The sequence below is a fragment of the Sebastes fasciatus genome, chromosome 8 (genome assembly GCF_043250625.1).
Source record: "Sebastes fasciatus isolate fSebFas1 chromosome 8, fSebFas1.pri, whole genome shotgun sequence".
NCBI classification, from domain to species: domain Eukaryota; kingdom Metazoa; phylum Chordata; class Actinopteri; order Perciformes; family Sebastidae; genus Sebastes; species Sebastes fasciatus.
The window spans coordinates 179,860-251,948 of record NC_133802.1 but is presented as its reverse complement, the minus strand read 5'-3'; the positions used below and the strand labels follow the sequence as shown (position 1 = coordinate 251,948).

The 72,089-nt window shown below is 41.5% G+C and overlaps 1 protein-coding gene and 2 long non-coding RNA genes across 8 annotated transcripts; all 3 read left to right on the top strand.

Moving 5' to 3' along the window:
• Positions 1-17,775: 17,775 nt before the first annotated feature.
• Positions 17,776-22,841, top strand: LOC141772111 (uncharacterized). 3 transcript variants are annotated; one of them, XR_012594853.1, is made up of 4 exons: positions 17,776-17,923; positions 18,542-18,630; positions 19,468-19,874; positions 21,839-22,841. It is a non-coding gene; the product is annotated as an uncharacterized LOC141772111 (long non-coding RNA). The 3 variants fall into 3 exon arrangements; XR_012594854.1 differs by lacking the exon at positions 21,839-22,841 and adding an exon at positions 20,653-20,778; XR_012594855.1 differs by lacking the exon at positions 21,839-22,841 and adding an exon at positions 20,653-20,778 and having other exon boundaries at positions 19,468-20,026.
• A 6,147-nt stretch (positions 22,842-28,988) lies between these two features.
• On the top strand, positions 28,989-70,227 carry trim33 (tripartite motif containing 33). Of its 4 annotated transcripts, XM_074642765.1 has the most exons (21): positions 28,989-30,191; positions 36,401-36,519; positions 39,311-39,464; positions 39,858-39,990; positions 43,658-43,774; positions 43,923-44,037; positions 46,513-46,659; positions 47,314-47,431; positions 47,965-48,269; positions 49,458-49,652; positions 52,731-52,787; positions 54,284-54,484; positions 57,344-57,476; positions 57,927-57,990; positions 59,367-59,520; positions 60,044-60,435; positions 61,087-61,198; positions 61,280-61,354; positions 63,311-63,463; positions 66,688-66,738; positions 69,456-70,227. In XM_074642765.1, the coding sequence occupies exons 1-21, from the start codon at positions 29,585-29,587 to the stop codon at positions 69,681-69,683; spliced, it is 3,630 nt and encodes a 1,209-aa protein (XP_074498866.1). In that variant the 5' UTR covers positions 28,989-29,584; the 3' UTR covers positions 69,684-70,227. The 4 variants fall into 4 exon arrangements, with proteins under 4 accessions (XP_074498866.1, XP_074498867.1, XP_074498868.1 ...); XM_074642766.1 differs by lacking the exon at positions 66,688-66,738 and having other exon boundaries at positions 28,990-30,191; XM_074642767.1 differs by lacking the exon at positions 52,731-52,787 and having other exon boundaries at positions 28,991-30,191.
• On the top strand, positions 63,470-64,802 carry LOC141772110 (uncharacterized). The gene is made up of 2 exons (XR_012594852.1): positions 63,470-64,425; positions 64,503-64,802. It is a non-coding gene; the product is annotated as an uncharacterized LOC141772110 (long non-coding RNA).
• Positions 70,228-72,089: the final 1,862 nt, after the last annotated feature.

Here is a 72,089-nt window from a genome sequence, read left to right as displayed (position 1 = left end):
TATCTTTACATCAGAGAGGTCAGTGGTAAAATGTTTTACTGAGGTTGACACAGGAATTTTTTGTTTTTTGTGATTCCTTGGCCTGGACACTGATTTGACATAGCAGAGATCATTTAAAGGGACTGTTTGTAAGAATCAGAATGTCTTGTTAACAGCGACACCTGTGGCCGTTAAGTCAACGAAAGTCAGCGCTTGCTCACACTTGCTCGCTCTACATAGACATGAACGAGCATCGATCAAAACAGTGAGGCGACACACGTCAGCTAAAAGCACAATATCACTCTATATTTCAGCTGCTTGGCAGTAATGTTAGTTGACCAGACGAAGGTCTCTCCATGAATCAATGCTGATCCTAGTGTTGGCTTTTCCTGCTTCAGCCTCCCGACCACGGCCGGAGAGAACAGGGAAGACACCGGAGTTTTGGTTGGAGACGATAACCTTAACCCGCTGCGGAGCCCCGTCACTTCACAAGACACGGGAAACCTCTGTTGGTCTGGAGGAGCTGCAGCAGTTATTTCTGCACAAACGTCCACTGTACATTCACTAGATATTCTCAGAGCTAAACTAACTCTTCTGCAGTGTGGAGTGTGCGCGCTTTCACGTGAGAGTGGAGCAAAAGAGCGAGAATGTGTGCGGTGTGTGAGTGAAGGCAGGAAGGCAGGAAGGCAGAGGAGCAGAGGAGCAGAGTACAACAGAGACTACGGTCCTGGAGACCAAAGCTACGGTCTCCCCCGCGTCCTCCGACCGCGGCCAACACTGTTTAACAGACGGGCTTCACTAGATACAACCAAGAGGTTTTGGTGCTTCACTGTAGTTTGTGTTTGAGTCTGAGTCTGAACAGCATAGCCACACGCCAGCGCGCATGGGACACCGACCAGCAATAATTTATACGTGTAAGAAGTTAAAAACAGTCCCTTTAAAGACAGTAATCTAGGAATGTGAAATTAAAATAAAAAAAATATTACACTTTTTTCAGTTAAACCAAACAACAGTGTAATGTCTCAATAACATCAGCAAATACTCTCAGGCAACAAAATCCTGATACACAAGATGGACAAATGTCCTGTCGAGCTGAACTGTTTTGTTTATTTTACTTTTAAAAAAACAAAAAAACTTTGAATAACCTCTGTAAATAAAACATTCATAAAACCCGAATGCCATATAACAAAAAGCATTATTTAAAATAAGTATCCAAAAAGCTGTAATAAATGTTTTAACGTGATATTTTCTGTGTCTCAGCGTTAAGCTACAGCTAAAGCAGAAGGTCTGTGTGTGAAGTGACTTTCTGCCTGAGGCTTTGTGGGAGCAGACACACTTCTATTATGTGTGCAGCTGAGCAGCCTGCATTCAGAAGCCATGTGTCGCCGTGGCTCCAAGCTCCAGAGAGAGGAGGAGGGCGTGTGACCGGGGCCTGTTCGGCCCTGTGCTGGGAGCTGTGGGAGCTCAGAGGAGGGAAACTGGCAAACCTGATCCCCCTTAGGCCCTGTTCAGACCTGGTATTAACATGCGTCCTCAGTGATCGGATCACAAGTGGACAGCTCTAAGTACAGGTGTAAACGCACACAAGACTTATTGAAGATGCATTGAGATCCGATCTTTAGACAACAGATAGACACACAGGCAGATGGAGAGAAGATAAGCAGGAAGGTAAACCCACCTGGACATCAGCTTGGGTGTCGGGCTCAGAGGATAATGAACAAAAACAGCATTTAAAAATACTAGGGCTGTCAAAGTTAACGCGATAAAGCGTTAACTTTGACGTTTTTACGGTACTAATTTCTTTAACGCATTAACGCAACTTGCAATTTTTAGGTTGTAGTGGTAAAGTGAGGATACTGGCATCATATGAAACTAGAAAACCTAAGGAATCCATTACCAATCAGGTCATACTACCTTGTGGCAAATAAATAAATACATTTTGTTGAGAAAAAAACATTTTCAAAGGGGTCCCTTGACCTCTGACTTCAAGATATGTGAATGAAAATGGGTTCTATGTCTACCAGTCTTTTTTTGCCCACTTTATGATAATCACATGCAGTTTGGGGCAAGTCATAGTCAAGTCAGCACACTGACACACTGACAGCTGTTGTTGCCTGTTGGGCTGCAGTTTGCCATGTTATGATTTGAGCATATTGTTTTATGCTAAATGCAGTACCTGTGAGGATTTCTGGACAATATCTGTCATTGTTTTGTATTGATAATTGATTTCCAATAATAAATATATACATACATTTTCATAAAGCAAATTGATCTGACATTTTTTATCTGTTCAAAATGTACCTTAAAGGGAGATTTGCCAAGTATCTAATACTGTTATACTGTATGCTTGCTTTAGCTGCCACTGTTTCTAGTCTATGGATGTTAACAGACAAAACAGATAATCGGCACGGCACTTATAGCATCAGCTGCGCGATAAGAGCTCCGAATATGCAGCTGCGGCTGGTCCAAGGTAACATCCATCAGAGGCCTAAAAATACATCAAGGGCGGTTGAAGTGCATGAAGGAGGTGAGGCCGGGACCTCGCATTGACCATTATCTCCTGAGAGAAAGGTCAAGTAAGTCAAGTGAAGCTCAGCGGCAGGATACAACCCACAGTCCAACGAGCATCAATATCCCAGTGGCCGAGGAGAGTAGTTCGAGCACAACATCTGAGAACCTGGAACCCAGCCAGACACAGTCTGCTTTGGAGAATAACATCCAAGGCCACAGACCTCAAGTGAAGTGGCCAAAAGCCAGCAGCAAAAAAGGGTGGACATCAGTCGATGCAGACCTGAGAAAGTTCCTGGACGAGCTCCGAGGAACAGTGGAGAAGTAACTGGGTTAAATGGTCAATCAGATCTACTCCTATGGGACAGAAAGGTATGGAACAAAAGAGCCAGGAAAGAAGGGAAAAAATACCCCGCCTAAGTCCAGAAGGCAGAAAGAAATCGAGCGCCTTATCAAAGAGAGAAGGGAACTGAGGAAACGATGGATGAAATCCTTGCTGGAGGAGAGAGAGTGCATCAACCTCCTGCAGGCAGACCTAAAAGAACCCCTAGGAAGACTGCGGAGAGCAGAAAACCTCAGAACTCGACGCAAGAAGAAGGAGAGGACAAGAACATCCTTCTACAAGGATCCCTTCAGATTTGTGAAAGGACTCCTCAAAAAGCAAAAGAGCGGGTCACTTAAGGTGCCGAAGAGGAAGCTGGAGAACCACCTGAAAACAACGCACACAGACAACCGAAGATGTGAGCAGAGGGGGATACCTCCAGACATGCCACCCATTCTTCATCCAGAACACCAGTTGGACGATAGCCCCCCAAAATAGATCCGTCCCCCATTCTCTCCTCTGGACAGCCTTCGACTTCTTTCACGTGCCAAAGACTATCACGAATCTGGTCCAAAACTACTTCCAAGATTTATTGTATTACAACAACAGAGTACACGACATCATGGCAATTATTGGAAGTGGGAATAATGGCAGGGTGCACCATCTCCCCACTAGCCTTCACCATGGCAATGGAAGTGATCATCCAAGCTTCCAAATGGTTCATAGGAGGAAAACGTTTACAGTCTGAACAGCAACTGCCTCCCATACGCGCCTACATGGATGACATCACCACCCTGAACTCAACCATCGCATGTACCAAGCACTTGCTGGAAAAGCTGCATTCCAACATAACATGGGTAAGGATGAAGTTGAAACCCAGCAAATCCAAGAGCATATCCATCGTCAAAGGAAAACTAGTGGACCAAAGATTCCACATCGATGAAACACCCATTCCAATGGTGACGGAGCTTCCAATCAAGAGCCTAGGGCGGTGGTACAATGCGAGTCTCAAAGACTCAGATCAGAGGGACCAACTAAAGGAGGAAACCATCAAAGGCCTTACTAGTATAGACAAGACCTCGCTTCCTGGTAAGTTGAAACTGTGGTGCCTGCAGTTTGGATTGTTCCCCCGTCTGATGTGGTCTCTAACCATCAATGTTATTCTAAAATTCAGTTTTCAAATGCTAATGTGAGGGCAAGTTCATAGAAGAAGCTACCCCACCCCTATTGGTTATTTTATTTAATTTGTATTGCATCTCATTATAGCACCATGGCATAGGCAAATAAAAACTTAATGTTCTGAGGTTATAATATCCTGTTTACTAAAATATGAATTGCTTTATGTGTTGTTGTGACAGGCAAGAATAATGCAAGAATAATTAATTTTTCAGGCATAATTCATTTATTTAGAGAAAAGCTCATTTCTTTGTTGTCTCAGTTATTACTGTATCGGTTTCAGGACATGTCATTTAATTTTTGGATGTAAATATGCATAAAAACTGGTCACTGTAGAGACTATGCAGCACATATGCTGTGAACCAGAAAGAGGAATAATGCAGATAGGTGATGCAGATCCTTGTGTGTGTGGGTTGATTTTGCATTGATCTGTTGGTAATGCCTCGGGGTTCCAGTAGGGGATCGTGCTCCTCTTCCTCACTCAATACAGAGACGAGTGAAGGGAAGAGCTGCGTGTGTGATTCATTCATCCTTCTCTCTCACTATTTCCCCTGTTTAAGGTAAATAACGTCCACAAAGCACTATAACGTTGTAAACACATGTTGTTAAGAATTCGTTATACGTTGTTGTTGTTCATTATAGAGGAAAAGTGCACATTTTGTACTCTGTATTGTGTTTGAAAGTTTCTAGCTAACGCTGTTGCTATGTAAGCTAGCTGTCGGATGCATCGTGGTCCCGTCGTAGAGTCCGTCTGTTTACTTTGTCATCGGCATTTAAGCTAGGTTGTTACGTTCATGTGTATGCAGTTGTTGATTTTATAACAGTTAAAGGTGAATTCATGTGTCCAGTGAGCTAAAAAGTTTAAATACATTTCATAAGAGAGACTTAATGCTGTATTTAAATTAAGAACATTTAGAAGCAGTTAAAAAGATAATTTAAATGATTTAGAGAAAGTTAAAAATGTAATTAAGCCATGATTACTGTGGTCCAGAAACTGAGTTCAGATGTCTAAATGTATGAGTTTTGTTTACATCGCATTACATTTAAAATGTGACTCAATACAGAGACGAGTGAAGGGAAGAGCTGTGTGTGATTCATTCATCCTTCTCTCTCACTATTTCCCCTGTTTAAGGGGCACAACATTTGGAGGCACCGCTGGGAAGTTTAGCTTGAGGACCATCACTGAGCTACAAGTGGAATCCTCTGGTTGATCATCTCCTCAAACTACCCAGGCATCGGAGAAAGGAGTTGGCAAGGCGGTCGAGGTGGTCTTCAGACAAACATTGGCGACTTGTATCCTGAAGTGAGCAAAGTGACCACTAGGGAGCGGCAAAGGGCCAATTGAGTCAGATAAACCCTCGTTTCACTACTTCTGCCCGCTCCTTTGATAAAATGGAGTCTGATTTCGAGAAGCTGGAGCTGTAGATTAAAGGAGCATTATATAAACTGACTGTTGAACAACTGATTAAAGTGTGCAATGAACTTCTGATTTCTGGACCAGGAAAGGAACATGTGACTGGTAAAACACGCAGTCAATTAATTTCACACGTCATGAGGTACCTTGAACGGGTGCAATTGGGCGATCGAGAGGATGAAGGTTTGTCAGAACTTCTTAACATTCAAGACATAATAGACAAAATCCAAATGGCAACAAACCTAACTGAGATTGAGATTTTGCATCAAACTGACAGACAGGAAAACCTCCAGAAAGAGGTAGAGGAGCTAAGACTGTCATTACAAGAAAAAGAGAATGAAATGCATGACCTCATGAACATAAGCATGAACCCCCCTGCCAGTTCCAGCACTCCAGCAAAGAACATGGCGCTAGCACCCCCTAACTAACTATGTGGCGCAAAGATTTTAAGATGGCAGGCCAAATAGGAGAGCCAGGACAAAAAGATAAGTTAACCTTTTCCAGTCTGGCCAGACAAATTGAAAATGGGCTCAATAAGGGCTACCCAGAGTCAGAGATCATTGATGCTGTAATCCGCGCCATCACACCAGGCCTGCAGTTACGAAGTTACCTTGAGGGGAAGGAAAAACTTACGCTGCCCGCCCTCCGCAGAATTCTCAGGTCCCATTACCAGGAGAGAGGTGCCACTGAGTTATATAAACAACTCACCTCTGAGGTCCAGAGCAGTAAAGAGACACCTCAAAATTTCCTGATAAGGGCAATGGACATGAGACAGAAAATTCTGTTTGCTTCTCAGGAAGATGAGTCAAACTTAAAATATGACCCAGCACCAGTCCAGAGTCTATTCATGCATACTGTCCTGACTGGCCTACAGAATGACAATATCAAAAGTGACCTGCAGCCTTACCTCCTGCAGACAAACACCTCAGATGAGCTGCTGCTGGAGAAACTGAACATTGCATGCACCAATGAAAAGGAGAGACAGGACAAAAAGAAACATGCTGCCCCATCACGAGCAACAAATGTGAATACAGTCCAGGCCAGTGAAGTTCCAGTGGAAAAGAAAAGCACCACCCAGCAAAACACAGCCACTTCCCTTCCTCCTGATCTGCTGTCCGAAATCAAAGAAATTCGCTCTGACATGGTGCTGTTGAAAGATCTGAGAGCTGAAATCTCCCAAATCAGGGAAACCATCCAAAGGTCCACACCTGTGCCCCCACAGTATCCCCCACCAAGCAGAGAACCAGCTAATATGTCTGCCCCATATCCAGTGTTTTCACCCCCACAACCCTCACCTTATAAAGCTGAGTCAAATGCCATGCCAGTGTACCACCAGCAGCCACCAGCAGCAGCGCAGGAGTACCGACCAGCATTCAGACCTGCGCAGATGAGGGAAACAGCTCAGTTCCAACAAAGGTTTGCACCACAGCGGAATTACCAAGCACCACGCCCCCGTCCTAGATGTTATGCTTGTATTCAAGCAGGCGGAGATTACTGTCAGCATTAGATGTGGAAGCAGTGAACATTTCAGGGCAGGTTGCAAGGCACAGAGGGTAGTGGAACCCACTAGAAGGAGCCCTTTAAACTAAGGGAGGTTGCTTCCACGGGACATGGAGCAACCGGCAACATGGATAAGTCCCAACGTTGTGCAAGTTGCAAAGAAGAAAAAGACAGTGAGGAGCTAAAATGTTGCTCAATTTGTAAAACCACACTGTACTGCTCAAAAGACTGTCAGGAAACACACTGGCCTGCACACAAAAGACATTGTAAGCCATATACATGTTCAAGTATTAAGAAACAGGCAACACGGTCATCTGAGAAACCCAAGGGCAAGGAAAATAGTGCTCCAGAGAAAATACCTACTGTAAGGGAGTTAGTAGGGAAGAAGTGCCTCATCAGGTGTTTCCTGCACAAACTCAAAACTCAGGCACTTTGGGATACAGGTTCACAAGTTTGTGCTATAGATGAGGTATTTAAAGGGAGACACTTACCTGATGTGCCGCTAAGGGATGTAGCTGAACTTGTTGACCCTCTTGACCCTTTACAACTTGAAGCAGCCAACGGGACAGACATGCCATACAGTGGTTGGCTCGAAGTGTCCTTTAAACTTACTGCTAATGATGATGAGTTGCTAATACCCATGCTAGTGCTAAAAGGCAGCCAACAACAATGTCCTATTATTGGCTTTAATGTCTTGTGCTGGACAGTCTGCAAAACCAGACAACACATGGAGTCAAAGAGAAGCTTGTGAAGGCAGTAAAAATGGCTTTTCCTCATCTAAAGAAAAACAAAGCAAAGACCTTTATTAATGCTGTGAGTGTAGGACAGATGTGTGACCATAATGTAAGAACAGCAAATGAGAGGGTGAGTGTGCCTAAACATAGCTCCGTTCAAATTGAGTGTCGAGTACAGGCCCCAGCTTTCAAAGAGGATAAGACTCTGATTTTCGAGCCTCATGAAAACCCACAGTGGCCTGAAGGATTAGAGTTTTGTGATACTCTTGTGTCAGTGAAGGCAGGCATGGCCCCAAAAATCATTGTTAGTGTGCAAAACCCTACGAGTCATGACATTACGCTGTCAGGAAGGACTGTTATTGGGACTGTACAATCAGTCAACTCAGTATATCCTGCAAATATATTTAAAACAGACCACCTACCTACTGCGTCCATTCACCATGTCAAAGCCCAGAGCTCCAGTGAAAGTGCTCCTGTCCACGAACAGTGGGATCCTCCTGTTGATTTGGCTCATCTTGATGAACACCAGAGACCAATAGTCAGCCAGATGTTAAGAGAAGAGTCAGAGTCATTCTCCAGGTCTGATGACGAGATAGGCTGTGTGAAAAACCTGCAAATGAACATTTCACTAAAAGATGCTGAGCCAGTGTCAAGAAAATATCTCTCTGTTCCAAAACCCTTATACAAAGAGATGAAAGACTACTTACAGGACTTGATAGCACAAGGGTGGGTTGAAAAGTCTACATCTTCCTACTCTTCTCCAGTCGTCTGTGTGAGAAAAAAGGATGGCACTCTCCGCTTATGTATCGACTACAGGGAGCTTAACAGGAAAACTCACCCAGATCGCCACCCCATCCCCAGAGTACAGGACATTATGGACAACCTGGGAGGGAACACCCTCTTCTCACTGCTGGACCAGGGCAAGGCATACCACCAGGGGTTCATGACCGAGGACAGTAAGCATCTCACAGCTTTTGTGACCCCCTGGGGCCTGTATGAGTGGGTCCGAATTCCGTTTGGGCTTATGAATGCACCTGCAGCATTCCAGCGCTGCATGGAAGAGTGCTTGGACGGCTTAAGGGATGAAATATGTGTGCCATATCTTGATGATGTTCTTGTGTTTAGCAGAACATTTGAGGATCATGTCAGTGATGTTAGAAGGGTGCTGCAACGACTGAGAGGGCATGGGATAAAACTAAAGCCCAGAAAGTGTGACTTGTTTAAAGCAGAAGTACGGTACCTTGGAAGAATTGTGTCTGCTGAGGGGAACCGGGTGGACCCTGCCGATACTGCTGCTGTCAGGGCCCTGAAAAACAAACATCCAGGTACTGTTGGTGAGATAAGAGCAATCTTGGGACTATTAAGTTATTACCGGCAGTATATCAAAGATTTTTCACGTATTGCCAGCCCCTGTATGACCTGTTTAAAGCACCTGTAGAAACCGAAACACTGAACAACACAAAGAGGAAGTGGCAAACAAAACGAAACAGCAGAGGAGTTCCATCCAACACACCCATTAAGTGGACTGACATGCACCAGTCAATCTTGGAACAGTTGATAGACTGTCTCACTCAGCCTCCTGTTCTAGGCTTCCCAGAGTTTTCACAGCCATTCATCATCCATACTGATGCTTCCAACCAGGGACTAGGTGCTGTATTGTACCAAAGGCAGAATGAAAAGCTTCGTGTGATTGCTTATGGCTCCCGTACTTTAACTACAGCAGAGAAAAACTACCATCTACATTCAGGAAAGTTGGAGTTCCTAGCCCTCAAGTGGGCGGTCACAGAAAAATTCCGTGATTACCTGTACTATGCACCATTCTTCACCGTCTACAGTGACAACAACCCACTTACCTATGTACTGTCCACTGCCAAACTGAATGCAACAGGGTGTCGATGGGTAGCAGAACTGGCAGATTTCCACTTCACAATCAAATACCGTCCGGGTAAGGAAAACATTGACGCAGACAGTCTGTCCAGAATGCCTTTAGATATGGAAATATTCATGAAAGAGTGTTCAGAGGAAATATCACAGGATGTGATTGGAGCAGCTACACAGGCAGTGGAAAGTCAGGATGAATCCAGTGCATCATGGTCCATGGGTGTCTCAGTACAATGTGCAGCAATAGCTACAGACACGTCCCTCATTCCACTAACAGCTGGACAAATCAAACATGACCAAAGGAATGACCCCACTGTCGGACCAGTGATTCAGTTCAAACTGGCAGAAAAACGACCATCAGGTCCAGAACTCAAACAACTCAGTTCACAGATCTTATGTCTCCTTAGAGAGTGGGATAAGTTGGAGATTTCTGAGGGTGGAGTGTTGTTCAGGAAAACTGCAAGCAGAAAACAGCTGGTGCTTCCAGAAGCACACAAAACTACAGTGTTAAAAGAACTTCACGATGAAATGGGTCATCAGGGTGTAGAAAGGACTACATCCCTGGTACGGGACCGGTTTTACTGGCCGTATATGCAACGGGAGATCGAGGATTATGTCATGAGAAGATGTGTGTGCCTCAAGCACAAGAAGCCAAGCCATGGGACAAGAGCACCACTGACGAACATTGTAACCACTCAACCGTTTGAACTTGTTTCAGTTGATTTCTTGCACCTTGACAAGTGTAAGGGTGGTTATGAGTATATTCTTGTAATCATTGACCATTTTACACGTTTTGCCCAGGCTTACGCCACAACTTCCAAATCAGGCAAAACAGCTGCAGACAAGATCTTTAACGACTATGCACTGAAATTTGGCTTCCCAACAAGAATACACCATGATCAGGGTGGCGAATTTGAAAACCAACTGTTCGCTCAACTGAAAAAGTACTGTGGAGTTGCTGGGTCGAGAACCACTCCCTACCACCCCCAAGGGAACGGACAGGTAGAGCGGTTTAACCGAACACTGCTCCAGATGTTAAAGACCCTCACAGAGAGACAAAAGACTAACTGGAAAGACTCACTAAACAAACTGATTTACGCGTACAATTGTACTCGCAGTGAAGTGACTGGTTTTTCACCTTTTAACTTGTTGTATGGGCGCTCTCCACGGTTGCCAGTTGATATGTTGTTCAACTTGACCTCAGAACAAGGAGACAGTAATCATCATAACTACATGGAAAAGTGGAAGCAGGGCATGGAAGAAGCGTACGAGATCACAAGACAAAATGCTCACAAAGCTGCCATGAGAAGCAAGAGACACTATGACAGTAAGGTGAAAAGCTCGGTGCTACAGCCTGGTGATCGTGTTTTAATCAGGAACATGACACCTCGTGGTGGTCCAGGAAAACTGAGAAACCACTGGGAGGATACCATCCACACAGTTGTGCGTCAAGTGAGTGAAGATATCCCTGTTTATGAACTCAGACCTGAGAAAGGAAAAGGGAGATCAAGGATTTTACATTGTAATCTTCTCCTCCCATGTGACCACTTGCCACTGGAAACCCCAGTACAGCCACGCACAAAGAAGAAAAGTGTGGAGAGAAATGAGGAAGCGGAGCAGTCAGAGGAAGAGGAAGATGATGAGTATCATCTTGTGACACTTGAGCAGCAATCCAAGACATGCACACCTGAGACAGTGAATCCTGTGTGCACTAGTACACCTGTGGAGATTGAATGCAGACACCCTGAGGAAAACATAGCACCTGAACCAGAGAAAGAACAAGAAACAACAAACCAAATGGAGCACTTATTGGCGAGAGAGAACAGTTATGTGGAGGACCTACCTGTGGAGGATGCTGTTCCATTACCTGTTCCAAGTGATCTCAGCAGTGAGGAGCGTCAGCGGCCTAGACGACAACACAGACGGCCCAAGTTCTTCACATATGATAAGCTTGGCTCACCTGTATGCTACAACCTGAGGACAACACCTTGGCATACAAACTTTAAAGTGCCATGGACACTCACTGTGCCGCCATACCACTTCCAGCAGTGCTATTGACATGGAAGGTAGAAACATTGCACACCACTGGACTGAGTAAATGCACATACATTACACTCAAAGAAAGAAAAAAACGGACTGTTCAACACATAATTCACATTCAAATGGACTGTTGAACATGAGGAACTTTTGACTGTGGATACACTCAACATACACATTTACATGACACTGTTGCAGTCTATCATATCACACTCATGGACCTGTATTAAAGGAGAGTGTAGTTGACTTGGACATGCTGCATAAATAGAACTGTTAACAAGGCAGCAATGGACTGTGTCGAAACAATGCGTAATGAAGGAGGTCAAACAAATGACCAAAAGAGAAAAAATGGACACTGAACGACACTGGGTATTTACCCATGTCTGAAGGAATGTATGAAAAGAGTTCCAGTCTGTAAAACTGCACTACTGCACTATACAAGATAAAATGTAGCAGGATTGTTAGTCTGAAGTGGTACTAGGGAGATATTTTGATGGTATGCTCTTTAACCCCTGTATTTGCACTGAAGGTCAAAGGTTAGCATGTTGAGGACAACATCTGTTTTGAGGGGGAGTGTTACGTGCCTGCAGGGCCAGACAGGCCTGCAGAGCTTTTCTCCTGTGTTGTTCTGCCCCTCCTCCTTGTCTTGCAGGTGCTTCCAGGATCCAGAGTTAATGGAGGTGATTGGAGTCCACCTGTGCAGAGTTTGCCAGCTGCTGAGTGGCTCACACTCATTCTATCCAGCCAATCGCTGTCGTGGTTTGCACATAAAAGAGGCACACTCTGGGCTCTCTCTCTCTCTCTCTGACTCATTTTGTAATGAAGTATTTGAATTGTGAAGACACTTGTTTCCAGTGGGAAATTAAAGATAAGGTTTGTGGTAAGGAGGTAGAGGGCATAGGTAAGTCTGGGGTACCCTGTACACTTTTGCACGTAGGTTCTTTTCATGTCTAGAAACACTAGGTTTAGTGGTTGTTGCCAACCCATGTATGTTTTGTAAACTGCTGTTTGTAGATAACTTAGTCAGCCTTTTGTTTGTTGTGTTTAAAGAAGACAGATTTAGTTAGGCCTAGTTTTGGTTTGTTAATTTTGATTATTTGGCACAACTATATTGTCCCTACCTCCACCACATTTGTGAACCTTCAGTTGTCCTTTAATAAACTGTTAATTTTTGAACTTCACTTTGACTCTGTTTAATTTGGTTGTTAAGTTATTGTTCCACTTTGTGGACGTAACAAATGGGGGCTCGTCCGGGATATTTTTCCCATGAACAACTCAACAACCGAATTGATGATGAGTCACTGTGGTAGTTGGAAATCTGTGTAAAAATGGCGTTTAATCTACAGGATTTTGTGAATGGTCCTAATTTGGAGCAAGTTGAGAGATGTCGTAAAGACGACTTACTTAGCATTGCGGCACACTTCAACATTGTAGTGTCCAAATATAGTGTAAAAAAAAAGAAATAAAAGCGAAATTAATTGAAAAATTGGTTGAATTAAATGTTTGAGGTTCCAGGCAACCCTGATTCCTCTGTTGATGGAAGTTTACATGATGCAGGTTCCCTAGAAGAACCAAAGACTCCCAAGGAGGAGCAAATAGAATCAACTACTCCTCCGAGGAAATTGGCTGAAAGTGATCCTCCTCCTGCAACATTACCACGCTTTGAGGCTTTCTCTCCAGGCAGTCGAGGTTCTAGCAGTGATGCTAAGCTTAAGGTTCGTCTGGCTCGCCTTCAGTTAGAAGAGAAGGAAATGGTGCGTAAGGCAGAGTATGATCGATTACAGCTTCGTAAATTAGAACTGGAGGCAGAAGTTAGAATACGGGAGCTTGATTTAGAGGCCATGAGAATCACTTCCAATCGGTCCCTAAAACTTTCATCTGAGGAGGGTGTACCAAAACATGATGTTCATAAAACTAGGTTTGATGTAAGTAAGCATATTGCACTTGTGCCAACATTTAGAGAGCCAGAAGTTGATTCTTACTTTGGTGCATTTGAAAGAATTGCTACTGCACTAGATTGGCCCAAGGACATGTGGCCGATCTTATTACAGTGTAAGTTGGTAGGTAAGGCACAGGAAGTAGTATCATCTCTTTCGTTGGAAGATAGTTTGAACTATAAGGTTCTTAAGGAGTCTATTTTGCGTGCCTATGAGCTTGTGCCAGAGGCCTACAGACAGAAGTTCAGGAATCATAGGAAACTGGCTGGACAGACCTTTGTTGAGTTTGTACGAGAGAAAGGTGTTCTTTTTGATGAGTGGTGTGCAGCCAATGATGTTAAGAATAACTGAGTCCCTCCGTCAGTTGATTCTTTTGGAGGACTTTAAGAATTCTCTCTCAGAGAAAATGGTAATGTTCTTAAATGAACAGAAGGTGACCTCAGTGAGTAAAGCAGCAGTACTATCTGATGAGTTTGTTCTTACTCACAAGAATGTGTTTGTGTCTTCCTCTCGTCCAGATAAAGTCACTGTCGCGTCCTGTGAGACCTGATCCCTCACTGGAGAAAACCTGGGGACCACGGTCTCCTCCACGTAGTGAGCGTGAGTGCTTTTACTGTCGAAAAAAAGGTCATCTTATTGCTGATTGTTTGACTCTAAAGCGTAAACAACAAAATCCATATAACCCGACACAACCGAAAGGTGTGGGTCTGGTGAAGACTGTGTCCATGCCAGGAATCAAGAAAGTTCACAGTGAGGATGTTGAACCTGATCCCTGTTTCAAACCTTTCATTCAAAAAGGTTTTGTTTCTCTTACTGGTGATCCAAAAGACCAGCAGTCGGTAACGATTTTGAGAGACACAGGAGGTTCCCAGTCGATAATTCGAGCAGGTATCTTACCATTGTCGTCTATCTCATCATGTAACTCAAGTGCAATTGTACAGGGTGTTGGAATGAGTTATATTCCGGCCCCTTTACATAATGTACATGTTCACCATGCCCTGGTTAGTGGGTTATTCAAAGTTGCTGTTCTTCCTGCGTTACCAATTAAGGGTGTTGACTTTATTCTGAGCAATGATCTGGCTGGTGGTAAGGTTGTGCCAGTTCCTGAGGTGGTTGAAAGCTCTCCTACCACTTCTGAGTCTGACCAACTGGGACAACTGCTCCCCAGTGTCTTTCTGGCTTGTGCTGTTACCAGGGCCCAGTCAAAGAAGTATGGTCTTGATTTGTCTGACACTATCTTTGTTAATGACCAGGTTCCTGATATTGCTGTGACAGTCTGATAGTCAGCTTACTGATCAGCCCGCTGACATCATGTCTCAGTCCACTCGAGAGGTTGTTGAACTCCCGGCAAGTCGTGCGGAATACATTGCTGCACAAAAAGGTGATTCCACTCTTTCCAAATGTCTGTCTTCTGTCTTTAGTCAGGAAGAAGCTAAGAAAAAGAAAATGGCTTATCTGTTAAATGATGGCTTGTTGATGCGTCGCTGGACAAGTGAAGTTTCAGAGGATGTAGACTGTAATGCAATTTACCAAGTTGTTGTTCCCACTGTGTATCGTTCACAGGTACTGTCCTTAGCTCATGATCACCATTGGTCAGGACATATGGGGGTTACAAAAACTTATAATAGTCCTTAGACATTTCTTCTGGCCTGGACTCAAGTCTGATGTTGTTCGTTACTGTCGTACCTGCCATGTGTGTCAGGTTTCAGGGAAACCAAATCAGGTGATTGCTCCTGCTCCTCTCAACCCGATTCCAGTGATGGGTGAGCCATTTGGAAAAGTAATTGTTGATTGTGTTGGACCGTTGCCAAAGACTAAGAGCGGTAATCAGTTTTTGGTCACAATTATGTGCACTTCCACCAGATTCCCAGAAGCCATTCCGCTACGGAAAATCACAGCTCCGGTTGTCACCAAGGCTCTTGTGAAGTTTTTCACGGTATTTGGTCTGCCTCGTGAGATACAAACTGACCAAGGTACCAATTTCAAGTCCAGAGTCTTTGCTCAGGCCCTGAAGGCCTTAGGAATTAAGCATGTTACCTCTAGTGCTTACCATCCAGAGAGCCAGGGGGCACTAGAGAGATTCCACCAGACTCTGAAATCAATGCTGCGCAAACACTGCCATGACAGTCAGAAAGATTGGGATGATGGCATTCCTCTTTTGATGTTTGCTGCCCGTGAAGCAGTGCAAGAGTCACTCGGCTTCAGTCCTGCACAGTTAGTGTTTGGACATGAAGTTAGGGGTCCATTAAAGGTTCTCAAAGAACAGTTGGTGTCTCCAACAGACAAGATAAAAAGTGTTCCTGAGTATGTTGCCATGCTTAAAGTTCGTCTGCAGCGCGCCTGCTCATTGGCTAAAGAGGCTCTAGAATCTTCTCAGGTAAAGATGAAGCAGCACTATGACCAGAAGGCAGTTGCCCATTCATTTCAGCCAGGTGACAAGGTTTTGCTTCTCTTGCCTGTCTGGTTCGGCCCTCTCTATCAAGTTTTCAGGTCCCTATGTAGTAGAGAAGAAGCTTAGTGATACAAACTACGTTATCCAGACACCTGACCGCAGGCGACGGACCCGAGTGTGTCATGTAAATATGATAAAACTGTACCATTCTCGAGATGATCAAAGTGAGTCATCTCCAGTCCATGATGTGAAGACTGTTGTTTCACCTGTTGTCTCTTTTGCAGGAGTGAGTAGTGCTGGTGATGAAGATGGGTTGGTGATGCGAAATGCCACACCACAGGGGGCAAGGTTGAGCAACTCTGAGGTATTGTCTAACTTGCCCCAATACTTATCTCATCTCTGTAGTAACCAGCGTAAAGATATTGAACAGATAATATGTGGCGGCCCCAGACTACTTTGACCAGTCCATCCAAGCCCTTTGTTTGGACGGATGAGTGCCAAAAGTCCTTTGAGAGTCTGAAAGCTCTATTGTGTTGTGGTCCAGTTTTGTCTGCCCCAAATTTTTCCTTGCCTTTCAAGGTGGAGGTTGATGCCAGTGGTGTCGGGGCTGGAGCGGTGCTTCTGCAGGAGGACACCCAGGGTATTGACCATCCCGTGAGTTATTTTTCTCGCAAATTCAATAAGCATCAGCTTAATTATTCCACTATTGAGAAGGAGGCCCTCACTTTGTTGTTGGCTTTGCAACATTTTGAGGTCTATCTTGCATCCAGTGTTGAACCCATTAGAGTCTACACAGATCATAATCCTTTGGTGTTCCTCTCAAGGATGTACAATCACAACCAGCGTTTAATGCGTTGGTCGCTGATGGTTCAGGGGTTCAACCTAGAGATGGTACATAAAAAAGGGTCTGAAAATGTGGTAGCTGATGCACTATCACGTAGTTAGCAGGTTTGTAGTATAGCATTGTGTGTATATAATTCCAGCCATTGTTGGAATCTTATGGGTGGAGGTGTTACGTGCCTGCAGGGCCAGACAGGCCTGCAGAGCTTTTCTCCTGTGTTGTTCTGCCCCTCCTTGTCTTGCAGGTGCTTCCAGGATCCAGAGTTAATGGAGGTGATTGGAGTCCACCTGTGCAGAGTTTGCCAGCTGCTGAGTGGCTCACACTCATTCTATCCAGCCAATCGCTGTCGTGGTTTGCACATAAAAGAGGCACACTCTGGGCTCTCTCTCTCTCTCTCTGACTCATTTTGTAATGAAGTATTTGAATTGTGAAGACACTTGTTTCCAGTGGGAAATTAAAGATAAGGTTTGTGGTAAGGAGGTAGAGGGCATAGGTAAGTCTGGGGTACCCTGTACACTTTTGCACGTAGGTTCTTTTCATGTCTAGAAACACTAGGTTTAGTGGTTGTTGCCAACCCATGTATGTTTTGTAAACTGCTGTTTGTAGATAACTTAGTCAGCCTTTTGTTTGTTGTGTTTAAAGAAGACAGATTTAGTTAGGCCTAGTTTTGGTTTGTTAATTTTGATTATTTGGCACAACTATATTGTCCCTACCTCCACCACATTTGTGAACCTTCAGTTGTCCTTTAATAAACTTAATTTTTGAACTTCACTTTGACTCTGTTTAATTTGGTTGTTAAGTTATTGTTCCACTTTGTGGACGTAACAGAGTGACAGGCAAGAATAATAATTTTCAGGCATAATTCATTTATTTAGAGAAAAGCCAATTTCTTTGTTGTCTCAGTTATTACTGTATTGGTTTCAGGACATGTCATTTAATTTTTGGATGTAAATATGCATAAAAACTGGTCACTGTAGAGACTATGCAGCACATATGCTGTGAACCAGAAAGAGGAATAATGCAGATAGGTGATGCAGATCCTTGTGTGTGTGGGTTGATTTTGTGTTGATCTGTTGGTAATGCCTCGGGGTTCCAGTAGGGGGATCGCGCTCCTCTTCCTCACTCAATACAGAGACGAGTGAAGGGAAGAGCTGCGTGTGTGATTCATTCATCCTTCTCTCTCACTATTTCCCCTGTTTAAGGTAAATAACGTCCACAAAGCACTATAACGTTGTAAACACATGTTGTTAAGAATTCGTTATACGTTGTTGTTGTTCATTATAGAGGAAAAGTGCACATTTTGTACTCTGTATTGTGTTTGAAAGTTTCTAGCTAACGCTGTTGCTATGTAAGCTAGCTGTCGGATGCATCGTGGTCCCGTTGTAGGCCTAGGTCTGTTTACTTTGTCATCGGCATTTAAGCTAGGTTGTTACGTTCATATGTGTATGCAGTTGTTGATTTTATAACAGTTAAAGGTGAATTCATGTGTCCAGTGAGCTAAAAAGTTTAAATACATTTCATAAGAGACTTAATGCTGTATTTAAATTAAGAACATTTAGAAGCAGTTAAAAAGATAATTTAAATGATTTAGAGAAAGTTAAAAATGTAATTAAGCCATGATTACTGTGGTCCAGAAACTGAGTTCAGATGTCTAAATGTATGAGTTTTGTTTACATTGCATTACATTTAAAATGTGATTCAATACAGAGACGAGTGAAGGGAAGAGCTGTGTGTGATTCATTCATCCTTCTCTCTCACTATTTCCCCTGTTTAAGGGGCACAACATTGTTGTAGTTAACAAAATAGTCACTGTGCTCCAGTTTCCAGCATTCAGGCATAATGAAGACAAGAGTTGTTGCCCTCTTTGGCCACAAGAGGGAGTGCTTTTCCTCTGAGGTGGGAGAACACAGTAAGTAGCCCAGTATACAGTTGAGGTGTATATTTGTAAGTGGTTTTTTTTTGTTATTTCAGGGTACAATGAGTTAGAATAGTAATATAATTCAATACTTTTCTTATGTAAACATAAGTAATCTAGAGCTGTTTGGGGCCCTTTTAGTTGGGGGGCCCGCCCCAGGCAGTTGCTGTGCAGTTCACTCACAACCAGTCAGCTTTAGTTAAGCAAATTCATGTTGTTCTGATTGGCTGCAATGTTTTTTTTCAGTCAGTAGTCTCTTGAGCTGTTTGACTTTTACACTCTTTTTCTGGTACTAATGCAATCACAACTCACAGAAGAGTCTGCTCAAACTTTCAACTTTAGCTGATATAGATATATTCAGCTTACTCATACATTTGAACTAAATTAGTTTTGATTTCAAATTTCATTTTAATACATAATCATGTTGTAATTTCATAGCAGGTGATGTAATTAGGCCCAGATGCATGCCAGCTGTTCTAATTACACACACACAACCCTTCCCTCATTCCCTCTCTCCTTGTGGTGTAGGGACAGGACTGAAAGCAATATATTGTGTGATCTTGACACAATTTAAAATTTGCAGCGTTTACAATGCAAATATGAAAATTCTGAACAACACTATATACATTATACAACACAGACAATTGAGTGCTACATTAATGAGTCCTAAAACCCAGAATTGAGTTAGCATTTTAGCATTTCCGGTACCCTCGTAACAACCCAACAAAAAAATGATTAAATGAATAAGGATACATGTTTATTGATAGTGACACAAATATCCTGTGAAAATAATGTTTAATAAATTGTATGTTTTTTGTCATTTACAAACAGATGGGTTTGCATTGAATCAAAGATATGTTACAACCATTTTTAAGGAGAAAAAGAAAAGAAAATGGGTGAAAGAATGGATTGGGATACGCAGACAGCAAGGATTGCCTGTTCTGCAGAGACAGTTGGAGTTAAATAAATATTTTTGCAATGAAATCGTAGTTAGCTGCCTGCCCGCACTGTGGTTGGGCAAGGACGACAAGGTTACAAATACTGAAAAGCTTGTGTGTATGCCAATGTATTCTGGTAGAAACTATAGATGACAGAACACTGGGTTCAGGGAGCTGCTGTGGATAACAGCAGAGGAGTTTGATTTCTTGCTGGGGATGGTCAAACTCATAACCAAGCAGGACGCTAAAATGAGGCTGGCAATAACCCAGAGAGAGCATCCATCTTTAACTTTGCAACAGGTGAGTGTGCCCGAGCAATATCAATATAACCCTGTAATGCCTAAATATACTGTAGAAAAAAACAACCAAACATTTTATCCACCTTTCAGATGTTATTGTAGGAGGCCTCGGATACAGAAAGTAAAGGGTTTTCAATTTTCTTAAATGTTTTTGTAAGTTTGCAAGTCACTCAGTAAATGGTTAAATGGCTCTTGGATCAATTTGCTTCAATGTGTACACCAGTTAGAGACTCTATGGTCCAGTAATCTGTGTAGGAGCTAATTAGGCAAGCAATGATACATATCACATATCAAGTTTAGAGTATACAGTCTTTTTATGTCTCACATTGTCTGGTAGGGATGCACCGATACCGGATCGGATATCAGACTGATACTGACTCAAATACCTGGATAGGATATCGGTGACAATGGGGCCGATCTATTCAATTGAATTCTATGTTTATATACTATATACATTATATACTGGAATCTGAATTCCTGTTTAAGTTTTGACCAATTTGTTGCTGCATTGAAAAGATTTACACTTGAATTGTAATTCCTGTTGACTGTACAACTCATCTCTTGACTAACTAACACCCCCCGCGCGCACGCACGCACACTGTCACTCATCCATCCATCCAGCAGTGCAGTCAGACATGCATCACAATTGGACATTAGTACTGGCACTTGCTAACCAGCTTTTAAGAGTATTTATTGCTAATGCTTATTTTCTACCTTATTTATTCTTATTCTATTCTTAATCTTGTTGTGTTCTTATCTTGTTGTTCTATTTTTTGCAGCTGTAACTCAGAAATTTCCCCTCGGGGATTAATAAAGTACCTACCTACCTGTTAATTTTGAAGATGTTTTACCAAGTTGCTGGTGTATGATTTATCATTTTAATAATAAATATAAATGTATATATATTTATTTGTTACATTTTGTTTTACAAAGGTAGAAAAGCAATGTTTAAAACTTCGTATCAGTGCATCCCTATTGTTTGGCTAAATAATTTCACTCACTCGCTCATCTTCAACCGCTTATCCGGGGTCGGGTCGCGGGGGCAACAGCTCCAGCAGGGGACACCAAACTTCCCTTTCCCGGGCCACATTAACCAGCTCTGACTGGGGGATCCCGAGGCCTTCCCAGGCCAGTGTGGAGATATAATCTCTCCACCTAGTCCTGGGTCTTCCCCGTGGCCTCCTCCCAGCTGGTTGTGCGTGGAACACCTCCCTAGGGGGGGGCCATGGGGGCCGGCATCCTTACTAGATGCCCGAACAACCTCAGATGGCTCCTTTCAACGCAAATGAGTAGCGGCTCTACTCCAACTCCCTCGCTTCTCACCCTATCTCTAAGGGAGACGCCAGCCACCCTCCTGAGGAAACCCATTTCAGCCGCTTGTACCCACAATCTAGTTCTGTGGGTCATAAATAATTTCGATGCAAATGAACCCTTTGCTATTTACACAGAATTCACACAATACTGTGTGGCTAGCCTATTATGCACTCTATTTATCATACTAAAAAGGAACCAATGCATCCACCCAAAACACTTTACATACCCATATTCATTGCAACAACCATCCCCCAAAACATTAGAAACACAAAACATTCAAGTCCCTCAGGTTCCAGTACAGGATTGGGACCAGCACTATTTCATACATAGTTAATGGAGACCTGTGCCGCTCTGTACCGGGTCATGAAAAAAGAAGGAAGGCTCTGGTTACCACCACACAAGGCTGCTTACAGTATCTACAAAAATATAATATGCCCTGTTCTCATCTCATCTCACAATGTTTATATTTTGATGGAGTACTGCTGTTATTGACTTTTTTTAATGTAATTACATTATAATATAAGAGTCACAGTCTTAAGTCGTGAATTGAAATGCACAGTACAGCAGAAATTTATTATTTTACCATCTGTGGCAAATACAAGAATCAATGTACGAAATGAAGCCTTAAATGTCCTTTTCTTCTATTGCTAGACACCATCAACAGAGGCAATGGTGGACAATAGCCCGGGACTTTGAACTGAAACAGCAATTTCCACATTGCCTTGGTGCCTCGCTTAATGGAAAACCCATCCACATACAACCTCCAGCAAAAAGTGGCAGCCTCTACCATAATTACAAGGGGCAGGTTCACTGTGGATGCAAACTATAAGATCATCTCTGGGTGCCCAAGATAGCGTCTCAGACGCTGGACTGTTCGCTCACTCTGACCTGTGCAAAGCGATGGACCAGGGCCTGCTGAACATAAAGATGCCGTACATGTTTGTGAGCGATGATGCATATCCCTTAAGGGACCACAGTCAAAGGGTACTAAACTACCGCCTCTCTAGGGCACGGAGAGTGGCAGAAATGTAAACAGGCATTCTTGTAAACAGGTTGAGTTTTCAGGTCTACCATATGCTTGGAGCCAGACAAGGTGGATAAGATAACTATGGCCTCCCTATGCATCCATAACTTCCTCCATGAGCGCAGTTCTGAGGCATATACACCTCCAGCCGCTGCAGACTGGAAGAATGCTGACCACAACATAGTTGATGGAGCCTGAGGGAATCAAGGGATGGGGGCTTTGCAGTCGTTGGAGCATAGAAGGGAGCGCAACCCAACAGTAATGCAAAGAAACCTTATGCGTGATTACTTTGTCTCACCTGCAGGTTGCGTATCTTGGCAGGAGGAACACATTTAGTATTGTAGGGATGTCACAGAAGTTATTAAAAGGACACACTAGAAGACTTTCCCTGGGATTTGTAGTCCTTGCCTTAATTTGCTTAATCTTATGAGTTTCCTGAGAATCTTATACATTGTTTTCCTGCTAAATACGTGTGTGTTTCTTTACATTTTTTTCCACATTTTGTACTGCATTGCTTTTTAAGGATGTTGTGTTTTGAAAGCTGCTACACAAATAAAGATTGTTACTATTATTGTGGTTCTGTTATTGATTCAACACCTTTGGTACAGAATGTCTTGTATAGTTTCCAGATCCAGGTACAAGTTACACATACTTTGTGATGCAATTGTTTCAAAACATCAGCGAAATAAATACAAACTTGTGTGACACGATCAAATAAACAACAATTTCACTACAATGGAAAATGTAACAATATACACAAAAAAGTAAAATACTATTAATGTAAACTAAAATTATTAAGCATAGCTTTTCAGTGGCTTTCAATCTGATTGTAGTTGTGTTGTGTTTGTAAAAAGCTGTGAGGTCAAGAGCCCTGCAGTGAGGAGGAGGAGGATCTATAGCCCATTTCACCGTTTGTCCCAGTTTATTTCCTGTTTCAGTGTATGTGAATGACAACAGCTGACAGGACCCAATTACATGAACATGAGCCCAATCTGTTGTATAGCAATACAATTTCAGTCTCCTGAGTGTCATATTATAGTTTAATATATCCATATATAACATACTGTAATATTCTTTGGGCAAGTACTTTTCCAACTTATCTGAACAAAATATTACTGCTTCAGAAACAGTTTATTAGATTAGCAACTTTTTCGAATGCTGTTATACCAAGTGCACTTTTTTTTTTTTAAATTGCAGTTTTAATTGACTATATATGACATCAACATTCTTCAAACCTGTGCATTTGTCTTTAAGGCGAGATATAAGGATGCAGATTTACCTCATTGTTTTAGATATTATTTTGTTAACAACTCTCAATTCCATAATTACCCAACCATACTTCATCTTCCTCCGTATAAAACATCCCATGGTCAGTTTTCTATCAGATTTCGTGGAACTACTCATAGAATGAAAATGTCCAAATCTAATGGATTCCTCTGTGTCATTGTCTGTGTATAAAAAGAGACTTAGAAATGCTCTGCTGACAAAAACATTTGATTTTGAAAGAAATGATCACTCTTTAGAAACTGTAAATATGGCAATTGCTCCTGCTTCTACGTATTTTTTTTTAACTTTACTCCTACACTTTACACTGTATATTTTTATAAGTGAAATGTTTTGAACACTATCATCTAAAATGGTGATTTTTGTCATGGTAATATTTGTACCTATTGTATGTCCTTTGGGTGTGGTTTTTATATAAGCCATTGTAGGTTTCTGGTACCAAAACCTCACACGTATTTTACATTCCTTTCATGTGAATTGTTTTTTACTGTCTTTTTATATATGTGAAACAAATAAACAAATAGATCATATTCATGATGCTCATCTTTCATCTCGTTAGGGTGGCTCGGTCCTGTATCTGCCATAGTTCAGCTGCTACATGGTTTCCAAATGTATTGAATGCATCTGGAGTTGGGTCAGCAGCAAATTGTGTAGGTGATTTTGCTAGTGACAGCAAATTTTGCTGTCACTAGCTCCTGCCAAAGCTCAAGTAAATTCTCCTCCATTGCTTGTTGTTGTTGACAATAGGCCCAATTCCAATCCGGCCCCTCCACCCCCCACTCTGTGGTGGAGTGCACTCTGTTTGTAGTCACACTCACAGCTCAATGAAGCTCCTTCTTTAAGGTGGAGGGGATCAATACAGCAGCCACTTTGGGACCAACTTCCCTTTCTCCTGCTCTCTTGAATTTCCCTCGGGATCAATAAAGTTACTATCTATCTATCTATCTATCTATCTATCTATCTATCTATCTATCTATCTATCTATCTATGTAAGGAAATAAATATCAGAATCAGAAATACTTTATTGATTCCTGGGTAGAAATTGAGTTGTGTTTTGCTCCCGTTCTAATATAAATATAAATATATAAAAATAGAGAAATCATAAGAAAATATAAATAAAAAATATATATAACGACAGTGCAAATAATACTGCTGAAAAATAAAATATATGCAAATAATATAAATGCATTCATTTATAAAAATGCAAGAATAGTGTAAAATAAGAATATTAGTTTAAATGTTCTGTATAAATACATGCAGTGTTTATGCCGGAGTAAACCAGATCATTGCACAGCTGAATTACTGCACTAAATTATTGCACTGTTAAGTCAGTATTGCACAGTTGAAGATATAATAAATTATGGGGCTATAGTAGCTCCTGATAGGGGTAAAAAATAGAAATATATGTGTTCCCACAGCGGTGTGTGTGTGTATGTATATATATATATATATATATATATATATATATATATATATATATACAAGCTAATGGACATGTCTACCGTTTTCTAGACTGGATAAGGGTATATTTGATCCTAAATATAATCGACTTACTTTATGTAGTTGATGTCTGTATGACAATAAAGTAGAATAAATTAAATGTCTATCAGTTTGAGTAGATTATCAGTAAATGTTTGTACCGGTAGTCGCACTGAACTGACATCGGAGCGTGTTCCATGACGAACACTAAACGGCGTTGCTCGTCGTCAGTAAGGGCAGCTGGTTAGTCTGCATCGATATAGGCTGCATCCCAAAGCTCTTAATTGCATCCCTGTTTCCCTCACTTACGTCTTTTCCTTGCGTCTTAGTCCCTCCCACCAGGGAAGCATGGAGAGACGCAAGGGATCTTTCCCATTAGTGCTTTTATACGGCTTGACTCCTCTCCTCGACTCCTCGACTCGCGTCTTAGTCCCGCCCACGGGAGATGCGAGCGGAGGAGGCGAGGAAACGAGGAAATATGTTTTTAGAGACATGAGACGTCGTTTCCTCTGAAGCGTCACGTGAAGCGACGTCCGTTTCTGATGACAGCAGCAGCTGATCACATCTGGATCAAATGTCAGTGAGCTTTAACAGCTGTTTGTGTCTGAATTGTACTAATACTAATAAAGACAAGTGCAAGCTGCAGTCTGTATTTCTACTGTGGACTGAGTCCTGCTTAGAGGCTCAGGAAACATCTCTACTGGCACAATAACTTTATATTCTTTATTCATTATTAGCATCTTTAGTTATTGATATTCTGATTGTGAGCTCATTATTTCATAACGCAGAATATGACTACGGTGTTTTTTGAACACTGGATATTATTTATTAGGCTAAAGGGAAATGTAAATGATGTAACTCATATCAAACCCGACGTTCAGGAATTATCAGCCTCATGTGACTGAATGGAAATGAGGATAAATGATGTAAATGTGTTTGTTGCTGACAGACATACTCTCCTTCTCTCTCTGACTTTAATAGTATCATTAATAAAAGTTAATGGGGGAAATAACGGATCATGAAAAGACAAATCATTCTAATAAATAAAGAAAGTTATTTGAAGTCAGTTTGTCAGGTATTATAAACCCCTCTCAGTGTCGAGCTCCTTCAGTGGCGGTGTGTGAAGGATAGATACTGCAGGTCCTTCTGCTGCTGTTCAGAGCTTCAATTAACACAGATTTTAACTAGATGGTGAATCAGAAGACAACTAAACTATAAAACGTTTAATCTGTGATCTGTTTTCACTCCGGTATAAAACTCCAGTGATGTTGAGAGGTAAAGTTATCAGATCAGTCTGATCGGCAGCAGCGTCCAATCAGTGACTGATATCCAATAAGGGGGCGTGTCGGTCGGTAAAAGACTTCCGTGGGGGATGCACTGGTGTATCCTCGCTCATAGCTCCTCCGGCAAGCCTCCTCGATCCTCGATCCTCGCTCCTCGACGCACAAATAAGAGCTTTGGGACGGTCTTCAAGATGGCGCACCAGAACAACTTCCGGTTCAAGCGAGGATCGAGGAGCGAGGAAACGAAAATTAAGAGCTTTGGGACACACCCATAGGCTGCGTTCGAAAGCTCTTAATTGCATCCCTGTTTCCCTCACTTGCGTCTCATCCTTGCGTCTTAGGCTGCATGCCAAAGCTCTTAATTGCATCCCTGTTTCCCTCACTTGCGTCTCATCCTTGCGTCTTAGGCTGCGTTCCAAAGCTCTTAATTGCATCCCTGTTTCCCTCACTTGCGTCTTTTCCTTGCGTCTTAGTCCCTCCCACCAGGGAAGCATGGAGAGACGCAAGGAAACCATGCGAGGAGAGAGGAAACGAGGAAATACGATTTAAGCGACATGGGACGGTCGTTTCCTCTGAAGCGTCACGTGAAGCGACGTCCGTTTCTGATGACAGCAGCAGCTGATCACATCTGGATCAGCTGTCAGTCAGCTTTAACAGCTGTTTATGTCTGAACTGTACTAATACTAATAAAGACAAGTGCAAGCTGCAGCCTGTATTTCCACTGTGGACTGCTTAGAGGCTCAGGAAACATCTCTACTGGCACAATAACTTTATATTATTTATTCATTATTAGCGTCTGTAGTTATTGATATTCTGATTGTGAGCTCATTATTTCATAACCCAGAATATGACTATGGTGTTTTTTTAAACACTGGACATTATTTATTAGGCTAAAGGGAAAATGTAAATGATATAACTCATATCAAACCGACGTTCAGGAATCATCAGCCTCATGTGACTGAATGGAAATGATGATAAATGATGTAAAAGGTGTTTGTTGCTGACAGACAGACAGACTCTCCTTTTCTCTCTGACTTTAATAGTTTCATTAATAAAAGTTAACGGGGGAAATAACAGATCATGAAAAGAAAAATCATTCTAATAAATGCAGAAAGTTATTTTAAGTCAGTTTGTCAGGTTTTATAAACCCCTTTGACTGTCAGGCTGCTTCACTGACGGTGTGTGAAGCAGAGCTACTGCAGGTCCTTCTGCTGCTGCTCAGAGCTACAGTTAACACAGATTATAACTAGATGGTGAATCAGAAGACAATGAAACTATAAAACGTTTAATCTGTGATCTGTTTTCACTCCGGTATGAAACTCCAGTGATGCTGAGAGGTAAAGTTATCAGATCAGTCTGATCAGCAGCAGCGTCCAATCAATAACTGATATCCAATAAGGGGGCGTGTCGGTCGGCAAAAGACTTCCGTGCAGGATACACTGGTGTATCCTCGCTCATAGCTCCTCCGGCAAGCCTCCTCGATCCTCGATCCTCGATCCTCGCTCCTCGATGCACAAATAAGAGCTTTGGAACGGTCTTCAAGATGGCGCACCAGAACAACTTCCGGTTCAAGCGAGGATCGAGGAGCGAGGAAATGAAAATTAAGAGCTTTGGAACGTACCCAGGGGCTGCATCCCAAAACTCTTAATTTTCATTTCCTCGCTCCTCGATCCTCGCTTGAACCGGAAGTAGTTCTGGTGCGCCATTTTGAAGACCGTCCCAAAGCCCTTATTTGTGCATCGAGGAGCGAGGATCGAGGATCGAGGAGGCTTGCCGGAGGAGCTATGAGCGAGGATACACCAGTGTATCCTGCACGGAAGTCTTTTGCCGACCGACACGCCCCCTTACTGGATATCAGTTACTGATTGGACGCTGCTGCCGATCAGACTGATCTGATAACTTTACCTCTCAGCATCACTGAGTTTCATACCGGAGTGAAGACAGATCACAGATTAAACGTTTTATATTTTAGTTGTCTTCTGATTCACCATCTAGTTATAATCTGTGTTAACTGAAGCTCTGAGCAGCAGCAGAAGGACCTGCAGTAGCTCTCCTTCACACACCGTCAGTGAAGCAGCCTGACAGTCAGAGGGGTTTATAATACCAGATAAACTGACTTAAAATAACTTTCTGCATTTCTTAGAATGATTTTTCTTTTCATGATCTGTTATTTCCCCCGTTAACTTTTATTAATGAAACTATTAAAGTCAGAGAGAAAAGGAGAGTCTGTCTGTCAGCAACAAACACCTTTTACATCATTTATCCTCATTTCCATTCAGTCACATGAGGCTGATGATTCCTGAACGTCGGGTTTGATATGAGTTACATCATTTACATTTTCCCTTTAGCCTAATAAATAATGTCCAGTGTTCAAAAAACACCATAGTCATATTCTGGGTTATTAAATAATTAACTCACAACCAGAATATCAATAACTACAGACTCTAATAATGAATAAATAGTATAAAGAGCACTTGTCTTTATTAGTATTAGTACAGTTCAGACACAAACAGCTGTTAAAGCTGACTGACAGCTGATCCAGCTGTGATCAGCTGCTGCTGTCATCAGAAATGGACGTCGCTTCACGTGACGCTTCAGAGGAAACGACCGTCCCATGTCGCTTAAATCGTATTTCCTCGTTTCCTCTCTCCTCGCATGGTTTCCTTGCGTCTCTCCATGCTTCCCTGGTGGGAGGGACTAAGACGCAAGGATGAGACGCAAGTGAGGGAAACAGGGATGCAATTAAGAGTTTTGGGATGCAGCCATAGACTCGCTGTTGGAGGGTTTTATAACCCACTTCCGCTCCCCAGTGATTGGTTTGGAATGGCTCTGAATATGGAGGACCCTCCACTCGAACGGTGTGGAAGTGGGTAGGGAGCAGGTAGGGAGAGGGTGTAGGGATTAGACCGCAGCCTGTTTCCCCCTAGGTGCAACAACAACTTTGGTCCGTGTTGCAAATGCAACACAGACAGTAAAGTTCCTAAGTAGGCTACCCCTCCTCCATGTTTCCCGTGTCTTGCGCTCTCATTGGCTGTAGTCAGACTCCCTGGCAGGTCCATACTTTAACCTGATAGACATCTGTGAGGAAACACAATTCAAAGACGGTCTTTGAACAGTTCACACATAGCGCTCGAGCGCCGGTTTGCGAGCACCGAGCCAACGCCGCTAAAAACTGTCGACGAGTGGAAAATCAGCACCAAAGTCGTGTAACTAGCCATAAACAAGCAGATAAAAAACTCGGGTCTTGGTCGGCGTCATGACGTAATCTTACGTATTCATGGTCCGAAAAGTGACGCAGGGCGTGCAGCGGTTCAAAGAGGAAGGAAGATGGCGGATAACAAAGGCGAGGAAGATATGGAACCGTCCGCTAATTCGGACTCGGTGCCTTCAGCGCAAGATAACGAGCAGCCAGAGGCGAAAGTTGAAAATGCAGTAATAGTCATAGAAGCGAATACAAAGGATGGTGACGAAATCGAGTCCGGTAATAACGCTAACGAGGCCTCTACACCCACCAGCGACGGCGGCAGCGGAGACGTTAACAGCGACGGGACTGTTGGTGCTGCTGGTGCAGCAGAGGAAGCCAGTGGTAGCGTTAGCAACGCCGTCAGCCCGGCGGGGACTAGCAGCACCAATGCAGAGCCAACGGCAGCTGAAACTAACCCGGCCGCCGCGGATGCTCCTGTCGGCGGACTCACCACTGAAATGTCCCCCCCACCTACGGCTCCAGCGGCCACGCCGGGATCCACGCCGGGATCCACTCCCATCAATTTCTTGGATACGTGCGCAGTGTGTAAACAAAGTCTTCAGAGCCGAGACTGTGAACCCAAACTTCTGCCTTGTCTGCACTCCTTCTGCCTCAAATGTATCCCGCAACCGGATAGACAGATCAGCGTCCAGGTACCTGGACCACACGGGCAAACTGACACACACATCGGTGAGTTTTTTCACGAGTAACGTTAACGTTAACGTAGCTAACGTTCGATCTAGCGACCAGTCCTCTGTTCGGTCAGCTGATGGTAGTTACGATGAACTGCTGTCTGTCAAACGTTCGGGCTTCAACAGTTGGAGGGGCAAACTTCATTCATTGACATGGGCTAACGTAAAGTGATACCTATCTAGGGGGTTGATCGGACACTTTCCATCTAGCGGTAGATACACTGATGCTTACCAGCCATTGAATTGAATGTCACACTATTGCATTGCACAGAAGAAGGTGGCGGGTCTGTCTGTGGTCCAACTGTTCACCACTTGTTCCACCATAATATAGTGCTTAATGTTAAACAAAAACATAAACATAAACCAAAACGATCGGTTGAGATGGTGCCAAAACTTGTAATTCACGTTATGTCCTATCATGGTTGTCATTTGGCACATTTCCAGTGGCATATGTTATACCAGTCTCTCGGGATTGAGCTATATATTTCCCCTCCCTCCGTAAATGTAGTAATTAATTTATTAGATATTGTTGTAATGACTTATGATGCTTGTCAGTAGATTAACAACTAGCGTTGGATGACATGAACATGAGTGGATGCTGATCAAACACTGCGCTACTAGTCAAACTATTCAGTTCCAACTAGAAACAGTTAGATATTCTCTAGTGAAGATAGTAGAAAAAACAGACATTATTAATAAACATTGCTTTCCTAACTTTGTAAAACAAAATGTGACGAATAAATACATAGATACAAGTGTCAACCCTTTTAATTCAGCAAAAAATTGGCAAATTAATATAAAATGTATATAGTAGGTAAACATGAAGTTGAATTTAATAGATCGGCCCCATTGTCACCGATACCCGATGCAGCTATTTGAATCAGTATCGGCCTGATATCTGATCCAGTATCGGTATCGGTGCATCCATACTTGTCAATATGTTTGCTACCTTACTGCTTTTAAAAGATGCACACATCACACGTCCGCCTCAAAGATTCATTTACATTTTTTGAAAGCTTGATTGTCAGATACCACACAAAAGCCCCAAGAGTCAGTCAACAACAGTCCAGCTGGTGTAACAAATGCTTCATTCTGAGAGCAGACTAAAAGCAAAACTGTAGTTTTTGTAATGTTTTCACTTCCCCTCAGTAAAAGCAGACGAGGTTGAAAAGGTATATTCACTCCTCAAGAGTAAATGTATGTTTTGTCTCTATTGTTTTTTTTACTATTCAATCAATAATTATCCTCACATAGCCTCTCTCTTGAAGGTAGACTTCAGCAAATTAAACCTCAGCCTCTTTCCTGCCATCAGTCAACATTTTGTAGAGCAACTCAACTGATAGTATACTGGCAGGTGTCTGGACTCATTTCATGTTTATGTGAACCTCTACGCAAAAATAATTTGATTGCATTGCTGTACCAGAAACTGTAACTCCAACATCCATGTAAAACAGATCGAAGCACTGCCAGTCTACAAAAAATTAGTGTTGTATTTCAAGTTCAGCGAAGGACCCCTTACAAGTGTCTCATGGTGACATCTCATATTACTCCTTATTCTTCAGTATTTAGTGTTGAGCTTAGAGTTTTATCTCCCCACAGTACCTGCCACCAAGCTATAACTTTATTAGTCCCAGTCTCAGTGGAGAGTTTTAATATCACATGGTCTAAAATGCTGTTTTCAGGAATTACATTAGTATTGTTTCTGGAGATATTCAGTATCATATAGTCTGAATTGTTTATATAGAACTGCCGGGCTTCTGGGGTAAAACTAATATATTCAGTTTTGGGGGGTTTCTATTTGCTTTTAGTAGATGATGTGGATGTGATGTGGATATGACCTCACTCAGCCCTACAATTTGAAATTGACATGGGAAAATGTTTTTACTTTAAATGTCCCTTTGGCCACAGTTGCTGCTCATTCATACTCTGGCTGTAGTGTTGGGAGGTGGGGTCTCTCAGTTAGGGTAATGAACTACGCAGCATCTGGCCCAGTCTCTCCATACTCCTTTCCTCAGCTAAAGCTCTAACATCTCAGAAAATTATTAATTGGCCACTTCAACCCTAACAGTTAAATCCTACCAAAAGTTTCTTAGCAACTGGATTTATAGCACTGATTAACATGGCTTCAAATAATAGATTACAAATTATGTCATTCTGCCCGGTCACAACACTTAGCCAGGCTACTGATTGATAGTATTAAACCCTGTGCTTTACCTGGTCAGAGGAAAGCTGGGATAATGATATGTTTCCTTTTTGTTAATCTTTTACGTGTTAATCAGTTAAAGTGCATATTTATTTCTGAAGTCATGTACATAAAATGAGGAAATGTAAGGGCCAAGTGAGAATGCTGAGTTCAGAAACAACTTCACTGTTTCCTACTTAGACTGACTTATGGTGCCTTCAAATGGGTTTGTGTTTACCGTGTTCACGAAGAGTCTATATGAACGCCCCCCCCCACCATGTGGTATTCATGACCTGAAGTGGAAAGTTCTAAAAGCTCAGAGTTCACGCGTTGTGACGTGTTTGTTGGCATTGTCAGAAATGGCGGAGGCCATGGAAGTTCATTTTCCGGCGTATAATAAGTAGGGTTGTGTATTGGCAAGAATCTGGCGATACAATACATATCATGATACAGGGGTAACCATTCAATATATTACAATTTATTGCAATACTGTGAGCAAGGTGATATATTGTGATTTTTTTCCTAATTTAATCTAACTGTCATAGTATAAAGACACACCACCATATGTATAAAATCTTAGTTAAAAAGTCACTATGTGTAATTGCTACTATGGGGACTAACATCATAACCTTTATTTAACTAGGAAGTCACATTGAGATTAAAACATCTTTTACAAGTGAGACCTAAAACATCATTACACATGAATACAATAGGACTCATTGGATCCACAACAGTCTCAGCTTTACAGTCATACCCAATTTATGCAATTCCAAGTCTGTTTAGGGACCCCTGTATGCAGAAACATTCAAACACACCATTTTAGTATAGGCGAAAATAACACACTTCTACTGCATGCAAAAAACAGCATGTGATTATCATAAAGTGGGCATGTCTGTAAAGGGGAGACTTGTGGGTACCCATAGAGCTCATTTTCATTCACATATCTGGAGGTCAGAGGTCAGAAGAAGAAGAAGAAAGGCACGTTATTAATCCCCGTGGGGAAATCAATTTTTTTTCACTGTGTTATAGACAGGACACACACACACATGCACAAACGGGACCTATATACATGCGTTAATGAGAGAGATGTCAGAGCGAGGCGACATGCAAGTATCACAGGGTTAGTACCGTGGGACTCCTTAGGTTTTCTAGTTTCATATGATGCCAGTACCTTCACTTGAGCTTTAAAACTGAGCCCACTAAAACCTCTGAAAGACAGAATAGCTGCCAGGTGGGCCGTTTTTAAGAGGTTAATTAAAAATCGATACAGCATTTTGGAGAAGCGATACAGTATCGCAAAACCTAATATCGCGATACTCATGTGTATCAATATTTTCTACCACCCTTAATAATAAGTGAATATATTGTAGCAGTGTTCTCATGACTTGACCACTTCAACACCAAGCATATAGTGTACATGACTTCCCATGTTGTAAACACAAGCTCACAATCACAACCTTCATTGAAGGCACCGTGAATCATCCTCACGTTGTACTTCTCCTTTGTAATGTCTGCTGTAATAGATAGTAGCAGGACGTTATGTGGCATGTTGTTTATCTTCTTACTAATGTAGGCCTTGGGATATCCAGTAGTACCTGTCAGGTGTGTCTAAAGAATGCCATTAAATGTGCATTGACCTGCACTAGGGTTGTGTATTGGCAAGAATCTGGCGATACGATATGTATCATGATACAGGGGTTATGATTCAATATATTGCGAGATATTGCGATACACTAAGCAAGGCGATATATTAACATTTTTTTATCTAATTTTAGGAAAACTGTCAGTATAAAGAGCACACCACCACATGCACACAATCTAAGTAAAACAAAGTTAACTTTTTTATGCAATCAGAACAGTGGGATTTCCAGTGGGAACATCCAACATCATAGCACTACTTTGAGAGGCACATACACTGAGAGGGCACATCTCATGGCAAATGAAATAAAGTATTGACTGAGTAAAGTTTTTTGCATGTAAACTATTAATTAAATATCGATAGTGTTTATGAGAATTGATACAGTATCACAAAACATAATATTGCGGTATTTGATTTTTTCACTATTTTCTTACACCCCTCACCTGCACAATACTAGTCTTTTTTCTCTCTCGTAGCATTACTCATTGCTATTTGATTGCTTCATGATTAAATATGACAAAATACAAATTATTTTCTGCTGGAACAAAATTACCATTTCCTATTATAATCTAAATAAAACTCCAAATCTACTTTGTGGTTTCTATTTTCTTGTGATTAAGTGAAAGTAAACACTAACACCAAGCAGAGTTGAAATGTGATTTTATCTGTCACTTCTACAAGATAAGTGACGTCCCCTGAGATTTCTATCTCTTCCTGTATTTCAGGGAGGTTTGGTATTATCTTGAACCCAGTGTAAGCTTGGATAGCATCACGCTCTGGTCAGTCACTTGTACTAACTTACCCAGCACTTGCATAACGACTAGGTTAATATGTATTTGGCAAAGCAATAGCCTGATTTGGCCCTAACCCAACCTGTTATTGGGGTTAAATATGCTATTATAGTCTTGTTTCCCCTTCATATATTCTTTTGATGAATGTGGAGAAACACAAACCTAATCCTGTTTTAAAATAAGGTTTTAATTGTCGTGTTTGTGTTGATTGGGGGTGGGGGGTGTATAGAGGTGGAGCTGAGCATGTTCCAGTTCAAAGTGACAGCTGTGTGGTGTGTGTGTGTGTATTTAGGGGTTGTGTGGGTTCCTCACAACACAATCCCAGTCCAGCTGCTTTCACAACCAATCACTCAGAGCCCCATGCAGCTGGAGCTTACACAAACCGGCTGTGTGCTGCTCAAACCAGTGTAGACCGGCTCAAACCGGCTTCAACCGGTTTTTACCTCAGTTGGCTGGTGAGGGGGAATTTTATGGGTTTATGAGGTAGAGGAGGAGGGGTGACATATATATTATGCTGACTCAATTTAAAACATTTATGCGAAGTTTAATAATTTGCATGATATTAGACTTCAGAAAATAAGTGGCAAAGTTAATGCAATGAGCTAATTATTTGTAGGGGTGTGTGATTATAGCAGTAATTCAACTAATTCCATTAACAAAGCCAACTAAAGTGATTAAGTGAAACAGTTCTCGTTGTTTGGCCATGTGATTTAATATTCTAATAAAAATGCCAAGGATGACAAGATTGAATCTTCTGGAGACAGGCACTAAATCAATTAGCAGTGGGTGTCCCATGGTGCCAAGAATTTTTTATAACAGGAATTTACCTAAAGGAAATTATGGAAATAAGCAGAAAGTATGCCGAGGACCTCTTATTAATCCTCTTTTGTTTGAAGCAGGACTATTCTTAGCCGTAAGTTAAGGGGACTTCATAAGAAGTCAGGTAATAGCTTTCATATGGGCTTGTCCTTGATGGTCACTGCTTCTTAGGGATGCACCGATCCGACTTTTTCAGTCCTGATAACGAAAGCGATATGTGGGCTTTGGGTATCTGCCGAAACAGAGTACCGATGTGATACCAGTGTTTGATTAACGACCTGTATGCCTCACTGTGTGGAAGTGACTGGATCATTATTTTATGTGTAGGACAACAACAGCCTGGACTTAAAGATGGCTTTCTTAGCTTTGTAAAACAAAATGTAACAAATAAATGCATAGATAAAAAATTACTGAATTTGTATTTATTATTAAAATGCTAAATCATACACCAGCAACTTGGTAAAAAATCTTCAGTATTAGCAGGAATTACAATTCAAGTGTAGGCCCTATTAATGCAGCGACAAATTGGTCAAAACTTCCAACAGGAATTAAAATGCCAGTATATTATGTATATGTTATGTAAACAGAATTAAATTGAATAGGTCGGCCCCATTGTGACCGATACCCGATCCAGCTATTTGAGTCAGTATCGGCCCAATATCCGATCCGGTATCGGTGCATCCCTACTGCTTCTTTGGTTTTGTCTGAAATAACACGTGTAAGCCAGTGTTTGACCTTTGGATCTCATTTGACCTGTGTTTCTTTTCTGTCTTTAGTAAACGTTATGCGCTGTTCAGTGTGCCACCAGGACTACAAACAGAGTGACATTATTGACAACTACTTTGTCAAAGATACGACAGAGGCCACCAGCACGTCTGATGAAAAGGCTGCACAGGTATGTCAAAACGGTTGGCCTTGTGGCCACAAGGCTTTGTACATAAGTGTACCTGCATACCTGGGGGATTCTGATATTTTATTTTCTGATAAAGAAACAACAAAGCAAAGTCTTATTTTCCATGATTCAGGCAGTTGTATGTAGATGTGCACCAATTCCATTTAGTCCAGCCTGCAACCGTTTTCGTGTGATAACTTTCTTGATGGCTGCCAAGAGTATTTTGAAGAGATGTTCACCCTGTGCCACAGGGTTGTCAACCTCTATTAAAAGTAAAAAAAGTAAAGTAATCAACCTCTATTCCAAATATAGGAAGAAGCTACGTAAGTCCTATTTTTTGGGGGGTGGGAGGATACTGTACACAGTACTGTACTTTACTTTGCTATTGTCATCTATAGTGTTTGTTTGCATAAAAACACACAATTCAAATGATTATGATTATTTAAACATTTGTTTTGATTAAAATAAAGCTTGTCATCAGTAGTCGAAATGATGTATTATAAGCTGCTTAGAGCTAGCGTTAGGAAGTTAAACAGATCATAATTCCATCTTATCTATTTTATATTGCTGTGAAAACTTCTCCTTCAAACAGCTGGATTAATCATGTTTCGCCAAAAACTTAATTTTACAATATTACATTTGAACACATCATGATAACGTTGTAATTTACCTTCAACCAATAGTCATTTTACTGAGCAGAGCTTGATGCCTCATAATAATAACTCAATGCCACCTCCTTTTAATGTTAGTAGCTCTGTAATTTAACCAAGCAGGACTGTGCTGCCCTCCGGCTGCTAACAGCTAACGTTACTAACTCTCCTCCTGTTGATTTCAACACAGATTTGTTGTTCACAGTGTCGCTTTATCAGCGTAAAAATAAGGTGCGTCACCTCAGGTTTAGTAGTAGTAGAGCCATGCTGTTGAGCGCTTTTTTTTTCTCCACCGTGGCTCTGGTCCCAAACAAACTGAAACATGATACAGCGTGCGTATGCGTCCTTGTGCATGCATAACTGTCGGAATCATCAATAAGAGGAATCGATAGATAGGGGGCATGACATGCTAAGGAATCGGACAACTACGGTTCTCTATTCCCATCAGTAGCCACTAGCGTTTTCCCTGTCTGCCAAAGTGGCGGGTGGCAACAATTTACCTGCATTTTGGCGGGTGGCGGGTGCTACTTTCAAGTGGACAGCTCTAAGTACAAGTGTGAATGCACTCAAGATGCATTGAGATATGATCCGACCGCAAGTGAACATTTTGAATTTTAAACTTTGTGTTGGAAGCAGAAGAAATGGGCCAGCGTAAGGATGTGAGTGACTTTGACAAGGACCAGATAGGGCTGGCTAGATGACTGGGTCAGAGCATCTCCAGAACTGCAGCTCTTGTGGGATGTTCCCGGTCTGCAGTGGTCAGGACCTACCAAAAGTGGTCCAAGGAAGGTGAACCGGCGAACTGGCGACAGGGTCAGACCCGAGGCTCATTGATGCACGTGGGGAGCGAAGGCTGGCCCGTGTTGTCCGATCTAATAGAAGAGCTACTGGAGCTCAAACTGCTGAAAAAGTAAATACTGGTTCTGATAGAAAGGTGTCAGAACACACAGTGAGGAGCAGTTTGTTGCGTATGGGGTTGCGTAGCCGCAGACCGGTCAGGGTGCCCGCGCTGACCTAATGTTATGGCTGATCGGTGTATCTACAGACTATCAGACGAGGCATGCAAAGTGCATTATTATCATACTGTCAGTGATGTCGTGTTTTTGTTACGTTGCGCTGCACAGAGCCGACACCCGCCTGCTTGGTTGCTCCCTCTCATCCTCTGCTCTGAGGCTCTGTGTCCGCGGCACGGAGGTCCCCAGGGACCACTGATAGACAGTAACATTATATTTCTATGTTAAAGGTGCTGTGACTTCTTACACGTATAAATCAGGTCGGTGTCTTATGCGCTCGCGTGTAGCTACGCTGTTCCAACACAAACTACACGGAAGCACCAAAACCGCAAAGTTCTAACTAGTGAAGCCTGTCTGTTAAACAGTGTTAACTCTTCCTGCTCCAGCCCCCCGACTGTGGTCAGAAGACACAGGGGAGACCGTAGCTTTGGTCTTCAGGGCCGGAGTCAATGCTGCTCTGCCTGCCTGCCTTCACTCACGCACCGCGCTCGTTCTCACTTGCTCCAGCTTCTCACGTGCATGCGTGCACACACACTGCAGAAGACGGGAGTCTGAAGCAGGACAACACAGTATCAGCATTGATTCATGGAGAGACCTTGGTCTGGTCAGCTAACATTACTGCCAAGCAGGTGAAATATAGAGTGATATTGTGCTTTTAGCTGACGTGTGTCTCCTCACTGTGTTGACCGATACTCATTCATGTCTATGTAGAGCGAGCACAAGCGTGAGCAACAGGACGCTGACTTTTGTTGACTTAACGGCCACAGGTGTCGCTGTTAACAAGACATTTCTTATTCTTACAAATAGTCCCTTTCATAAAATGTACCCAAATTCACGAATATGTAGGATATTAATACTGACATTCATGTAATATTTCCTTGCAACGTCTGCTGTTTTAGTCATGTGTTTACTACGTGTTTATTTGCATATAGAGTGGGGAAGTGAGATCCGATTACAAGTGGTCACTTGAGACGCATGTGGAGACGCCTTCTAATGCCAGGTGTGAACAGACGTACTTGGAGCTGTCCACTTGTGATCGGATCACCCAAGATGCATGCATGTTAATGCCAGGTCTGAACATGGCCTATGAGTCCAGTGCTTTTATATGCTTATTGGTGTGATCTTCTCAAGGTGTGCACAAGCTGCGAGGACAATGCAGGAACCATAGGCTTTTGTGTGGAGTGCGGAGAATGGCTGTGTAAGACCTGCGTGGAGGCCCACCAGAGGGTCAAAATTACCAAGGACCACAAGATCCACACAAAGGAGGATGCTGACGCAGCCTCCGGTAAGATGGCTGACCCTCACTGCGAGGGCCGACCAATGTTTATCAAAGCTAAAACGACAAAAAGTCTAAATAAGACTAACCCCAGTCAAAGCACAGTGAATGTGGTGCTGCTGATAGGCTGTTGCCATAGTAACGGTGCTGCAGAGTCTGATTGCTTAGATGGTAACTGTAGCTGGGGGACCGTACACCCTGAAGCTTTGACCAGAGTTTTCTGAGGCCTTTTCTGTTTGCAAAAACCTAAACTGGCTTTGACATGACTTTTTTTGCTTTCTATTTTTGTCTTTCTTTTGTTCTGTCTTTCTTTCACCGGTTTCTATGATTAATTTGCCTCACTATTGATTTCTATCTCTCCATTTAAGCATCAGTGGTGTCTTTTCTCTCGTGTGTCTATAGAGTCTGTTGGTGTGCCCGGACAGAGGCCTGTTTTCTGTCCCGTCCACAAGCAGGAGCCACTGAAGCTTTTCTGTGAGACCTGTGACACTTTGACCTGTAGGGACTGCCAGCTGCTGGAGCACAAGGAGCACAGGTAGCTCAACATCTAACACATCCCACACATCTATAGAGACTGGCCGCAACCAAGGGCTGAAATACTACCAAAATGCTTGTAGCTTGCTCAAAACATCAGATTTCAGCATGTCAGGATTATTTTAGCGCCCTATTTCTACCAGGGGAGCAGTTGATAACTGAAATGATATGCCATGGGATGGGACAAATTATCTGTTATTGTGCTAATGTTAGCTGTGTTAGCAAACTACTTTAGTTATCTAAGGCATTTGCAAACAAAATACTGCATAGTTTTCTGATTTATCCACAATCCACTATAACACAAGTTGCATACTGTCAACATGCTTAGTGTAACTTACAGAAATATAGTTAGCCTAAAGGCCTTTTCACACCGGGGCCGAAAATGAAAAAAACAAAACAAAAATGTGAAAGTTTTGTTGCCTATTTTTCGTGTTCAAACCTTTCACACCAAGGCCGACACGAATATTTGCGTTCCGTGTCTTCCACCGAAAATTAAAGTTTCACACTGTCACACAATCCTCAATGCACAAGTTGTTTTAACTATAATAAACCCACAGTAAACTCTACGCACTGGAGACGGCTTGTTATTATTCCAAGTGTGCAGGTCTGTGTCGAAAGGTCACATTTCCAATGAAGCATGTTATTGTTACGATTGTAGATGCTGAGCTTATTGCAGTGGTTTTTATCATTCATGACTGGACTCGATCATATGTGTTTATTATTATGTGATAAATGGCCTTTAATACAAGGCTAATGGTCACTTTATAATGGTCAGTTTACCTCCGGGGCTCTGTGGATTTCTCAAGGAAAGACAGTGAGTTCATATGCTTCCATTGCTGGTAATAACAATAACAGGCTAATAATAACAAGGCTGTACCGGATAGTTTGAAACATCGAAGCTTCATTCACAACACTGACATTGTAATTATTACTAATAACTTTGAGAAACATTACGTGTAATAGTCCACCTTCTCTCTCCCTTACACACACAGAGAGCGACTTGCCGGCTGGCACACACCTGTAACGGGGCGGTCTAGCAGCAATGAGCTCTATCCATAAACAAAATTATGACATTGACGTCTAAGAAAATCTATTGATCTTATGATCAAAAGTCATTAGTTTATCGTTAGTTAAGTCATTAGTTGGTTTGTTTTTATCAGCATTCCAAACAGCTGCGGAACAATAAAAAGCATTGCAAATTAGGAAAGTTTCAGATTGGGTGTGGATAGGCTCATAGAGATAGATGGGTTTGAATTTTTAAATTGACGTGTGATATATTCGCACAAATTATTCGCATTTGGTCTGAAGAGACCTTAAAACTGACATTTTGACAAAATGCTAACTGCACACGTAGGCATACTGAGTGTCCACAGTTTTCCAATTCTTCCTGCTGATGACTCACTTTTGTCTTCTTAAAGGCTCAGTTTTTCGGTTCGGCAGCTTATAAAAACTTATTTCTGTGTTATCTACCCTGTTGGTAGTGCATCCCACCACACAGCAGCTTTGAGGCATTTTTCTGCTGTTTGCTAGCAGATAAAATTGACAAGGAGGCCCCTTCACGCAATACAAAGTCAGTGGAGATAGATGAATTGTTTTCCCCTCTGGTGTGGGGGGGACTTAATTGCGCTCTGTCTCTATTTTACTAATGGACTGTCGTTCTAGTGTCTATTAGCTTCTTTAACTGGTAATGGTTTAACTGGTATTTTTGGACTAAGTCTGCTAGCAGTCAATATTTTGCAACAATTTTCATGTCTGTGCTTATCAAATTTCTGTATTGGTTGTATACTGGTTTGGCATGTTTTCAGACAGTTTACATATACTTTACATTACTGCCTACAAAGTTTTTGATTGAATGCCTACCCTATATGCAGCCATTGGTTTCAGTTCATTTCAGTACATTATGAAAATCAGTTGCAGAGAGACCAAATGCACACCAAAGATTATGACAAACCGACCATCAGGTTTCGAGATGTGTTTGTCTTAAACACTGATTACAAAGCAGCCGCATAAGTCACCTCCTTGATCGAGGTAATACAAGGACAACAATGGCCCAGCAATGTAGTCCTGTCTGATTAATTTTGTCCCTACATTATGCTTTGTCATTCACATTTATTTGTGTAGCTCATTATCAATACATGTCTCAATGGGCTTCACAAGACCACATCGACAACAATTCCCTACCGAGCCGACAAAACGGGACGACATAAGGGGAAAAACAACCTCAGGAGAGGAAGTTCAAAGACACCTCCTGTGTCCCCCGTGGTATCTCAGTGGCATTTATACTAAATGAACAGAAAGCTGATCAGTTTCAATAATCAGAATCTGAAATATGTTATTGGTCCCCGGGGGGAATTGGGACAGGTGCTCTTATATAAACATAAAGAAATGTAAGAAAATACAAATAAAGGAGTATGTAACATGTAAATTATGTACATAATGCTACGATATATAACACAATATATGTAGAGAAATGTAAGTAAATAATAAAAATAAGAATACAAAATGAGAATATGAGAAATATGTACAAATATGTGCATTACAGACATACAATGTATGACATATAACCAGAAGTGGGATCTATTAAGTGTGTTGAATATAAATGCAACAATAGTAGAAATATGAATTAGATAAGAATATTTCTTGAAATATACAATATAAATGCAGTATTAATAAATGCAATGAATTAAAATCCAAGTCCAGAAAGCAAAAAAAAGTTTGTTATTCAAATCCTGAAGGTGTTGAAACTTCAGGGTTCCCACGCCTCCCGGAAAACAGTTGATCAATTTCTAGTCATTGAAAACACATGGAAATGAGAGGGAGGGTAAAACGTCCTAGAAAAAGATTTCAACATTCTCCTACTTTCCTGTAGCTGATAATGAACTACTAGGCTATCTATCAGAGTTCCCCAACATGGAGAACATTGCCATCTGAAAGGGCTAAGATATGTTCAGGACCATATGAACGTTCAAGTGGTAGTGTATGGATGAGAGTATTTTGAGCTCTCAGTTGTGTTGTGGAAACGCTGTGAACACACCCCAAGTTAAGTCACATGTTAGCACATGCAGATTGGATGACATTACATAACATTGCTTTCTTCCCGTTCCCAACGTGTTTCCAACAGTTGAATAATGTTAAATTGGTTAGCATGATTGGCTCAGCTGCTAAAGTTCACATGCTTGCTACCTTGTTTTGCCTACATCTGCAAGTGTTTTTGCATTATTCTGTAATCAGTTTGTCATAAATTCTAAGCATGTAAGAGATTATTTATGGATAAGTTATAGCCATTGACTGCCTGTCTTTAAATCAGACGGTGGATGGCACAATCCCTGTCTGTCATACCAGCTAGATTATCACTGAAAATGTCCTGGAAAATGATCTCTAGACACAAATCGGGACGATAGGGACCGAACTTTAGTTTTCACACTTCACAACCATGATATCAAGTCCTTTTTCATTTTAGTTATCTAATCAGGGACTGATTTACATCTTGCAAGGTGAATGGAAGCTCCCACCTGGAATACTGCTCTTACCTACTACAAAGCAATAATAGCAATAATTCCCTGCTCAGATTCTCATAAATCCTATATTAGTAATTAGTAAATCCGTGGTCATTCAGTTCACTGAAAGTTGTTGGTAACTAAAAGTGTGTTACCCTCCTCTACTCTCAGGTACCAGTTTCTGGAGGAGGCTTTCCAAAACCAGAAGGGCATCATTGAGACCAGCGTGGCCAAACTACAAGAGAAGAAGAACTATGTCCATTACTCTGTCTCTCAGGTGCAAAGCAGGTGCGAGTTTTTCATCACCGGTATCCTCTCCAGTGCTGCCCATAGACATAGTTACTGCATGTTAATACCCATGGCAGTGGGCTGACAAATGCAGTCAGCATTTCTATTGGTGGCTAGAGTCTCTAAATGGAGTGTTTTTTTCATCTAGGTTAAAAGAGCTGAATGAGACGCACAAGAAGGTGGAGTATGAGATCAAAATCGCAGTATTTACTCTTATTAATGAGATCAACAAGAAGGGCAAGTCCTTGCTGCAGCAGTTGGAGGTAAGAGAATATTAATTAAGTCAGTTTGTTTGGCTAAGAGCTGCATAAAGTAATGCAAAACCATTTAGAAAATAGTAGTACATTTATTGTAATGTAATAGGTGTATTGTAATCACATCTTCTCATTTATTATAAACTGGAGAAAAAAAAGTTCGGAAACTTGTGTTTGGTTGATTATTTCTCTGTTGTTCCAATGCTAATGGTCATTGTATTTTACATGGTTGGAAAGCCTGTTTATTTACCTTCACAATGATGTCCAACTTGTAAGGATCATGCATTTGTGGGATGAGCAGCACAGCTGATTATGTGGGGAGCGCCCAAGAAAAATGTTCCAAAATGCTCCGTCAATGGTAAACAGTGTATTCTCCTGTTGGTATTGACTCTTGTTTTGAGTTGTTTGGTGGATTGGATGATTGAACTCTCTATCAGTAACAAGGAACAAACAAGACATATTGGCTATTTTACACTTTATTCATTTAATCCACCGTCAGGAGCCTCAGTAGCGGTGGAAGATCCATACGCAGCCACAACAGCCTGGCTCCTCCTACTCATGCTGGTCACCAACCTGGTCACACGTTGCTGTGGGATGGCGTTCCATTCCTCAACCAGGATTCGTTGCAGGTCAGCCAGCTTGGTTGTGTTGGTCACTCTAACACGTACAGCACGCCCAAGCTGATCCTACAAGTGTTGAATTGGGTTGAGGTCTGGACTCTTGACAGGCCGTTCCATTCTCTCTACTACCACATTGTGGAGGTAGTCTGTGATAACCCTGGCTCTGTGGGGGCGAGTGTTGTCATCTTGGCGGATGAAGTTAGGTCCCAGATTGTGGAGATATGGGATCCCCACTGGCTGCAGAATCTCATCCCGATATCTCCCTGCATTGAGATGGCCTTCAATGATGACAAGCCTTGTTTTGCCAGTGAGGGAGATGCCGCCCCCCCACACCATGACACTGCCCCCACCAAAGGCTGTTACTCCATCGGTGCTACAATCAGCATCTCAGTCTAACCTGCCATCCAACTTTGGCAGACAGAACCTGGACTCATCACTGAACATGACATTCCCCCACATGTTCAGGTTCCATTGTCTGTGTTGTCGACACCAGCGCAAACGGGCCTGACGGTGAAGGGCAGTCATTGCAGGCTTCCTGGTAGCCTTATGAGAATACACTGTTTACCATTGGCAGAGCATTTTGGCAAATGTCTCTTGGGCGCTACCCACATAATCAGCTGTGCTGCTCATCCCACAAATGCATGATCCTTACAAGTTGGACATCATTGTGAAGGTAAATAAACAGGCTTTCTAACCATGTAAAATACAATGACCATTAGCATTGTGACAACAGAGAAATAATCCACCAAACACAAGTTTACGAACTTTGTTTTTCCCAGTATAGATTGGGGCTGTCAAAGTTAACGTGATAATAATGCGTCAACGCAAATTTGTTTTAACGCAACTTGCAATTTTTAAGGTTGTAGCAGGCTCAGTTTTAAAGCTAGAGTGAAGAAACTGGTATCCTGTGAAACTAGAAAACGTAACCAACGGTATGATAGATTTTGTTGAGGAAAAACTGGCATGTCCATTTTAAAAGAGGTCCCTTGACCTCTGACCTCCAGATTAGTGAATGTAAATGGGTTCTATGGGTACCCACGAGTCTCCCCTTTACAGACATGCCCACTTTATGATAATCACATGCAGTTTGGGGCAAGTCCTAGTCAAGTCAGCACACTGACACACTGACAGCTGTTGTTGCCTGTTGGGCTGCAGTTTGCCATGTTATGATGTGAGCATATTGTTTTATGCTAAATGCAGTACCTGTGAGGGTTTCTGGACAATATCTGTCATTTGTTTGTGTTGGTAATTGACAGATATACATCCGTTTGCATAGAGTAAGCATGTTTTTTCCACTCCCATGTTGATCAGAGTATTAAATACTTGACAAATCTCCCTTTAAGGTACATTTTTGAATTGCGATTAATTACGATTAACTATGGACAATCATTCGATTAATCACGATCAAATATTTTAATCTATTGACAGCCCTTTTATAGATATTAAATATATCTTGATATTTCGATGCATTCTGTTTACTAAATATGTTGTCACATGCCATGTATTACAGTTTCCTCTTTCTCATGCCTACTTCTCTATAACAGCCTTGTTGTGACTTTTTCCCCCGTCATGTCTTTACTCAGTTCTGTTGTTGAATCTGGTTTGTTATATTGTATATACTTGACTACTTCCCCATTTGCTGAGCTTTTATTTATTTAAATGTTTTTGCTGCATTCTATTATAGACTGCTGTAATAACCCAAGCTCCCCACAGGGATCATTACATTTTAATCTAATCAAATCTAATTATCCAATCCATCTCTATGCACATTATTCTAACATTTTTGTAATAGCTTGGAACACTCATTTATCTAGCCTCTTTCAGTAGCAGTCCCTTAACCAGAATAATCTCACTTTCTGTCTAGAGTGTGACCAAAGAGCGCAGTATGAGGCTTGTGACTCAACATAAGGATACCACCCAGCTGGCCCAACAGATCCACCATGTGCTCAGCTTCTGCCAATGGGCCATCACTACTGGCAGCAGCACAGCGCTGCTCTACAGCAAGAGGCTGGTATGTTTCTCATGAGCCTCAGATTTTCAGCAGTTGGAGAGGCTAATGCCGACAGTGTTCCCCGAACAAAACTGAAGTTACACCGCAGACAACATGGCTGGTTTGTCATTACGAAAAAGCATTGCACTTTGGTCTGGTTTGATCACAATTTTTTGCTGTACTTTAGAAAAATTATACTAGTTTTAGTGTTAAATTGTAGTTTTTAGGAACGTTTGAGTTGTGTCTGCTTAGGGTTGTATCTAGTATATAGGTATTTTTCTGTATGTCCTGGATAGATCATGACATTGTGTTTGGAGTATACTTCTGGATCAGCCTTTTCTAGATCGGTGAAGTTGCAAAACCAGCTTTTTTTCCCACGTGTGGATGGGTTTTATTTATTTTTTACGCTCAAAAAAGGGAGACTTCTGTTATGTGGATTAGACTACTTCCACAAGACAGTCATCAATTTAGATAATTTAGATTACTTTATAGTGGGTTTGCGGAATAATGCTCCCAGTGGGCATGTTGACAAATGGGGTGTGTGTGTGTGTGTGTGTGTGTGTGTGTGTGTGTGTGTGTGTGTGTGTGTGTGTGTGTGTGTGTGTGTGTGTGTGTGTGTGTGTGTGTGTGTGTGTGTGTGTGTGTGTGTGTGTGTGTGTGTGTGTGTGTGTGTAGATCCTGTTCCAGCTTCGCCAGCTCTTCAAGGCTAGACTGGAGCCAGCGCCCCAGGCCAACGGAGTTGTGCGCTTCTTCTGTGACCCTACCTTCTGGGCCAAAAATGTGGTGAATCTAGGTGAGAGAGGCCTATAACCTTATTATTATCATCCTTCCTCAGTCAATATTTCTGTCTTATATATTAACTTTCAGTCTCTTATTGACTTATTCTAATCAAGATTAAGAGAGAACAGTCTGAAATGTCTTTCATCAGATATTTCATGGTCTTTTGCATGCTTATTTCTCCATGACACTCATTATCTGACTGACAATAACTCTATTGTACTGTCAATTGATTGTAGTCCCAGTCTAGTGTTTTCAGGGCAACAGCAGTTCTTTGCCTTTCTCTGAAGAAAATAATTTAATACTGCACTCTAGACCGAAAAAAAACCTATCTGTCACGTTGCCGTGTACTCCAAGTACAAAGCAGAATGGCAGCTCATGTCTTGCCTTACTGTACAGTGGCTATAAACAGCGTGAACATGAAGCAGTAAGCAATAGATTGAAGTGCTCCGTTGCAGAAATACGTAATAAGTAATATTTCACACCTATCTAGAGCATGTGCAATCCTTTAAATAGTGCTTATTGTTATACCTCGTCTTTTTAATGTAGGTAATTTGGTAATCGAGAAGATACCTCCACCTGCGCAACCGCCCGGTGTGATGGTAGGAGGACCACCGATTTCCCCAGGCCAAGGTCAGCACGGCAAACACCCAGGACAGATCAACCTGGCCCAGCTCCGGCTGCAGCACATGCAGCAGGCGGCCTACGCACAGCAGAAGCAGCAGCAGCAGCAGCATCAGCAACAACAGCAGCAGCAGCAGCACCAGCAGCAGATCCAGCAACAGATGCGCATCGCTTCCCAAATGTCCCAGCAGCACGCCAGACAGGCCGGTCCACCTATGGGTCAGCAGCAGGTATGGAAAACATTCACCAGTTAGGGTACCACTGTGGAATACAATGAAAATATATGCTCCAATCGACCCTAGTGATTCACCAACATATTTGGAGCTTACTTCAGTTTTGTTCTTGGTGCACCAGAGAATTATTTTCTTTATTTTATTTTGATTTGATCACAGTATTTTATCTCTCCAGACATCTGAGAGCTTTACCAGATAGAGGTCTATCTATACAAGATTAGGAATATTTATAATGGAGCAGCCTAAGAAGACCGCTACATCTTTCAGGTCATTAACTACGAATGACTTAGTTGTCAATTCTTTTCCAAAGCTTGCGGTTTCAGATTGAAAGTCAACTTGCAGAGAATTTGAACTGAATTGAGATAGACAGTAAACAGTTCATTAACTTTATTTTAATTTTATCGTACGTTGTGAGGTAATGCATTTGTGAGTAGGAACTGAAAATTCGTACCTGCGGTGTGTTAAAACGGACATCATGCAACTGCAAAAAACATTGCGTGCATGAGCTTTTTTGTCACAAAACACAACCAAGAAGAAAACAACTAAGCAGGCATGGAGGTTGTGAAAAAGGATAATTGGGACTTTAGTCTTTTGCTTGAACTTGTTGCTGTTTGGCAGCAGCCTTGAACCCTCCAACAGGGAGACAGTCCCTACTTGCCACGGCATCACCACACAACAGTTACTTAACTTAATCCTTTTGTTTTTATGAAGTGTTGCCTGTGATGGAGAACGTATCTCAAGCAAGGTACAGGTCTCTGGAAGTTGACTTTTATTCTGCACTGAAATGGATGAAAATGAATTACCTTTCTTTCCCTTCTTTTTTAATTAGTCTATTAATCATCATTTTAGTCAACAAAATTTTAAGAAAGGACAAAATGGCCGTCACAAGGGACAGGAACCCAAAGTGATCTAAGATCACTTAATTAATCACTTAAACCAGTCAAAAGCCTTAAAATATATGATTTAGTGTTGTTAAATAAGAAAAAGCAAGCAGTAACGGATGTATGAAGTGTTGAATTGATAATTCAAGTCTTCAGTTTCGATAAATCTACTCATGTCGGCATTAATTATATGTTTTGTTGCATGACCCTGAAAACCGCTCGCTGTTTGCATAAATTGCCGTGGTTGTGCTCATCCACTGATCTGGTTTTCACACAGTCAATGTATATGTATGACTTTCGACAGCCTCCGAGGCTCATCAGTATGCAGCAGCTACCGAGAGGGCCTGGGGGTATGAATGGTGGGCCAGGTCCCCCCATGTACCCCTCCTCCCACCATATGCGTATCGCGGGTCCACCGCAGGGCCGAATGCCCACGGCTCAGCCGAGACATAATGGACAGCAGTATCCCACCATGATGCAGCCTCAGCTCCAGAGACAGGTCAGTGCAAACACACTCAGGTTTCACTGTATGGAAATGGATAAACAGAGGTCATTTGGGTATATGTGATTTTGTTTTTTGTCTAACACATCTGTTGCTGTAAATGTTACAAACTGAAACTGCTGTACCGATGTGCAAATGTGTTAAAGATTGTTTAACCCGATATGTATGGATACAAAAGGTGAGGCCGGCCTGAGGCAGCCTAAGAAAGAAATATGCAGTATTTGCTGTATATTGTTTTGTGTGTCCTTTTCTAATACCAAAAATAATAATTTGTGAATACTAACAGACATTTAAATGAGGTTTCATATACAGTAGCTGTTTTGCACATAGTAGCAGCCTGGTTCCAAACAATTATATCTAGTTTTTCATGTTTGTGGGTATGATTGTGTTTTTTATTCTTTAGAATTAATTTAGAATAAGATAATTAGTGGTGAGGCCAGTACACAGTTTGTCCACCAGAGGTCTCTAACAGGTTTATTTTTCAACTGTAAAATGTCCCACACAATCCTTAAAAAATAATATTAATAATTTAAAGGATTCTTATAAAAATATTATTGTTTATGTTCTGTGTTTAATTGAAAAAAGTATTGGTCAGCCAATATTTGTTAGGCAGAGTCTGAAGTCAGGCTGATTTTAATGTCTGACTGTGAAATCTTTATGTACTGTATATGCTTAAAAAGAAGGCTGGTAGCACTGCTATCCATCTTTCTCCTTCTCAAGTATTGAGTTCAGAGCTGCTAGTGTTAAGATAGAATAATCTAATCAAAGTGAAAATTATAAATTATATCATACATTTAAATTGAAAAATCTAACTTCCATTTTCATGTTTGAAAATACATTTGACCAAAATAAATTGAAAACTCCATTGACAAATGACATGTTACTGCCAAGTATAACCCTATCGTGATATGTAATGGGGCTTTGCGATTTCATTTGCAGTAGCTTTATTCAGCCAGACACATACAAGCCCAAAGAAAGCATTGACAGGTAAAAAGAAAAACAAGCCCAACCTGCAACCAGACTAATATGCCGTTATTTATTTTAGCAGATATCTCAACCTTGGCCAGAAACCTAAGCAGGCTAATGCTGTCCTCTGATTCGCCACTCTCATAGCATCATTTTTACTTCAACAGGCAGCTGTTTTCAATGAAAAAGTTCTGGAAACTCACTGTATACTACCTGCTCAGCACCAAACAGCAGGCAGACACAGTTAGCGACTAGCTGGTGAACATAGTGGAGCATTTAGCAGCCAAAGTGCCAGATCTTTCCCTCTGGAGTGGGGCAGGTACAAGCTGGTTGGTGGCCCAAAACAGTGTTTGGCTGTGTGTTTTATCTCCATTTCTGTCAGATACCAGACATGCTGTTTGTTGTAGTTGCCCTTATTGTGATGTGATGACTTATGATAGACAGCACTGCTGGCCATCCCTCAAAGTACCTAGATCTTAGACTCGTCCCCAAAGCGGATTGATAACGGTGGAAACAAAACCGTAGCCCTTAAAAATGGCTACATGTTACATAATGTTTTGTGAAGTTCCTGTTTGGGACAATGACGCCTTTATTCAAATGAAATTGCAACACAATGTTTTCTCTGTGCTATTTTTTTTAACAGAATTCAGACAACAAATTAAAGCAAAAGTCCAGTTTGCATTTTCATTTTCAAGTTTATAAATGGACCTTTGGAGTTCTCTTCCAAACAAACAAAAGTTATGTTAACATTCAGTGTTACTCACCAAAACACATTGTGTGTATCCTTGAGGTCTAACAAACGCGTCAAGAGCATTTCCCTCCTCATAAAACATTTGCAAAAACAGATTTTTGAAAAATTAAATCCTAATGTCTTTTCCTAACCACTTTTCCTTGACCTCGATGGTAAACGTCGTGAGAGAGAGTTCATAAGGACTTAGGAAAAGACAACTGCAGCGCTCAGATCATCCGACTGCACTTACACAATAGGCTCCGTAATTATGATGCCATGGCGGCGGATGTTATTGATGCAGGTCTGCCGTGGTGAAACTCCGAAGATGGACTACAAAAGGCGCTGCTTCCCCCCATGCATTATTAAATGGTCGTGTCTAGAAGGGAGCCCGCAAATTGCAAAATCTGATCTGACAACTGCAAAAATTCTTGTGAGACTCACTGCCTGACTACCTATCCTAAGCAAGGTCAATGCCTAACCTTAACTATTCAAGGTCAGTGCCTAACCTTAACTATTCAAGGTCAGTGCCTAACCTTAACTATTCAAGGTCAATGCCTAACCTTAACTATTCAAGGTCAATGCCTAACCTTAACTATTCAAGTTCAATGCCTAACCTTAACTATTCAAGGTCAATGCCTAACCTTAACTATTCAAGGTCAGTGCCTAACATTAACTATTCAAGGTCAATGCCTAACCTAGTTAGCTCTTTCAGCGAAAGGCTCCTTCACCCGTGGTGTGTGAAACAGAGAAACTGTTACAGAGAAACTCTGTAACAGTTTACATCAACATATAATAAAGGATTCTCTTACATAACATGGACAACTGGTGAAAAATATGACTTCATTACCAAGGTTGGAATTGAAATAAAAAAAGGGAAAGAGTATAGGAAAGTTTAACAAAACAGGGACCCACTCATAGAAAAACAGCTCCATAGTGCTTCTAGAGGTCTAAAACTCCACAGCAGAAAAACAAAAAACAGTCCATTTCACATTCAAGTTAATATAATTATTGCAGGTTATACTTGGGAGTGCACTGAAAACTGTTTGTTTTGGCATAATTTTGGCAGTAATAGCACATTTTCAAACACGGAAATGAAAGGATTTGTTCAGGCAAATTAAATTTAAATTTGATCAAATTCTTTAATTGAAATACTGGCATACCTGAACATCCATATCCAAAATGCAGACGAACCAATTAAAACATTGTTATACATGTGTTTTCATCATTCAATACTCTTTTGCACTGCCTTCCCAATATATCTATACATATGAAGCTGATTATTTGCAGATAACAGTATGAAAGTGTACATTTACTGCCTGCATGTAAGCTTAGGTAAGAGACACCTCCACTATATCCAGCCCCTTTTTCTTTGTGTCCAGATGTCTATAGAATCTGAGATGAGCCAGCAAAGGTTTCGTTTCTTACTACAATCGGGGGTTTGGCACCTTTTTCCTACTTTGTCATTTGTGTCTTGTGGAGCATGTGTCACCCAAATGCATGATCATGCAACCATGTTGTTTTTCCTACAAAATGTTTTTTTGCTAAAACTCAGTGAATGACTTGCGTCATTGTTCCTGTCGTCCCTCCTTTCTCCCGGTCAGTGTATCTTTTGGTCATTCGATTTTCCTTTCACAAACGGATATTAAAAAACAAAAAATTAGTGTTTATTTGATTTTCATTTTAAAATACAAAAAATAAAATTGAAATACAAGGCGTTTTTCTTCATCAGGATCAAAAAGGGATGAACTTACCTTAAAAAAATGGGTTGATTTTCATTTTCTATTTCTAAAAACAAAAAATAAAATCACTAGAAGACAGACACAAAAAAACGCCTGTTTTTTCATATTCTGCGACCGGATGTTGCCATTTACAAAGTAAGAGTGCGTATGAGTATGTGCTGCGTGTGAGGACGGTGCTGTGTATGAGAGAGAAAACGGTACGGTGCTGCTGTGTAACTGAAGGTGATGGACATGGATCAGTATGTAGTTTTTTGAAACAATAAAAGAGTGTGTCTCAGGGAAGAAGACATGACTGCAGAGTAACTAACTAGTAAGGTAGACAACGAGCTACAGCCTAATTTTAATCAAAACTAGCCGTCCAAATATATGAAATATGCTTTTGCATAATTTTGTATTGGGAAAAATATTCAATAACTTCAGTATTATACAGTGTAGTACCATCAAAATTACTTCACACATCAATGGTCTCCTCATAGTTGTACTACAACACTTAGTTTGGACAAATATACTTTTGCATAATTTTGGTGAATTTTTAATAGAAAAAATATTCAATAACTTCACGGTTATAAAGTGTAGTGCCACCAAAATGTCTCCACATATCAATGGTCTGTTCATGGTTATGCTACAATACTAAAAAAGAATATTGTATCGTTGCCATGAAGACCATTGTAGCGGGCAAACTTCCGTATAAATTAAACCAATTGTAGTATAACCAGGAAGAGACTATTGATGTGTGAAGACAGTCTGTTATCTGTTTTCTCTCATACACAGCACCGTCCTCACACACAGCACCGTCCTCATACGAACTCTTACTTTGTAAATGGCAACTTCCGGTCGCAGAATATGAAAAAATTGGTGTTTTTTCATTTCTGTCTTCTGGTGATTTAATTTTTTGTTTTTAGAAATAGAAAATGAAAATCAACCTGTTTTTTAAGTTTAGTTCATCCCTTTTTGACCCTGATGAAGAAAAACGCCTTGCATTTAAATTTAATTTTTTCTATTTTAAAACAAAAATCAAGTAACCACTCATTTTTTTTTTTTTATATCCGTTTGTGAAAGGAAAATCAAATGACCAAAAGATACACTGACGTCTCCCCTTCCTTTTTCTTTCTTCCTTCCTTTCATTGTCCTTCCTTCCCTCCTTCCTATGGTCTTCTTTTCATCAATCCATCCCTCTCTCTTTTTCTGTGCAGCACTCCAACCCAGGGCATGCAGGCCCTTTCCCGGTGGCATCCCTCCATAATGCCAACCCCACAAGTCCCACTAGTGCCAGTATGGCAGGTGCCCACGCTCACCGCGGCCCTGCCAGCCCTATCATAGGTCCCATCGAGCTCATCCCCTCCGTCACCAATCCTGAGAACCTGCCCTGCCTACCTGAGATCCCGCCCATTCAGGTGCGCACATTCTAACCATGTATTTGTTGTTTTTGTAGGATTCATAACATTTCCTTTGTTATTTACTTTTAAAGGGACTGTTTGTAACTTTTTAAGCGTATAAATGTAGCGGGTCGCCACACATGCGCGCTCGCATATGCGCGTTCGCGTGTGGCCGCTGCCTCTCCTCTGCCTGCCTGCCTTCACTCAGACAGAGCGCGCGTTCTCAGCTCGCTTCACCTCTAGACGTGAACGCGCGCTCACTCCACACTTCAGAAGAGTTAGTTTAGCTCTGAGAATATCTAGTGAATGCACAGGGGACGTTTGTGCAGAAATAACTGCTGCAGCTCCTCCAGACCAACAGAGGTTTCCCGTGTCTTGTGAAGTGACGGAGCTCCTCAGCGAGTAACGTTACCGTCTCGTTACCGACCGGGTGCCGGTGTCTCTCTGCTCTCTCCGGCTGCGGGCGGAGAGAGCAGGGAGACACGCTGCAGAGCCCCGCTGCATCAGCCTGCGCTGATGCAGGAAAAGCCAACACTAGGATCAGATCTAAATCATGTTCATGGAGAGACCTTCGTCTGGTCAGCTAACATTACTGCCAAGCAGCTGAAATATAGAGTGATATTGTGGTTTTAGCTGACGTGTGTCGCCTCACTGTTTTGAGCGATGCTCGTTCAGGTATATTTAGAGCGACCAAGCGCGAACCCGACGCTGACTTTCGTTGATTTCACGGCCACAGGTGTCACTGTTAACAAGCATTTCTGAAAGTTACAAATAGTCCCTTTTAAATTTTTGTGAGATAAATTCATTTTCTAATTGAAATGAAAAACATATCGAATGTATCTATTGAAAGTATTGCATAATTAACATTATGATAAACAGTTGAACATTTTGAGACCAAGAAGAAGGAGTACAAATTTGTAAGCTGCGAGTAGCGATGAACGGGCCCTCGCACCTCCACGTGCATCGGGGGTACTGGCAGGACGACGATCGACGCGGCCAGGCACAATGAAACCAGAACTCTGATGAGTGCAATGATGCCTGCCACAAGACTCTACGACAAACGGTTCATGAGTTATGAAAGGGGGCGTGGCTAATGTTTTGGGGCGGGGCTGTGAGTGTCTTTTTGCAAGTAAATGTCCTCAGGACTGGACTCTTATCATGCCTGAGAAATTTGGGGCAGATCAGACTTTGTACAGTGGAGTTAACTCCGTTAACTTATCTTACCATTTTTGTTACCAAATTGGAGGTGAATCTGGTTAACCTGCTAAGAGAAGTATGCCAAGATATAGCGACTGTAACTTCCTGTTGCCACTAGTTGGCGTTATGAGTATGAGTCAAAATTTTACTGTAGATGTCTTCATGCCAGGACGCTCATCAAACGTCTTTAATTTGGAAAAGAACTGACCATCTGGAGTCGAGTTACAGCGGTTTGTTTGTTCATGGCGACTAATCAAAATTCACCATGCCGCCACGGCGCCACCGTTCAATAAAAATTCTCAATTTTCAAAAGGAAGCATCATCAAGTTCTTCAGGCTTTTCTGACCCAATTTGAGGTGGATGTGATTAATTTGTGAGGCAGAGTACATCAACATGTAAAACATTACATTTCCTGTTACCACTAAGTGGCGCTCTGACTGCGAGCCAAAATTTGCATGTGGATGTCGTTAGACAGGGACTTTTATTAGCCGAAGTCACAACAACTTCCTGTTTTTTGGCGAAAGGAGCCTTTTCGCCGCCATGCCACGGTAACATAGTTCGATAACTTTTTGATCTTTGGATAACTTTTCATCACAAAGGTCTTAAGATACTAATGACCAATTTTGAAGTTGATCAGGTTAAATCTCTAGGAGGAGTTTGTTAAAGTACAGCGCCTGGAAATGGTAAAAAGACAACCTAACATTCAAGATGGCCGACTTCCTGTTGGGTTTACGATATACCTCCAAATGACTTTTTTTTACGTCTCAACATGGTTCATATAACTACCAAATTTCCTACATCTAGGTAAAACATGTCGTCAAGGCTACTCAATACGGGGCACTAGTGAGCCAATTTGTCACACCCGAGCATGAAACCCATATCAAAGATATATTTCACGCACTTCTGATGTGTGTGCAAAATTTCAAGCGTTTGTTAGTAGCCCAAGCACCTAATTTTTCCGCCCAAAGACACACAATAAAAATAATAATCATTAGAAGAACAATAGGTCCTCGTACCCGACGTTGTCGGTGCTCGGGCCCTAATCAGAAGAACAATAGGTCCTCGGATCCGACGTTGTCGGTGCTCGGGCCCTAATTAAAGCTGCAAGCAGCGTTGAGCGGGCCCTCGCCCCCTAGCGCACGTCGGGGAACACGCTGTCGTGCATTCCCATGAAAGTCGGACACTGCACGCCTCATGTGGCCAAAATGACCGTTTGTGAGAATAACAGTCTGAACTAATTTAAACACTATATTATTGCCTAGCAAAGTGAAATCTTATACTTTCACTTAAATTGAAGCATTCTTGACGTTACAGAGCTGTGCATCAATGTCTGTTATGAACATTGTCGTCATTCCTCATTTGCATTGTGGGATATTTATGCCGCTGTAGTGTCCAGCGTTTGCATACTGTAATATTTCACCAGGAATAGTATGCAATTTGCGTACTTTTGGTTTTCATACTAAAGATTCAGACATACTAAAAAAATCTCACATACTGTTTTAGCGTACTAAATAGCATGTTAGTCTGGAATTTCAGATGCAACTTATGTCTATTGACTGGTGTTCTTTCCTGTGGTTGAGAGTCAAGTTTCTATTAAATATATTCCTTTACAAAAATCCATTGACCTCTTGAGTAGCTTGATTCTCTCTTGATATTTTCCCTACCACTGTGCTTTTCTAGCTGGAGGATGCAGGTTCCAGCAACCTTGGACACCTCCTGTCTCGCTACATCACAGCCAGCACGCAGCAGCACCTTGGCTCGTTGGACATGAACCCCTCACCTGGACTGTCCACACATTCTCCTGGATCTTCAGGTACCCACACATTCAGGGAGATGGACTCCCATTCACATCGCACAGAGCTTCCTGTTTAATGTTTTTTGCTTCATTTCCTTCTTTGTTCTAATCACATTCATAATGGCCTGCCATTGGCTCTAACTGTAAAACACTGCCAAATGTTCAGATGTGACTTTTTACACACAGATAATTCACTGGATTGACAAAAGCAACAACATTATTTAATGTATAAGCCATTTAAATTCAGTTTCCAGAAAATGATCATGATATACCATTACCATGTTATAGAAGTATATAGTGTAAAATATTGGCAATGTTGCCCACCCTTCATCATATCCTGTATCTCCTTCCTAGATACTGTGTATATCTTATGTCCCTAGAGAAATTAAACTTTCATGTACTTGTACAATAAGAAATGATCACTGCTGCTTCGTCGTCACCTGTTTCCTCTTTCCTTTCTGTCTTCAGGTCTATCGAATGCCCACACACCAGCACGACCTTCAAGCACGTCCAGCACAGGCAGCAGGGGCAGGTAAGAAGATATGAAGTATTTTAGTAGCAAAACACATTTCTAGAAAATATTAAGACGCCAGAGTCCAAATTAACTGGATCAATAAATTAACCAAAGACTTAACCAAACTTTTAATTCTAGCAGTGAGTCACGCTGCTAAAAATGAAGTGGTCAGAGTGACACGATCGAAGTAAGCAACAATCGATACAGACGAGACTTGGTCAAGCTGCATATGCTCAGCAACAGCAGGAGCCAACGTTCTAAGAGCATGACCCCGTCTGTGTTGCAGCTTAAACCAGACGCTTGAAAACCTGTGGCTGGGTTAATGACAGAAGGTGGATGTGAAAGTGTGACACCCCTTGTCTCGTACAAGCATTTTATTAGTTAACAATGACTCTAATCTTTACCTAACCTTAATAAAGAAGTTTTAGTTGCCTAACTTTAAACAGTAACACCAATACTCTTCTTTGTCACACAAGAAATCACCAAACCCCCTTAAAGAATGTGTCGGTCTAGGTCTTGCTTTATTAAAGCTGAAGTAGGCGAGATTAGAGCAAATATGATTCAAATATTTTTTTTATATAGAAAACGGTCGCTATATTGTGACAGTAGTACATGAAACGGGTAACCTGAAAAAATCATGTTCCTCTGGTGTCCTCCGGTGCTCCTAACGGCATCTACAAGATTTTACAGACCGGAGGAAAACAAGCAGTCAGAGCTGATCTGAGGTCTGCTGTCCTGTCTATGAGAGCCGGCTGTCAATCACTCGCAAACTCCAACCAAACGGTCAAACTAGTCAGCGCTGATCAAATATGAATCAATATTCTGTAACTGTAATGTCTATTTCTCTCTTCAGATGTTCTCAGAATCATCTTGTAGTGTACGGTTTAGCTGTAAAATGAGAAAGTTTGTGACCCTGCCGCCATTGTGAAATCTGGTGAAGGATCGCCAAGATCTGGTCACATGACTGGAGCACAGCCAATAGAAACGCTCTCTCAATGAAATGACCTGTGATTGGTCAAAGTCTCCCGTCACAGGCTAGATGTTCTAAAGCCTGAAAACAGAGCCATGAGGAGGAGCAGAAGTCTAGTTTTCTCTCAGAACACTTGAATTATAATATGCTGAAAGGTTATTATGGAATTTTTGCCCAATGATGCCAAAAATATACTGACTACTGAAGCTTTAACACTAACGGGCCAAATGAAACAAGCACAGTGTTTGTTTGTCCTGTGTTCAACGTACTGTATGGACTGAAGTCACTACAGTTATTAGACTTGCAGTCTCAGTGAACTTAACAAGTGGAGTCATAATTAATAGTAAACTGGTTTGTAGTTGTTAATGAGTTAAAACAATTACGTTAATCATTTCTGCGTGGTTAATTTTTGTGTGTGTTTAAGCTGTAGCTCTGCGGGGAGGGCGGGGCCAGGAGGTGGAGCTGCGGGGGAGCAGGTGAGGGTGAAGCAGGAGCCTGGTACAGACGACGGCTACAGTTGTCCAGCTTCTTCTCTGAAGACCGAGCGGGGCAAAGATGCTGGAAGGAGTGCCTGCATGGTATGAATACTGTTCTTCATCTATTAGCTTTAAAATGTGTGATAAAAGTACTTCAACAAGTATAAATTCATCCATATACAATTACATTTGTCGAAAAAATTGTTCAGTTATTTATGATCTTACCCAAGACAGACAAATGTCCATTGTAAAGTATGCTAAAAATAGATATGCCTGATAACTGGATGAATTCTGACAGAATCCATCAAACTTTGCCTTGGACATACTCAGATATGAGCTTCTTATTATTAAAGAAAATTGGGAAGATCACAAGGAAGATGGAAAATGGGACTGCAGTATGGAAGAAAATGGGAAATAGATACAAGATTATACATGTGCTAGGACTGATGAAATAAGAAAAGTCAGGAAATAAACTTTGCTCCATGTCACATATTCTTTGACATTGCTTCTGGGGCTCCATACTTACAGACCGTATTCGTACGTATACGTTAAAATAAAACAATTGTTCAGAAGATTATCATACTGTTTAAACCATCTAATGTATTGGTCTGTGTTTAACCGCCAGATGAGCAGTCCAGAGAACAGCCCCCATCCTGTATTGGGAGTCGTATCTGCCGGCCAAGATGCTCTGAAGGCTTTAGGGGAGCGCATCAAAACAGAACCCCAATCTGAGACATCTTGTTCTGGACTAAATGGCTCCAGTGCCTCTTCTTCCACTTCCACTATGACCTCCACTACCTCATTATCCTCCGAGAACAGCAGCAACACAGCAGGCGCTCCGCTCACCAAAGGGGGAGGGGCGTCGGCTGGAACAGGCAATTCTGGTGGGAAAGAGGACGACCCCAATGAAGACTGGTGTGCTGTTTGTATCAACGGTGGTGACCTGCTGTGCTGTGACCGCTGCCCCAAAGTGTTCCACATGAAATGCCATGTACCCACCATAAAAATCTTTCCAACGTAAGTGATCAGTATAGGTGGTTTTGTTTTTGGGTGGTGTATTTTTATAACAACAGTTTAGTTGCTGTTGCACACTGCCACGGCACTCATACTGAAACACGCAAATGCACACAAGAAGAACTGCAAAGTTAAAAAAGAGAGCAGAAAAAAGCCAAAATAGAATGGATGAGATGCTACATTAAAGCCAGAACATGTTTTAGGGGCTGTACATATGCTGCTTCTAAGAACGCGTAGAAAACGCCAGCCGTGCCACTTTTATCCAAGGTGATTTGGAGGTTGCGTTCCTGTCACACCTGTCGTTACCAAGCAACCAAAACCTGCGCGCTGCAATGACGATAATGAATTGCAGTAATTTAGCAGTAAAAGCCTCACTGACTAAACTAAACAAAGTCAAAACAAAGATAACTGGATTTCAACCACCGATTTGAGGGCGCAAAAAATGCGGCATGTGTACGGCCCCTTAGACATTGACTAAATTGATATCCGGTTTGTAGTAACAGGCTCATACTAGCAGCGAGATACCTCTGTCTAAATATAATGTCTAAGCACATCACGCATTACCACAACATTTGGCTTTGGCTGCAATTCATTGAGCACGCAGATGAAAGGTCATGTTAACATACTGTCCTCTGTGTGATTTCTGTGTCTTAGGGGTGACTTTCTCTGCACATTTTGCCGGAGTCTAACAACCCCTGAGATAGAATACTGTGATGACAGCAAGAAATTCAAAGGAGAGCAGAGCCTGAGTCCTGAGGATCAGCGGGTCAGTACAGCCAAGACACTCTCAAAGTCCTCTTCATGTTTAGTACAAGGCAGCTAATACTCTCTCTGCATCTCTCTGTAGAAATGTGAACGTCTCCTGCTGCACATCTTCTGTCATGAGCTCAGCGTGGGCTTCAGGGAACCTGTTCCTAGCTCTGTAAGTAGCCACGCACGCACACACGCACACACACACACACACACACACACACACACACACACACACACACACACACACACACACACACACACACACACACACACACAGTTCAGCCAGTTCCACTACCTGACGGCCCAGGTCCTGTATCTTTTGTCTTATTCCCTTCCTTCCTAAAGGTTTATTTTTACTCCTTTGTTTTTATTAGTCCACGTACGTACGTGGACTAATAAAAACAAAGGAGTAAAGTGTTGTTGTTCTGCCCCAAACAGATTGCACGCAGATTGTCACAGTGGTGTTTTACATAGACATGGTTGCCACTTGGAATAACAAAGAAAAAAATATTGTGGAAAAGTTATGAAACCAACTGTACTTTTGGTTAAAATTCCAAGATAGTTTTACCTCTTTTGCAAACCAGGACAGTTTTGAAATGCATTGACTGAAAACAACTGGCACGCCTTTTTGTTTCCTGTGTGCTGTTATTTGTTTCTTGTTTTATTTTATTGCATACTTTATTCTATCTTTTATGCTTTGTGGTTAATAATTCATTGGTTAGCTCTTGGTAGGCTAATTATTTTATGAACTCATAAAATGCTTTGAGACATGCTTGTGTTGAAGAGCTGTACAAATGAACCTAATTTCATATAGCCCTCACGTTGGTAAATCAGAATCAGAATCAAGTCTGATTTGAGTTTTCAATAGTTAAAAGAAGAGACTATTTTATGGTTATTTATATTTGCAGTATTCTCCACGTGCTGGGGGCAAATGGAAAATGTTGTAGTCGTTGAACTTTATGAAGCTTTTTTTGTTTTTCACAAATATCTCCTTTTTTTTTGACCCATTTGGTTTTGCCGTGCTCCCTTACCTTTAGTGCAACATTGACAAGACATTCTTATTTTTGATTACTGTTTAGGAGGGTGTCCCTGTGGCCTGGTGGTCAGGGGCACACGCCATGTGGCCTCGTCATCCCTGGTTCGGTTACGGCCTGAGGCCTTTCTTGCATGTTTTACCCCGTACTCTCACTCCACATTTCCTGTCTGTCTCTTCTGTCAAGCTATCAAATAAAGACACAAAAAAACATCTTAGAAATAAATAGGGGGGTCACCTAGCAGCACTATAGGTGCAAAGAACCTTCTTGGAATTGCTCAGGTTATCCCTCCTCTTGTTCATTCTTGTTTACTGCCCTAAAAGTATCTGGTCCCACAAAAGTCTCAGCTTTACAATCACACCCAAGTTATGTAATTCTAAGACTGTTTAGGGACCCCAGTATACAGAAATATTAAAATACAGCTTTTTAGAATAGGAGAAAATAACACATTTGTACTGCATGCAAAAAACTACTTGGTTTTTGCCCAAAACGGCATGTGATTATTATAAAGTGGGCATGTCTGTAAAGTGGAGACTCGTGGGTACCCATAGAACCCATTTACATTCACTGATCTGGAGGTCAGAGGTCAAGGGACTCTTTTGAAAATGGACATGTCAGTTTGTCCTCACCAAAATTCAGTGTGTCTTAGGAGCGTTATTTAGCTTCCTTCTTGACAAGCTAGTATGACATGATTGGTACCGATAGGATTCCTTAGGTTCTTTAGTTTCATATGATGACATTTCTTTGATTTGTAGCTTTAAAACTGAGCTATAACCTTCAAAAGACAGAATAGCGGTCCGCCTCAGCGTTTTGGAGAATCAATACAGTATCTCAAAACATAATATCGTGATACTCATGTGTATCAATATTTTCTTACACCCCTACACAAAAGCATCAAAAAGGTTTACTATTTCCCCAAACCTAAACCTCAATTCCAGTGCCTTTGGGAGTTGATGTCTGATTTCTGAGTTTCTGTTTCTGCCAAACCGAAAGCCTCATTGTCCTCTGCCTCTCATGTTGAAGGCAAATAGAAACTTTTCAACATCCTCTGAAATAGTTAGACGTTGTCTGAACCAGTTTTGTTCAACCAGGTGCCGAACTACTACAAGATTATCAAGCAACCCATGGATCTGAAGAAGGTGAAGAGGAGGCTGCAGTTACGGAGCTCCCAGTACTACCAGTCCGTCCAGGAGTTTGTGTCCGATATGCGCCTGGTCTTCACCAACTGTGCAAATTACAATGAGGTGAGCAGCATGAGTATTGAGCCTGCTTTGGGAAATGGCTTGTGTGTGTGCATGCAGACGAGGGTTAGACTGGTTAGAGTTGAAGTTTGAATTGCCACAAGCTAATGACCATTTTCCTGCCCCAAAAATACCAGGTATTAGGTATTGATTATCACCTCAATGTAGTAGTCTAACCTGTGAAAACACAGCCTGACATTGGTAAGGGGTTACTACTAACACTGACTGTTGGAGGGTGGAGTATAGAGGCTTCACTGTGCTCTCTTCACACTGTCTGAACCCTGTTAACACTGTCTGCATCACAATGATAATAACAAGTTTGGTTTTTAATGGGTCACTGTGGTCACTTGATTATTTCATATTTGTATATGGGGAAATAATTTCTTTGAATGTATATTTTGGATGTATTTATTTAGTTTGATTCTTTGTTGTGGGTATCCGTTTAACTGCCTCTGATCTGGTGAACCCTCTCTGTCTGGTAAAGACACAGTCTTGCTTGATATGTCACTGAGAAGGATCCTTTATAAGCATACTGTATATGATCATGTACTACACTTTCCAACCACATGAGGGAGCTTCTGTTTTATCAAGTGAACAAAGTCTGGAATGACAACCCAGACTTCCCTGAGCCATCACTTAATTTGTTGATGTTAAAGGGTCTGAGCTGCAGGACAACCTCAACATATATACCATACCATATTATTATGGAAACAAAATGAACAGCAAGCAGGGTTCTCACCTGAGAAGGATGTTGGTAATGCTCCATACATCTGGTGTCATGTTAGTTTGCATAACTTATTGATATTGAGCAAGACATCACAGTAATGTAATTTGATTACTCAATTCTTTAAGTAATTAGTAAGTTATTATTTAGTGTGCAATTACTCATGTAATTATTCAGGTGATATAGGGCATCACCCATGGCAACACATATATAAAGGTCTAGGTTTTCAAGATAGATCGAAGCTCAATTCTCAATAAGAATTGTTTGAGCCTCCAGCTCTTGAAAATGTAACAATAGTTAAATCTTCGAGAGCTGGAGGCTCAAACAATTCTTATTACAACCATTTGAATTTGTATAATTAAAGAACCAGTTTCTCTTTAATAACAGAAAGTGCCTTCAGGTACTTCTTCAGACATTTAGAACAGTTATTTCATGAGAACCTGTGTCCACCTAGCATATACACAACAGAAATGTAATATTTCTTGGTATGAGTATTAGAAAATGTTGAACTGATGAACTAGTACCAACAAAATGTGAATTTCAACTAAGAAATGCTGTCTCTCTCCAGAAAAATCTGCCTATAAATCTATTTATCGACTTAAAAAAACAAAACAAAAACACATAATGGAAATTCTATTTCTCAAAGGCAATCAGAGGTTTTTCTGGAGAGCTTTGGAGAGCAGCAGTACTTAAAGGGGCAGTTAATTGAAGTCTTTGATGACGTTGATAGCATTCCCGGAAAATACTTTCTTCAAGAATAAACTATTTTCAGTCGGCTACATTTACATAATCTATGATTGATTCTTTTCTGTGCTTATATCAGTTGTAAAGGCAACTTTCTTGACACATACTATCAACATATAGAACCTTAAATAATGCATTTGTTTACACATAAGTGGTGAAGAAAAATCAAAGACAGAACTGACATTTGGTAAAACAGGAAATCTGTCTGTAAAAAAAAAATATATATATATATATATATATATATATATTTATTTATATATTTATTTATATATATATGTATATATATATAAATATATGTATATATATATATATATATATACATATATATATAAATAAATAAACTGGGGGGGAAAAAAGTTCGGAAACTTGTGTTTGTTTGTTTATTTCTCTGTTGTTACAATGCTAATGGTCATTGTATTTTACATCGTTGGAAAGCCTGTTTATTTACCTTCACAATGATGTCCAACTTGTAAGGATCATGCATTTGTGGGATGAGCAGCACAGCTGATTATGTGATTAGTGCCCAAGAAAAAATGTTCCAAAATGCTCTGCCAATGGTAAACAGTGTATTCTCATAAGGCTACCAGAAAGCCTGCAATGACTGCCCTTCACCGTCAGGCCCATTTGCGCTGGTGTCGACAACACAGACAATGGAACCTGAACATGTGGGGTGGGGTGGGGTGGGGGGGCGGGGGGCGGGGGCGGGGCATCTCCCTCACTGGCAAAACAAGGCTTGTCATCATTGAAGGCCATCTCAATGCAGTGAGATATCGGGATGAGATTCTGCAGCCAGTGGCGATCCCATATCTCCACAATCTGGGACCTAACTTCATCCGCCAAGAAACAACGCTCGCCCCCACAGAGCCAGGGTTATCACAGACTACCTCCACAATGTGGGAGTAGATAGAATGGAACGGCCTGCCAAGAGTCCACACCTCAACCCAATTCAACACTTGTGGGATCAGCTTGGGCGTGCTGTACGTGTCAGAGTGACCAACACAACCACGCTGGCTGACCTGCAACGAATCCTGGTTGAGGAATGGAACGCCATCCCACAGCAACGTGTGACCAGGTTGGTGACCAGTATGAGGAGGAGGTGCCAGGCTGTTGTGGCTGTGTATGGATCTTCCACCGCTACTGAGGCTCCTGACGGTGGATTAAATGAATAAAGTGTAAAATAGCCAATATGTCTTGTTTGTTCCTTGTTACTGATAGAGAGTTCAATCATCCAATCCACCAAACAACTCAAAACAAGAGTCAACACCAACAAGAGAATACACTGTTTACCATTGACGGAGCATTTTGGAACATTTTTCTTGGGCACTACCCACATAATCAGCTGTGCTGCTTACAAGTTGGACATCATTATGAAGGTAAATAAACAGGCTTTCCAACCATGTAAAATACAATGACCATTAGCATTGGAACAACAGAGAAATAATCCACCAAACACAAGTTTCTGAACTTTTTTTCCCCAGTTAATAAGCATAGATTATAAACTAGAGATGAACTAAAAGTATCATGTTCCCTGTAGTTTCCTGTAGCCTTTGTGACTAAGTAGACTTAAAAAGAACAACAGACAGAGTGCAGACTTTACTTGCTGTTCATTTCTGCAGTAACAGTTTAGGCTTCTGCTTGAGCACAGTAGACTGTAAACAGATTTCTGATCTGTTATTATTTAACCTGCCTGTGCTGTGAAATATTTTCTTCCCCCCTGCTGCTTCACTGTGTTTGTTGTAATGTTATTGCCCCTTTTTAGATGTCTCGAATAATCCAGGTTTATGATGAGGAGAAACAGATTAATACGCAGGTAAGCCGTTTCTAATGGAGAACAGATGTCCTGTCTCCTCCCACTGAGGCTCCAATGAATGTTTTTGCCCTTCATCTTAGCATCAAGAATTCGTGAACATCAGACTTGGGGCAGTCATATAGTTTCCAACTATAGAAATGATGCATAAAAAGGCTGAAAATGGATTCCATTTCTTTCCATTTAGTCTTAAAGCGAGGTGGTAAGAATGGTATGATAGGTTACAGGGTCTGGAGGTGTTGAAAAAGTCTTGATATTTGGTTATATTTACTTCAGAGATCTTGAAAGCAGTCAATTTAAGGGACAGGTATACTCCATCAGCACTTCTTGTTGGATAGCTTTGAATATATCTCCTCCCTCCACACCTTTCTGCCATTGGATCTGGAGGGTCTGTGCCTGCCCATTTCTGTAACTTTCAGAAAACAGACGAAGCAACTTTCGGATCCACTTAACGTCGTGTTTGGCCAGCTGTGCGTGGTCGGACAAAACGCTATACGAACCACAAACTCATGGGTGGGTCGGGATGGAGGAGAGGGGATATCAGTGGTAACCGCTGTATGAGCATAGTGCAGTGCAGAACCAATGGACATAGGGCACAACAGAAAGACTCACAATGCACTAACATGCATTAAAATGCATGCGCAGCTGGCCCGGCTACGTAAACAAAGCACAGAGAAGCTCGGATTACAACACACACAGAGGGAGAGCAACTTCATTCTCTGCTCAGGTAGACATTACGCCTCTATATCTTTACATAGCAAACGGTCGTTTGCTGCTAATTAATGCTCTGGAACCCTGTATATAGAACCCTTTAATATAAAGAATCAATTTATGTAAGATGAGAATGAACGGTTATGTGAGAGTATAATGCTATGTGTATATACAGTATACATATATTTCTACACAATACATTGGAGTGACTTAACACCAGGCTGAAAAGCAGTGTTTTGCTGCCCTCTAGTTGGAGACTGTTTCACCTCTGACCACACCCAGCATCACTGATGGGTATGGTTGGCTGTGCTCACATGTGTACTCTGTTCAACCTGTAACCACTTATACTTTTACTGCAGCAAAGTGAAAAGTTAAACCACTGGAGGTCAGCAAATACGAGATTTTCAGGGGGTGTTGAGTTCCTCTTTAATGTGAAAGCAAAGTATACAGATATGTAGAAGTGAAGATGTTTAGAGTTGTTCCGATACCAGTATCGGAAATGCTGATACAGCCCAAAATTCGGGATCAGGTATCGGCGAGTATGTCAGTCTATGCACCGATCCAATACCATCATTTATTAACCCAGAAGAAAAATGAACTTGTTTAACCAGAATTCTGTTCTTAGCTGCTCCAAAACAGCAGCCTTCACTGTGCTGTCGCCCTGGATGGATCATGGCTGCCACTGGCTGCTACTGTTTTAGAGCAGCGAGGAAGAGCTAGTTTGTCAGGTGATGATAGCAAACAACAACAGTGTAGAGGGTAACGGTAGTCAGAGCGAGGAAAATGTCAGCCATTTGGCAATATTTAAAAGTGGAAAATCCAATAAGTAAAACTGTATGCATTTGTTCATGTTTTAAGGGTTCAACCTGAGCCAGGTCATACAGCAAAGATAGTAATCATATCACATCCATACATAGTCAGTAGTAAACAGTTGTTAAATAATAATAATGATAACTATATATATATTTTTTTCTTATCACGCTGGTATCGGATCGGTAGTCAGTATGGGCCGATACCGCAAGTTCAGGTATTGGAATCGGCATCTGTAAGGAAAAAATGGTATCGGAACATCTCTAAAAATGTATAGTTATGCGAGTGAAAATGTGTTTTGAAAGTTAAGTGTAAATTAATGTTAAAAGTATTTGCAGGTGAGAGGCCCCAAAATGATTTATGGCTTGCATGGCCCCTAACAGTTTTGGTTCATGATGTTTTTAAGCAAATCGCTGCACATGAGCAACAGTCCAGACTTCATTTTGAGTGGCTGTGGTGTCATTTATTGCCAGTAGAGTTAAGATAGCTGACCAAACACACAGAATCGGGGGTCTCAAATTGATTTACTTGGGGGCCACAGGTCGTTCTCTCATAGCGAGGCTGGTTGTAGTTTGAGACCCCTGAACTATAAACGTAGGTAATCTGAAAAGCTCCAAACAGTCGTGGTGGGAACACTTTGTTAAATGAATATTTATTTATTGTATGTTTTTAGTTTGTTGGTGTGTTGTCTGTTGAGAAAGCAGGGACGTCAGTGGATGTTGGAAAGGCATTAAGGCTTTTCTTTTCATGTGACATCTACAGAATTTCTTTTATTTTTTTTATGTATAAGTGGTATTAAAAGTATTTTAAATGTTCATGTTGTTCTAACTGGTATTGAACAACCAGTTTTCAACAACCTTTTAAAACTGCAGGTGCTTTAATTTTGCCCTAATGGTTGATTCATGACTCTTAAACCATATGGAAGTATTTGAAAGCAGCCTTATTGAAATGTGGAAATGTGTCATGGAGCCACAGTGGGACAGGGCGGCAGGATATCTCTGCTCTGTACAGCAAAGTTGAGCCGGGGCCAGCCTACCACCAGGGGTCTTAACCACATCTAATTTGTCTCCTCATTCTCCTCTTCCTCCTCCCTGCTTCAACCCATTCATTTCTCCTGCTTAATGGTACTCTCACCACTTACTGCCTCCATATCACTCTTCACCCTCTTCTTCTCCCACCCTCTCCTCCTCCTTCGGCAGGTGGGATCAGAGATGGCGATATCTGGCAAGGCAGTAAGCCTGTACTTTGAGGAGAAGTTGCTGGAGATGTTCCCAGGCGAGAGCTTCCCCGAAACCCCTGAAACACCTGAAACCGAGTGCCCGGACACAAAGGAAAAGGAGGAGGACTCGGACGACTCTGAGGACGACTTCTTACAGCCCAGACGCAAGCGGTTAAAAATTGATGAGAAATTGGTCCACATCAAGTGAGAAGCAACCACAAAAGAAACAAGAGAAGTGAAAAACTGTCTTCCTCACGTCAAACACTTCTCCTTTGTTTGAGGCAGCAGACAAAAAGGACGAGAGCCGCTGTACAAACCGCTTGGTTTATCTCATCCTTGCCTTTTCAAAGAATTACTGTCAACTACATTAGACATCTGCCTTTATCAGAACTCTGGAGGACAGAAACATAGAAAAGCTGCATTCCCTCCTTATTTCATGGACACTCGAGCTCGCTTGTACAGATTTTGAAGTAGGACTTGTTTTGCAGTAGTTAAGTTAATGATTGCTCCCTTTCTTTTCTATCCATTTTCATTTGTAGATTTGTTGTGACAGTTGCTTTATAAGACATTTGAATCCCCTGTGCCCAGTTCTTAATGTATTATATCTATACTTTGACATGAAACCAAGTATTTGTATGACTTTGTGGAAACGTTATGTAAATAAGAGAATCTAGCCCACTGAAGGTATTCCTACAGTATAGATGTTTGGGTGCGTCATCAATAAAACCTGTTCTTGAAATATATCAAAGAAAGTGTGTGGTGTGGAGTAGGTTTGGTGTTGCCATGTACATCATTTTGGTTTAATTTCTCCAGGTTTCAAGAATCCTGGTTTCAAGAATCCTGTCTTCAAAATGACTGCCTCCACCACAATACAATTGAGGGTGGATGGAATCTCAATAGTAATTCTTGCAATCTTAACAGCTACCTGTGTTTACAGAAATAGTGTCCCCTTCACTTTGGATAATCCACAGACCTCACTGTCACCAGCACAGCAGGAAAACTACAGAAGTTACTGGTAACATCAGGCAAGGCAAGTTTATTTCTAGAACACATTTCATACACAAAGGCAATTTGCCGTCTCTGAGCAGCAATCACTCGTGAACTCCGATCAAACGGTCAAACTAGGCAGCGCTGATTAAATATGAATTATTATTCTGTTACTGTAATGACTATTTCTCTCCTCACGTTTTCAGAATCATCTTGTAGTGCACTGTTCAGCTGTAAAATGAGAAAGTTAATGACCCGGCCGCCATGTTGAGATCAGTTGGGGAAATACCAAGCACCGCCCACCAGCCAGAGCAAACTCTCATTTTACAGCTAAACAGTACACTACAAGATGTTTCTGAAAACATTTTATGTGAGAAATTACAGTATTACATTACAGTAACAGAATATTAATTCATATTGGATCAGTACTGCCTAGTTTGACTGTTTGATCAGAGTTTGGGAGTGATTGACAGCTGCCTCCGTTGAATGAACAGCCAATAGGAACGCTCTCTCTCTAAAATGACCTGTGATTGGTCAAAGTCTCCCATCACAGGTTAGATGTTCTAAAGCCTGAAAACAGAGCCATGAGGAGGTGCAGAGGTCTAGTTTTCTCTCAGAACACTTGATTTACAATATGCTGAAAGGTTATGAATTTTTTGCCCAACGATGCCAAAAATATTCTGCCAACTGCTGCTTTAATATGCTAATTAAAAGAGTATGGCAAGTTGGTTCATTGAGAATATTTAAGATTCAGTCAAAGGTAATGCTGATTATAGGAGATTTTAACCCGGATTTAAAGGTGGTCAAAGTTAGTGCCAGTGTAATCCTCTGGAAGTTTGTTCAACTTTGTGGTGCACATTAACTAAATGTTGCGATGGCTTATGGCTCTATGATAAGAAGAAGTCGGCATTGACTCCATAAAATATCGCAGCCTCGGCTTCTGCATTGCCAATTTCAGTCCCTTCTTTGTGTTGTTATAAGCAGGGCCTGCTTAAGGCATAGGACATATAGACGGTCCCCGAGGGGGCCACCTTCTGGGAGCCCTTCCTCATTCTCTGCATTGAGCTAACAAATGAACAAATCAAGAAATAAGGAGAAAGAAAGAGATAGACTTCACCCCTGTAACTCTTGTTGTAGTGGAACTGACTATAAACACTTTTAAGCCAACAATATCAGGGACCAATTGTTTATTAATATTAAAATAAATACAGTTATTTATGAGACTAAAAATCTTAATTTTGGTCTTATAACCATTTTGATGTCTGATGAGTGTTGCGATTTACGAGGTCCCGTAAACCGCAACACACAATAGGCATCACAATGGTTTTTAAGACCATTTTTATTTTCATAAAAATCTTAATTTTGAGGGTGTCGGTGAAATCCAAATTTCGTCTAGGGCACCAAAAGGGCTCGAACCGGCCCTGGTTCTAAGCATTTTGACCCATTAAAGAAGCCACAGGTCCGAGTCAGTATACGGGAAGCACGTGACGACAGACCTGAGCATCAAACCGCAGCAGCTGACATCAGCTGACATCAGCGGTCTGAGGTGCTGAGTCAGTCAGGCTGACTAACTGTCTGCTGACATATTGTGAATCACCTCAGAAACTTCAGAAACAGGTCGTGGTGG

Coding starts and splice junctions, on each gene's coding strand:
- trim33 (XM_074642765.1), top strand. CDS start 29,585: ATGGCGGATAACAAAGGCGAGGAAGATATGGAACCGTCCGCTAATTCG. Junction 59,521..60,043: donor CTGGAAGGAGTGCCTGCATG/GTATGAATACTG, acceptor TTTAACCGCCAG/ATGAGCAGTCCAGAGAACAG. Junction 66,739..69,455: donor AGAAACAGATTAATACGCAG/GTAAGCCGTTTC, acceptor CTCCTTCGGCAG/GTGGGATCAGAGATGGCGAT.